General features: G+C 41.3%; 2 protein-coding genes across 2 annotated transcripts in view; one reads left to right on the forward strand and one right to left on the reverse strand.

Moving 5' to 3' along the window:
- Zic4 (Zic family zinc finger 4) overlaps nt 1-10080 on the reverse strand; it is a 19536-nt gene extending 9456 nt beyond the window's left edge. The window contains exons 1-3 of the mRNA XM_077795500.1: nt 10011-10080; nt 8742-8826; nt 1968-2585 (exon numbers count right to left, since the gene is read on the reverse strand). Coding sequence (XP_077651626.1) covers nt 1968-2585; nt 8742-8811 — 688 coding nt within the window. The 5' untranslated portion in view covers nt 8812-8826; nt 10011-10080. The remainder of the gene's footprint in view (nt 1-1967; nt 2586-8741; nt 8827-10010) is intronic.
- A 6155-nt stretch (nt 10081-16235) lies between these two features.
- Nucleotides 16236-19748, forward strand: Zic1 (Zic family zinc finger 1). The gene is made up of 3 exons (XM_026385053.2): nt 16236-17217; nt 18693-18856; nt 19551-19748. Exons 1-3 carry the CDS (start codon nt 16236-16238, stop codon nt 19746-19748), a joined length of 1344 nt encoding a protein of 447 aa, XP_026240838.1.
- Nucleotides 19749-72089: the final 52341 nt, after the last annotated feature.

Genomic DNA, 72089 nt, shown 5'->3' on the forward strand with positions numbered 1-72089 from the left:
CACAAAGTGAAACCTTTCGGCGCGGGCAGTCGCCTCCAAAGCCGGGCCTGGGATTCAGATCCGAGAGAATCTCAACTCCTGAGAAATCTGCTCCTGTTCGCCGCTTCCGCGACTCGAGGAAATGAAACGCCATTAATATTTGAAAAGGCAATTATTTTCCTGTTGCATCGAGAACTGTCTTCATGAATAATTTGTAGTGAGGTCTATTGCCATTTGAGAAACATTTTCTCTCTCCTCTCTCTGTCCCTCTTCTCTTTTCATTACTTAGGAGGGGGGTTTGAGGGAACGCTGGAGCAGGAGAAACTGTCAATTTTTTTTTTTTTTAACTCAAGCGGTAATGAATCGGGACTGCGAGCAAAAGAACGCACAGAATTCTGTCCTGAATAGATGCAAACCTGAGAGCCAGCCCTGGCGCACGGAACTTGCTTCTCTGCTGTAGGTCGATTGCGCTAAGAATTTAACCATTTTCTGCTTCACAGACTTCAAACAGTGGGCCGGCAAAGAGCAGTAAAAGTTTGTTTGTTTAAAAACCCCTGTCATTAAAGATGAGTTTCTTCTCCAGCTTAGAACTGCGCGTCTACCTTCCAGGTGCCAGCTGCCGGCTCCTGGAGTAGCAGGCCTGCAGGTCGGGGTCAGGATCTTACCCATCCCCCCCCTACCCTGGGGGATATAAGGAAAAAGGGGGCAGATACTTGCGAGAGGGTGGGGGACCCCAGAAAGAGCCCGAGAAAACAATAAGCCTCCAGATATGCTCCGAAAATAAAATACAATATTCAAAGTGGACTTTGGTCTTTCCTGCGAGCATGTCAGTGTCCTAGGTCTAGACCTTCCCCGAGAAGGCAAGAGTTTAGAACAAGATTCTTTCGGCACTTCCAACCTAAGGGGGTTCTTTGACTGTAACAATGGTTGGTTTTGAAGCAAGCAAAGGAGTAAGGGAAGGCGCAGGGTAGTAAAAGTGGAGCACCAAGCCGGAACTTATTTCATCTTCTAGTTCCCCCCCACACCCTCCCCCGAAATGGGGGAGGGGAGATGTCGACTTCTTAAACTTCGAGGGAGGGGGAGGAGTAAGAAGCGTGCAAACAATGGCTGCTAAACTAATTAATGTAACTTCACATGCTATTCTGGAAGTGTGAAAACTTTCTTCTTGCAATTGTATTAATTAGATGCTTCTGGCCAGAAGAGTTCAACTTTGCAAGCTCTTGCGGAGGCTCCTTTTCTTTCTGTTAACTAGAACTAACAGATGTGGTTGACACATGTCCCTATTTCGCTTAACAGCTCGGTAAATGACATTTAAGTCGGATGAGTCCCGTTGGGTCTCTGCTAAGATAAGAGGGTTAGCAAAATCTTTCTGCTGTGGGGCCAGCAAGACTCACCAAAAAGGAAGGGTAAAAGTTAGCCTATGAGACTCCCAAATCCTAAAGAAAGTGCTAAGGCTCTGATGACCCCTCAGTCCAAGTGGCAGGCAGGTTGTGAGGCTGACAGGAAGAAGAGTTCTGTCCCTCCATGCTAAAGAGATGAAGAAAAATTAGGCAATCGTTCCCCTGCTTTTAAGACTTTGAGGAGCTGAGCTGTTTTTGAAATGACTTAAAAATCAATCTCCATGGTCTGGGGGTGTAGCTCGGAGATAGAGTACTTGCTTAGCATGCGTGAGACTCTGGGTTAGATCCCCAGCCCAGCGAATAAATAAATAAATGGAACTCCATAAGCATACATTTGCCCATACAATGTTGGAGGCACGTTCACCCTTGTCCCCCAGAGCAGAAATCCTGCACTGTTCTCCCTACACACACCCTCCGGAAACTTCTGTGATTCTAAGAATAGAAGCGCATAATTAATATTTTATGGATTTGGCTCATGGAAACAATACCAAAATACCTCCCTCCTCCCCTCAGTTGGAACTTGAGGAAATCCATACCCGAGGGCCTGCTTCCCCAGAGGGTCCGCACGAGACAGCGCCGAATACTGACCTGTGTGAGTTCGTTTGTGTATTTTGAGATTTTCTGATCTAGCAAAGACCTTCCCACACCCCGGGAAAGGACAGGGGAAGGGCTTCTCGCCCGTGTGCACGCGGATGTGATTTACAAGTTTGTATTTGGCTTTGAAGGGCTTGCCCTGTCGCGGACACTCCTCCCAGAAGCAAATGTGGTTGGCCTGCTCCGGGCCGCCGACATGCTCCACGGTGACGTGCGTGACGAGCTCGTGCATAGTGCTGAAAGTTTTGGAGCAGAGGCGTGGGGGCACATGGCCATCGGCCGCCAGCCACTTGCAGATGAGCTCCTGTTTGATGGGTTGGCGCATGTAGCGGAAGAAGGCGCCAGGGCCGTGGGACGCGGCGAGGTTCACTGTCAGGTTCATGCCGCCGTAGCCCTGCAGGGCCGCAGCAGCTGCCAGGGCGTCGCTGCGGGCCGCCGACCCTGGCGCGAAGGGCTCAGGCCGTGCGTACATGTCTCCGGGGAGCCCCAGACGCAGGAGTCCGTTCAAAGGACGGCTGTGAGAGGCCTGGTGAGGCTGCTCGTGAAGGCCTGGGAATACCGAGGGGCTGGAAGCGGCGGCGAACTGGGGGCCATGGTGTCCGGAGCTGCTACCTGTTGTCGAGACAAATAGCGCGCGTGAGAACCAGTGGCGTGGGCAGCGGACTTCCCTGGGCCCCGGGGGGCAGGCCCAACCCAGTCGCACCGCGGCTTCTGCGGTCAGCTGGGATCAGGAGCCAGTCTGCTCTCCCTGTGAACCCGGTAGACAGAGCAAGGCCATACGCCTTCACCACGGTCAGGCCAGGCTGCTGTTCCGGAGAGTCCCCTGCCGCGCCTTGACCTGGTGAGGGATGGTAGCGGTAGGGTAGGTGGAAGGGGCAGCAAGGATGAGTCTGTGGGTTGCTGGGGGAACCTGGCCCCTTCCCGAAGGGGATCCGACCTAAGCCTCAAGCTCACTTTGGAGGCCAGAACCCTGGGGCGATCCAGGACTCCGCTCCCTGCCCCTGAGTGGAGGTGATAAGAAGTGGTGGTGTTGGAGGTGGTGATGTTGGAGGTGGTGGTGGTTCTGAAGTGCCCCAGTCATATATATTAATTTCAGTGCCCTGCTTGTTTGGGAGAGGGCGGCCTGCAGCATCCCGGCCCGTCCTCCCCAGAGCTTCCTGTGCCAGTCACTAATGCCACCGTCACCTGACAGAGAGGAGGGGTAAGGATACTCCCCCCCCCCACACACACACGCAAAGATTTAAAAAAAACTTGTACAAAGTGGGGTTTTCCCCCTTTAAGTTTTGGGTTTGGGGTTTTAGCTGCCCCCCCACCCCCGCCTTTAATGTCTACGTGAAATCCCGTACACTACAGAGGCAACAGCAGGGCGCTTGAGGAAATGAATAGAGATTCGGGGCCGTGGCCGGGGCCCACTGAGAGGAACAATCGCCTAGGTCGCCCATTGGCCCACCGCCCTGCCCGACGTCAGCGATGACAGGTCCAGCCGTTCAGGGTTTCTCTCTCTCTCTCTCTCTCTCTCTCTCTCTCTCTCTCTCTCTCTCTCTCACACACACACACACACACACACACACACCAATACACCCGCTTTCCCTCACCCCACCCCCACCCCAATAGCATTTCACGCTTCTACTGCTCATGCGCTCTGACCCAGGCATAGATTCTTTTCTCTCCCCCTTACCCCCCTCCTCTTCTCCCCTCCAGAAAGCTGTGGGCTGGGGGGAATCAGTTTGCCTCAGGGTTCCTGGAAGTGAGCGGGGCTGGGTTATGTCCCCTTTCTCCACCACTTTGGGGAGATTGCAATTGTGCTATGTGTAATATCTGGGCAGATCAGGATACCCAACCCAGTTGGAGTTGATGGGCAGCACCGGTGCTCGGGGATGTTGGTCAGCTTGGGCAGTTTGTCCTAGGAGCTGAATGGAGGAGGGGGTCAAGATCCTGGGAGGGGAGGAGGCTGCAGACTAGGCTGCCGGGAACAGAGAAACTCTCAGGCCGGTGGCCTTCCAGCTCAATTTACTTTCTTGCTTTTCCCGAAATTTCTCTCTGCTCTCACCTTTCTCTACTCTTCCCCATTTTCCCTTGAACCCCCTACTATCCTTTGTCTTCCTGATGGTATCTTTTCTCCCCTTCAAGTCTCTTTCGTCTCTTCTCTCTCCCCATTTAGCCTTGTTGGCACCTCCCCCCTGTGACTGCCCCCCTACCGGACTCTCAAACCTCAGAATCCGGTCCTAACTAGAGCCAGGATTGGGCCTGAGGCGGTAGTGGCTTGGGAGAGGCTGGCCTCCAACCCATCTCAGGGTCTCCTGAGAGGTCCCTTTCCGTAGGGAATCGCCTCGACCTGCTGGAGGACTGGCCAAAGAAACAAAGGCACAAAGGCGAGGGGCGAGCAACTAGGAGGAAGAGGTCCTCGCCCTCAGGGCTGCCCGGGCCAATCTGGGGTCCTGAGCTAGGTACCCAGACATCAAATGGAGATTCTGGGAAAGGGTTTTGGGGATCACTTCCACTTTCAGGTCTCGCCACTTGTTGCCCGAAGGCCTAGCCTGTCTCGCTTTTTGCTGGCCTTAGGGTTGTGTAAAAAGTGGACGCCAAGTTTTGCTCAGTCCAGGCTCCCAGGCCCTCTAGAGCCTGGACTCCGAAACACCACCATAGTGGAGTGGGGGACGGTCGGTCGGTTGAAGAAAACTTCAGTTCTGGGCCAGTCGAGTGTGTCATAAACAGGAGGGAGTGTCCTTTGTCTGCACCGGCCAGCTAGGGTCAGCTGCTTCGTCCGCAGATTTAAAGAACTGCTGGCCCCTAGCTCTGCCTGCTCGCTGTGGTCAAAAATACCAGTCGAAATGCCTGGACCTCCCTGACCGCTGTAAAAAGCACCCCCGCCCCCAAACACAGAAAGGCTTGGATTTTTAAAAAGAGAAGTCTTAAAGATTGGATAAAATATCTTGTGCCCCATTAGCAGAGGCAAGTGAAATCTGGGTAAATTACAAGAAACCTCCTAACTCAGAGTTGATCGAACTGCCTAATCCATCCCGAGAACGGAGGAGTATTCTTAAACATTTCCTGATCAGTAAATAAGGGTTTCTTTTACGTCATTTAGGAAAAAAATAATTAACATTTATAAAGGTTGACACATTCTTTCAGACTTTTCATTTAACACATCCTTCCCCTCTTGAACTTTATCGAGGGATTAACTTCCACAACAATTTCTCTGCTTTGACTAGTCTGGATCTTTCTGCTCCTCCAGCTGGAAGGGCTTGAGCAATTCTGCCAATAGATTCTTTTTCAAATTAAAAACTTTTTTTTTCTTAAGAGAGAGGAGAGCAGTTGACTGGCAGACCCCTCCTGCTCTCTAAATCAAGGTCTTCCTCACATATTTGACATCAGACTCTCAGGATTTGTCTTCTTTCCTGGCTTTCACTTTCCATGGTTTACTCTTCACCCAGAGGTGTTCTCTGTCCCTTGATTTGTGGTCCCTTACTCCATGATTGGTTAGGCCAAGAAAGTTGTTCCCAAGTGTCAGTGAGTAGTTTCAAATCTCACCACAGTGCAGAAGGAGGCAGTTCTCCATGTGACTCTGGGCTGAACCCAGGAAGGGCAAAAATGAACAAATAAAATATAAAATATTTTTAAAAAGGCAAAAGAAAAACAATGTGTTTCTCCTTGGGTCTTCTTCACCAGCGGTTTCCACTATCCATATCTCAAGATGAAGCTGTCAGCCTCTGTGGTTTTTCAAGCTTAAGTGCAGGGACATTTTGCAAAACTCCAGCAATTAAAATATTTTTACTTCCACTATAACCTTGATGACCTATAACTAACTGTTCCAGATGTTTGTCAAACTCATCATCCACTTTAGCTTTGATTAAGACCCTGATTTCAGGCTGGGGATAAGGCTCATTGGTGGAATGCTTGCTTAGAATGTGCAAGGCCATGGGTTGGATTGTGGAGAGGAAAAAGAAAAAGACAACACTCTGACTTGCTCCAAAATGATCCCTTATATACATACTGTGACCTTATCCCCATTAGAAGCTTTGATAACAGTACTGACAGAATAGCTATTGATAAGCAGCTGTTTTAGGCTGGGGACCACTTTAAAAGTCTGATGAGTCTTGTAAAGTCTTAACAGTCCTGTTTTTACTGTTCATACTTATCATAGAAGAAAATGCTCACTTTCCATTTGCAGGTTGCAAAAGATGCATATTTTTATCTATCCAAGTTCATGTACCTCCTGAATTCTATGCACTGACTCCGTGGACTCGAAGGGGGAGAAAGCAGAGGTTTTATATATAGAGAGACTGTCAGTATACTGCATACTTTCTCTTATTAACTTTGCCCTTGAAAAGCTTTGAACATGTGTATGACTTTTTGTGCCAGCAGCAAAAGGGCGGACACATCTGATTCAGCCAAAATCACTGACAGTAACCTGGCCCCATGGAGCTCCTTCCCAGATGCAACCTTCTCTTGAAGCACAGAAAACATCTGGCCACATCCTGGGTAGATGCTTCTTGAGTTGCCAGGGGTCAATGGACCTGCAGGTCACTGAGACTGCCTGATCTTTGCAAGTTTCTTGGAGCCATATGGTCCAAAGCTTGGTTGGCTAAACACAGCAATGGGACCAGACATTCTCTTATGAGGACATTTTCCCCAGAAACAGTGATAGGGAGAATAAAACTCTTTTGTAAACCCCAAAATATTTACAGGCAATGAACTTTGGGCAATTGCATAAGAGCCGTCAAGGTGCTTCTTTAAAATAAGTGCCCAAACAGTATCAAGCTAACCACAAATGCTAGGTGATAGAACACCAATGTCTTGGAGGCATGTTTTAGTCTTCAGAGGAATTACTCTGAACTTGGAGAAAGCAAGGACACAGGTTCCAGAGACTGCCAGTTAGTCAGGCTGAGGAGTGGTGTCCCTTCACTGGTTTTCAGACTTTCTTATTCAGAAGTTTATCTCAATTCACTTTACCCCAACACAAATGCTTGGCTGGAGAATTCTATTCCCAGCCTCTCCCAGTGTTACAGCATCATTAGGTCCATTTTTCTGCTTGACTTGGAGAGTAAACAAATATCCTGTAGCCTGAAGGTCTTTCAAAGATGTCAAAAAAGAAGTACTGAAAGGTTTCAGTTGGAGTAGATTCCACCACCAGACCTCAAACAACCCTCAGTCTGCAAAAGTTGCATATAAACTGGTGCTCAGAATCATGCCCTAAATGCTTTGCTCACCACAGCCAGGCCAATGTAGTGTCATAAACAAGTGATTTTCTAGTCCTACTTTCTAGAAATAGGCCATTTGGTGGCTCTACCATCTGGCAGAGCTCCTCATATTACTGGCTCAAAAATGTCTGACCTCTCTCCCTTGGAAAGGAAAAAGAGATGGAGGAGATTATAAATCGATAGCTGAGCTATTTTTCCATTTTGATTTTTTAAGCAATGCTAACTGATAATTACCTGTTGCAGACTTTGCCCAGAGCATAATCTCAGTAGTTGAGGGCCACACTGCACAGAACCTGGCCAAAGTACAGCTTCTGTCATCTGTATGTTCTGCTTCTGAAACTGCAGCCACTTGTTCAGCTCTTTTTCCCTGTTTCTGACCAGGTTACCACTCCAAATGTGGAATATATCTCTTTAGAAGCCATTCACACACAGACTTCAGGATTCCCAGAGTGGGAGGTGTCTCCAGTCTTGTGAAAAGAGATAACTTAAGAAGGCTGCCTGTATGTTCAAGCATGAATTGTGCAAAGGAGATGAGATCTATCAAGATTTTGGAAATAAATTCTTCTCTTCTACTGGGGAAATTTGAGCTTTAATCATCACTAATGACACTAAGATTGAAAGAAAACATACTTGGACAAAATTTAATTTTCAAGCAAGGCTTCTGTAAAATGTCTTTTGACAAAAGATTAGGAAACATTACCAAAGGATCTTCCAAAACAGTATTAAGGAATCAAAACAATGGAATTTACATAATAACCACATCTGTCTCCCAAGAATTCTGCCCATCAAATCTTCCCAAAATAATATAAGAGAGTCATTCTCTGAATCATTTACTTTACTTTTGTTAAGAAGGTTGCTTTGCCTACCAACAAGAGAATATCTTTGGAGGTAACTGTTAGCTAGTGGTATAGTGAAATAAAAGGAACTACATGCCTGGAAAGGAAAACATCCAACCCTAAATCATAGGCTCATTCTAAATGGAATATTAAATTAAATTCTTCACAATGAAGGTATTCCTGACAGAGTGGCTGTCAGTCACTCCCTGTTCAGACACCACATTGTGGGAACCGAGTCGTTACCACATTGCAGAAGGCTGGTGTCCCTGGTAAGGATGATGCATATCATGTAAACCCCATCACCAAGATCAAAGTCTGCTTCTTTCATGGAAGCCAATACATGTCAAACCTCATTCCAATCAAATCGTCCGGAAATGAATTCAAGATGAATATGTCATAGAATAATGTGACAGTGGAATTGCAGAAGGTCAGGGGTGGTTGTTTCAATGAGAGAGTCGTCAAATATTAATTCTAGAACATCCAGATGAGTAGGCATTGAGGAGGATTAGCTAGCTGCTGTTAGGATGTTGTGTCATTGATTTGTGTGCAAATGCATTGAACACCAAGGTGTTATTCTAAGTTTCATCTGAACTCAAGAGACTCACCTAAACTCACAACTGAGACTCGGCATAACTAAACAACAAAAAAATTTTTTTTGCACATAAAAAATCCCCCAAAAACAAACTTCCAAATTTCAGTGAATCAATATTTAAAAGGGGGTTTTAACTTACCTGACTCTTTCAGGTTATTTCGGTAAAGCCGCAATCGTTTCCTCATTACCAAGGAAGTCTTGTATCTCATTTTTTAACTTTGAGCCTGTTTGGGAAGAAAGGAGGGACTGACATTACTTAAACAATTTCATACTTCTATCTGTGGTAAGATTTTGTGGCCTGAATGTACAAATGAAAGAAAGTGTTGGTCTGAAAATAGTCTTTTGGTATTTGATCATTTGGAAATTTGGAAGCTAAAGAAAAAAGACTGCTGGTAACTGCCCATAGTTATCGCAAAAGTGTATGTCCTGGGTAATAAAAATATTGAAAAATTATAATTTGCCAAATAGATTTTTTTAAATCTAAAGTGCATTTGTTGTCCTGCTTTGCTGGTAGAAGTGGATACTCTTCCAACCAGTGTTCAAAAATCTGTAACTTCTAGAATTTGAAATGATTGTTAGAGAAGTCCCCATTATTTCTTCCAGCTAATTATTTATCAAAGTATGGTGAGGAGGATTCCCTATTCTCAGAGGGGCTAGCAGGTTAAAGTCTTAAACACTGTAAGTGTTGGAACTGAGAAGACAAACTTCTTTGTATATTTTTAGATCCTGTTCTCTGTGGGAGCGTAGAAACCTTTAGCCTCAAATGACCCAGAACCCCAGACCAATTTGGGGGCTATCGCTGTTCTATTTTTTTAAGTTAATTTAAAATTCACTGGATTAAACAGGTACTGTTTTTTTTTTTTTAATCATTTGGTCCAGGCTGTTCCTGTTTTATAGCTGAGAAGTTTGAGGAAGACTTCCTCTTCAAGATTGTACTTGATCATGTATTTGATTCCTTGTCAGTGGCGTGAACTGCCAAGCCTTTTGTCATCATAAATTCTTAAAAGCATTCAGAGGACTTTTGCATCCCTCAGATGGGGCTGAAGGCAGCAGAGCAGTTAAACAGAGGCAATCTACCCAGTCCCAACCCTCAATTTGGCCTAGAAAGACAAACAGTCATTGTAAAGGTCTCAGGCTGGACAAACACAGTAAGCCCTCTGTCAATGAGGACTGGTTGCCTGTCTTGACACTCCAGTCCACAGAATGAGCGTTGTTTAACTTGTTGACCCACAGGCCGAATCCAAGTGGGGATTGCTGTCTCTAAGGGCATCCAGTTCTCTATGTTCAATGATCTTTCTCTCCTCCCCTCCACCTCCAAACTAGATTCTATCTTGTCTAGTTGTTTTTACCCTTCCCTCTCCCTTTTTTTCTAGGTCCAAGCTTGGGATGGGGAAGGGGATTGACTCACCTTTTCCCAGAGGATTTTACTTATTTTCAATTCTTTCTAACCAAAAGGCATCCTTCCCCAAAGGTAAAAAGCTCCTTCCAGCACAGATCAGGAAAAAAAGGAGGCCCAACTTTGCATTCCTACAGAAGGGCGGCATGCTGGGTGTCCTCGCTCTGAAATTTCCTCATGGCAGGATATCTGGCAGGGACAAATCCTGGTTGGTTGGCAATAATAGAATTTACTTTTTTGCTTCTGAGAGAAATGGGTGAGAGGTTTCCTAGAGACCTCTGTCCACCCACAATGCTGCCCCAGCCCAACTTCCAGGAGGTCTGGGTTACTTCTGCTCCCAAGGTCCTGTCATCCCTTTGTTCATTACAAACCATTTCATAGACATGCAAACAAATGTTGCAGAGGTTGGACCAGGGCAGACAACAGGGACCTCAAGAAACTCTGTAGCAGCTCCCATCACCAGCCTGTGCAGGGAAACAGAGTAAACATCTCCTTTGATTCTAAATCTTACATCACTTTCCAAGCCAGCCATGTAGTGGCAGGAGGAGAAAGAATTTGTGAATTGTCCCTGGGTCCCTGGACCTGAGGTTCCTGGGATATGGAAACCTCAAAAATGGCTAGATCTGATTTCCCCCAAACACTTGCTCCTGACACAACTTCTTATACCAGCCATCCACCCATGCAACAAATCAGAATGGAGCACATTGAGGACACTTATTGGAATCTGCTTTTCACCCTGCACCTTGAAAAGAGGAAAGTTGCCAGGGAGCCCCAGTAATTGATAGTGCCCCATGAGATCCAAAAATGTGAGACAGTAGGTAGGTGCAAAAAGCAGTATTTTTATTTGGGGGATTCTCCTAAGCTGCATGTTAAGAAGCTGATTTAGTTGGTACAGGCCTATCCAAGGTCAGAGGTCAGCCACAGCTAGAGATTTCAGTTCCAGAGCTGCTCCCACAGGGATTAACTGGCAGGCACCCCCGGCAAAGGCATGCCTGCTTCTGGGTACAGATTGGTCCTGGCCGGTGTAAGAGCAAAAACCCTGAAGGTTGGCTGGGAGCTACCAAGTCAAGGAGAAAATCCAGCTCCTAGCTTCTGCCTGCTGCCTGCTGCGGCCAACTGCACCCCCCATCTCCTTGGCTACTCTCTCTTGGGTCCTCAATGCCAGGATGTATAGCTAAGAGCCTGGGGTTGTGCTAGGGCCTTTTCTCATTCTCCTGTTCTTTAAAGAGAAGAGCCTGGGTTCCCCCAGCACCGCTACATTCCTGAGTCACCTGTAGGTGACCAAGTCTGGGCAACTAATCATCCCTTTGAATCTCCTTTCCCAAACTACAGGTATCTAAAGAGAGAAGGGAAAATGAGGCAGTGGGGGGATCGCTGCCAGGCCAATACTGTTGGAAAGGTGGGAGAAACATGACTTCGGAATCAGAAAAAGGTATCCTGCAGACAGTGCCAGCGGAGATGCGGCCCTCCAATGCCCCCTCTCCATTTCTAAGACTTCCGTGACTCACTAATGTCCCTCTGGGCCATTACTCAACCCTAAACTTTCAGACCCAGCCTGTGAAATAGTTCTAACTCTTCTTCACAACCCAAATCTGTTACCTTTCCAATTGCCCCCCAATTTCCCATGTCCCTGGACTTAAAGGTAGTGGCCAGAATTCTACAGGCTGCGGCCTGCTACTCAGAGAGAAAGTCGCAGCCCTCGTTCCGGGAGAGAGAAAGCTAAGTCCGAACCCACGGCCCCGCGTGCGCAGAGAGCGGATCCCAGCGGTCAGCATCCTGAAGCAGAACCAGGATGAGCGAGGGCAAGGAGCCGGGCCCGGAGGCGCACCCAGCCGGCATCCTCAGTCCGAATGGGGCGAAGTTCCATCGTGTCCCTGCCAGCAGATCTAACTTGGCTCTTTGACCCTAGGGAGGGGAAGCCAAGATCCTCCCCGCCAACCCTCTGGGGCAGGGCAGATAAAGCTGCCTGCAAGGACCCCCCTCTCCGGGCACCCGCCCTGCTCACTCCGTGTTCAGAAAGCTTTGGGCTATTCCTGCCTTTCCTGTGACCACGGTCGGGCACCCAGGCAATTCACAAGTAGGGGAGGGGAGGCGGGCGGGCAACAAGCTGCTCTCGGTGCGGGTGCCAGTGGGAGCCCCATTTGTCCTACTTGCCCCCCCCCCTTCTGCGAGGAACGGGTGGACTCATCCTCAACACTGCCCCTCCGCGGAAGGGCCCCCTCCCGCCTTAGAGTCAGTGGGGTGGGGCCTGTATCCGAGGTTGGGGGGCCAATGAAGGAGGAGATTGGGAGAAAGTCTGGTTGGGCCTTTTCCCCCAGTGGGTTTTGGGTGCCAAAGGCCCCCCGTAAGGACATTAACTACGCGGCCGCTGGGGTACAGGTCTTGCCTGTCTGCCCCTGGTCTCCAGCACTTACCCTGCTCCACCTGTTGCCCGGATCACCTCATTTCTCCACATCACTTCGGGGTGGCTGAGGGGGGACCACAAACCCCTCTAAGCTTCTCTTTTGTGGTTCCATCGAGGCGGTCATCCTTCATTTCTCCTTTTCCAGCTTTCGGGAAGCAGTTAGGGAATGTATGATGAAGCAGAAATGAGCCGTCAGGATGATATTTTAATGGCTTATATGTCACGTTGGTGCATGTGGCTTTGAACTGGAGCCGCTCGCGTTTCCTGCAGAGAGCGCCGCAAATCCCACTTGATAACTTCTACAACCCACAACTTTTTTTTTTTCTTTCTCACATTCACTCTTACCCTGTATATTTGGACGGATTTCCTAAAAATACCCTCTTGTCAACGTCCCCGTTGGATTTTCCACGGACTGGAGAAGAGAAGACTGACTTTTCTGTTTTGAAGAATTATTTTCCCTCCCCCCTCCCAACAGCTACCCTTCCCCCTCAGGTCCCCTCCCTTGCTTTTTTTTTTTTTTTTGAAAGGCAGGCGAGGTGGGCTCAATATTTGTTCTCCCTAGTGAGAACAGTACAGCCTCTAGAGAGAACTTCTCCTTGCAGATAAGGTTTTTTTTTTCTTTTCCCCCTTTTCTTTCTTTTTAAAAAATTATAATTGCATTATCTAACTTTTCCCTTGTAGACAGTAGAAACAACCGAGCAGTTATTGTTTTAAAACACACACACACACACACACACACATACATACACACACACACACACACACACAAACACACCTTTTTCTTTTTAAACTCCCTCAAGCCCCAACCCTTTCCCTCCACTCCTCACACCTTTCCACTCAAAGTTAGTAGAAAATTCTGGTTGCTGGGCTCAGACTTGTTGCTGAGACCAGATACTAATTTTTTTTCTCTTCCTAGAAATTTTATTTTCCAGCACAAATGCTCAGTTAAATCCCTTCAGACACCAGGAAACCTTCTCCGATACACCACCCGACATTTGAGCGGAGAGAGCACAGTGAAAGGGCAGCAGCCCAGATCGCCAACCCCAAATCAGAATTTAGTCGGTGAGAAGACCAGAAAACCAGAAAGGCGAGGAGTGGCCAATGCTGTTCCTGCCTTCCTTCAGCCCGGGAAGCCAGCGCTGGCGACGGGGCAGGGAAAAGGAAAAAAAATTAAAAAATAAAAATAAATAAATAAAAAGAAAGAAAGAAAAGAAAGAAAAAAAATCATTTTCATTTTCCTCTAGCCAGTGCACTCTGGTGAGTTTCCTAACCCGGCCGCCTGTGAAAGGATGAGTTGAGGTTTCTTTGTCTGGAAAAAGAGTTTAGGGCTCTGATTCAGCTGCAAAGAAGCCAAATGAAGTTAGAAACAAAGGGCAAATTGAAGGATTCCGACTCTTGGCTTTTTGTGTTTTCCTTACTAGAAAATAATTAGACCTAATGAATATGCAGACGCTTCGGCTAAACCCTGGGCCGAGCTGCTGGTTTTTAAACAGAGCTGAGGAGAAATGCAACCTTCATCCCCCAACCCCCCGCATCCGCGTGCATTTTTTGAAATGCATAAATGTTGCTCGGTTTAATTGATTGAGTCACAGGGATTTTTTTTCCTGCTTTTAAGTGCCATACTCCTCTACCTTTCAACAATCATTTTAATATATAGTCAATGGCTCTTTGTGGATGGGACAAAAAGCAACTACGCGCAGTTGTTGAATAGACTTTGCGCTGGGCAAAGACAGGTTAATCGAGGGCCGCATCGCGAAAACAAGCGAGTGTTGTATGTTTGCACTGAATCCAAATGTCTGCATTTTCCTAACTAAATCAAAGGGAGTGTTATTTCTTTTTCTGCTCACTCATCTGAAGGTAAGTAAATTTTCTCTGGCGATCAAAAGCCTGGTCGGCAACAAAGACCGCGCCCGCTTTTTCCACCGTCCTGGTGTGGCGAGTTGCGGAATTTCAATAACTGTGACAAGGGTGACTGATTTGTGAACTAGAAAAGGTTTGAATGTCACAAAATTTACATTGGTCCTATCTATCGGGGATTTAAATACCAAAAAAACTATTCGGGGATCTCTAGGGAGCTTTGGGCAGCCCAGAGGAACAATGGCGTAGGGAAATTTACAGTTTTACCTGAATGAAAGGGGCCCGGGATGGGAACAGGAGTGCAGAGGGAGGGGGTTAGCGGGGGCGGCTAAGGGAGACAAGGGGAAGGGAGAAAAGAGAAAAAATCACATAGAGAGGGTGAAAAAAGAAAATTGTAGCAACCTTTGCAATTTCCCCTTTAAAAAACCAAACCCCCAAACCTCAATAATCTGCAAAGTTAAGGGACCCTATCCACCTGTGTTTGGGGGGGGGCATATACGGGAAATCTGATTGATTTGATTAAGTTAAAAAAAATCAAGGCTACTGGTTACACTGAGAAATCACACCTAGTAAAGAGAGGAGTGCAAGTGTGCTCCCAAGATCTTAAATTATAAACAGGAGGGGGACTAGGCAAGAAGGAAGCAAACTTCAAAAGAAGCAAATAACAAAAGCCTCCTTTGCTGCCCTTGAAGGGGGAAAAGGGGGAAAGAAAGAAAAGAAAGTTGCTGAATCGGGACATTCTGGAAGTGCCTTTGCTGTGTTTACCAGCCCCATCCCCGCCTCCTGCTCTCAGAGACGCTCGAAGTCTCTAGTTTGTAATCGCTCAGTGGAGATCAGGTTTAAAGTAGGACCGGGGTGGGGTGGGGTTAAGAGGGAGAGAGGGAGAGGAGAGGAGAGAGAAGAGAAAGAGATGACTATGAGAAAGAAAAGAATTCGTGGCAAAAAAAAAAAATTTTTCCGTGAGAAGAGGGAAAAAAAATTGGCTAAAAAAAAGTTGCTACTCCTGGCAGCTCTGTTTGTCAAAAGGGGATGTCAAGCGCTTTACAATACCTGGGATTGATGAGGCGGGCGGGCCAATGAGCAGCGCGCGGCGTCTCGGCGCGCCCTCCGTTGGCGCGGCGGCTGCGGGCGGGGGGAGTGAGGGCGCACCAATCCTCGCCCGCGTCGGCAGCACGTGACACCTCCCCCTGCTCCCATTCATCAAGGGGGGGACGGTGTCGTCCTTTCAATTCATTTATCTGCAGGAATGATTGCTGCTATCAGTCTCGCGCTCACCGCCCGGCTGAGGAGGTGAAAGTTTCTCCCCAGGAAGATAAACCGCAAAAGACAATATTGTGCATGATTTGCGCCTTTTCTTTGGCTTTTTCTCCCCCCCCCCTTTTTTTTTTTTGCAAAAAGCGGAGAGGGAAAAAAGGAGAGTGAAGGAGCGAGGAGGCGAGCCTGAGAGAAAGGAGAGAGAGAGTGAGAGAGAGAGAGAGAGAGAGAAGAAAGGGCGAGGGGCTAGTGGAGAAGTGAGGAGGGGCGCGCGGCGCGAGGCGAAGAGAGGGCGAGCAGTGGTAGCTCCGGCGCTCACATTCCTCTATGCCACAAATCCTGGAGGAAGTTTTTTTGGGGGGCTGAGATGTTCCATGTCTTTCCTCGGGCAGCCTTGATTCAAGGCCCTTTCGGCAGAGACTGAGCGGCGAGAAAGTGAGAGCCGGGCCGGCGGGGTTTGCGCGGCGGACACTGGAGCCCGCTTTACTCGCTGCCTGCGGCCGTCCGGCTTCCCCACGCTTGTCCGGGCGGGTGCCCGGACGCGCCGCGCCACTGCCTGCAGGCTAAGACTTCGCTAGGTGGGTCGACTCCCCCTCCCTCCTCCTCTTCTTCCTCCTCTTCCTCCGCCTCCCGTTCCTCCTCCTCCTCCTCCCGATTTTCCCTCCTCGGCGGGCGAGGGTGGGGGGGGCGGGGGAGGCCGGGGCTTGCCCCGAGCAGCCACGATGCTCCTGGACGCCGGCCCCCAGTATCCTGCGATCGGTGTGACCACCTTTGGCGCATCCCGCCACCATTCGGCGGGAGACGTGGCCGAGCGAGACGTGGGCCTGGGCATCAACCCGTTCGCCGACGGCATGGGCGCCTTCAAGCTCAACCCCAGTTCGCACGAGCTGGCTTCGGCCGGCCAGACGGCCTTCACGTCTCAGGCACCCGGCTATGCGGCTGCTGCGGCCCTGGGTCATCACCACCACCCGGGCCACGTCGGCTCCTATTCCAGTGCAGCTTTCAATTCTACGCGGGACTTTCTGTTTCGCAACCGGGGTTTTGGAGACGCGGCGGCGGCAGCCAGCGCGCAGCATAGCCTCTTCGCTGCTTCAGCCGGCGGCTTCGGGGGCCCACACGGCCATACGGACGCCGCGGGCCACCTCCTTTTTCCCGGGCTTCACGAGCAGGCGGCGGGCCACGCTTCGCCCAACGTGGTCAACGGGCAAATGAGGCTCGGCTTCTCTGGGGACATGTACCCGCGGCCTGAACAGTACGGCCAGGTGACCAGCCCGCGATCCGAGCACTATGCCGCCCCGCAGCTGCACGGGTACGGGCCCATGAACGTGAACATGGCCGCGCATCACGGCGCCGGCGCCTTCTTCCGCTATATGCGCCAACCCATCAAGCAAGAGCTCATCTGTAAGTGGATCGAGCCAGAGCAGCTGGCAAACCCCAAAAAGTCGTGCAACAAAACTTTCAGCACCATGCATGAGCTGGTCACGCACGTCACTGTGGAACACGTCGGCGGCCCAGAGCAGAGTAACCACATCTGCTTCTGGGAGGAGTGTCCACGCGAAGGCAAGCCCTTCAAAGCCAAATACAAACTGGTCAACCACATCCGAGTGCACACGGGCGAAAAACCCTTCCCCTGCCCTTTCCCTGGCTGCGGCAAGGTCTTCGCGCGCTCAGAAAACCTAAAGATCCACAAAAGGACGCACACAGGTACGGAAACTGATGTAAGACACCCTTTCCCCAGTCCCGGGCCTGGTACCCGAAATCCGAAAGCCAGCGTCTGGGAAGCACACAAATCCAGCCGCGGTGCAGTCCCGGCATCAGGTTCTGGCAGGCAGGCAGCCAAGGTGTGCTCTGATTTTTAGTTTGGGGCTGGAAATTATGGGGAGGGGGAGGAAACGGAGAGAAGGCGGATGAAAAGGATATGAGGATATAGATTTTTTAAAATGAGGAATAAAAAGGGCCGGGAGAACAGGAAGCCAAGCTTTGCTTGGCAGAGCCCTTGAAGCGCTGGAAGCCGGAAGAGGTGGCCGGCTCCGAGCTGCAGCAGAGGCGCCTGCCGATCCAGCTGTAGGCATATCTGCATGCTCGCTCGTGGCCAACATCCCTCTCCAAGACTTAATTAATGGAGGACTTTGCTAAAAGAAAGGGCTGAGAAAGTTGAAGAGATAGGGTTCAGGGATGTATAAAGAAACAAAACAGAAAGAGAAAGAAAGGGATGCGGGTGGGTGGGAGGAAGTAATTTGGGATTTAGGAGGCTTTTGTAGGTTCATGCATAAGGAGAGGACACCAAATTTAGTACTGATGGGTTTGAGGGAAGGCTTGAGGGGCGAGGAGAGTCGGTGGAAGACGAGGAAGACCTTTCTGTCGTTTAGATTCCTTGGGGACTGTGTTTTTGTGTTTTTTTTTTTTTTAATACCGGATCCCCGCGTTGGCCTTTAAAAATAAAGACAAGTCGAAAACAGTTTAAGAAAAGAACAAAACAAAACAGAACTTCATGGCAACTCAAAAACTACAGACTGGGACAGGCAGGACATTCTGGGCCTCTTCCACCCATGAGGTGGGGAATCCGCTCTCCTTTTCTATTTTGGTGTGCTCGGTGATGTCTGAGAACCGCGCTTGGAACTTTGGATTTAACACCCAAGTCAGGGAAGAACTTGGCGCGCCCAGCTCCCCACTTCCCAGATTATGTTATAAAATGTGAGTGTATGTAGGGGGTGGGGTGGGGGAGGCGAAGAGGGGGTGTAGGGAGTTGGGGAGGAGATAGGGGGAGGAGAGAAGAGCAAAATAGCGGGAGAATTAGCCCAGAAAGTAAAAACCAGAAACCAAGAGCTTAGGTAGAAGCAACTCATAGTGTGTATAGCCCCAGGCAAAAAAAAAAAAAAAAAAAAAAAAAAGCCAGCATCCAGACCTGCTTCCACACTGGGATGTAAAAAATAACGACTACTATTACTATAAATACAATCTAAAAATAAAACTAGGTCTAATGTCTAATTGTACTGGGAACTAATAAATAGTTAAGATATTTATAACTCCACTGCAGGTATATGAAGTCCCGGATTTTTAAGCTTTCAAAGTGCTAATCCTGGGCCTCTGACTTTTTAAATTATTTCTATCGAAATTTTAGAAAAGGATGGCGGGATATATTCTAATGAGACCCCTCTCTTTCTCGCCTTTCTCATCAGGGGAGAAGCCCTTCAAGTGCGAATTCGAGGGCTGTGACCGGCGCTTTGCTAACAGCAGCGACCGCAAGAAGCACATGCACGTGCATACGAGTGATAAACCCTATCTTTGCAAGATGTGCGACAAGTCCTACACGCACCCCAGCTCGCTGCGCAAACACATGAAGGTAATCGCAAAGCTCTCGCCTTAGGCCTTCAGAGCTGGAGCGCTCTGTGCTCTCGGGCTGGGGTCAGGCGGCGAGTGGCAGCTGGGCGGCTGCAGGAGCCAGAGCTAGCGGGAAGGCGACGGTTCCACTCTGTTGAGTGAGGCCGGGCAGATTGGATGGGTCTGGAAAAGAGGACAGGAGCACCCAAGGCCGTTTTAAACTCAGTGTTTCATAAAAAAAAAAAAAAAAAAAAAAAGTTAAAAGAAGTGAGCACTCGCACCGTCACCGCGTGAATTTGGCCCAGAGCTCGGGAGCTAAAGCTGAGCAGCGGGTTTACGCTGCAGAAGCTGCCGCCATTGCGGTTGGCAGCATTGAGCGGAAGAGTTGGGGCCTGGTGCCCTGGCCGGAGCTTTTGCTCAACTAACTAAACCTGGGAAGGCAAAGTCTTGGGGAGCAAACCGTCCTAGACTCTGGCCTCAAACGAAGTGTCCTCCTTCCCAGGCCTTTTTTTTTTTTTTTTTTTTTCTTTTGTGAGTACACGGGGAGCTCGGCCTCCCGGCCGTGGTGGGGGCACCCAAGCCCCAGTGCCACCATCCTGCTTCTCCGGAGTTTAGGGGGATCCAGGGTTCGGGGAGGAGAATGCTGCCTTCAACAGCCTTGGCTGGCCGCCGAGCTGGCTCCTAATCTCCATAAAAACGCAACTTTATTCCCGCAGGTCCACGAATCCTCCTCGCAGGGCTCCCAGCCTTCGCCTGCCGCCAGCTCGGGCTACGAGTCCTCCACGCCGCCCACCATCGTGTCTCCCTCCACAGAGAACCCGACCACCAGCTCCCTGTCACCCTCCTCCTCCGCGGTCCACCACACAGCCGGCCACAGCGCGCTTTCTTCCAATTTTAACGAATGGTACGTTTAAAATCAGAAACAAAACACCGAACAAAACCCTATTTAAGAGACTGAACACACACGTATACACAATATTATTGAACGAACCCTGCGAATCCGAAACAACCCCTCCCAGACCCCAGTGTCCTTTTTTTTTTTTTTTTTTTTTTTTTAAAATAAAATCTGCCAATAGGCCCAGGACTGAGTCAGAGTGAGGAAGTATCAAACCTTCTTAAAATTTCCTTCACTACATTTTCTTTCTTTTTTTTCTTTCTTTCTTTTAAAAAAAATTTTTTTTTTGGCAAAGGCTTGCTAGCCGAGGTGCGGGAGGGGGGTCGAGGAGAAGGCGACCGCCTGACCAAATGCCGCCAACCCCAAGGGCCAATTTCTTGTTGGATCGAAACAGGCTCTCTGGGGCTTCGGCTTTTTTTTTTTTTCTTTGCTTTCTTGTAAATACAGAATTATTAGCTGAAAACTGTTCTGTTGGATTCTGTAAATAGTTATATCTTGGTTGGAGCGGGTGGGTGGGATCGTGGCGTTGTGTTCTTTGCATTGGGGGAGGGGGGAGGGGCCGGGGAAGGGGAGGGGGAGGGGGTGGGCGGCCGAAAGCCAACTGTTTGTACTGAATGGCAAGAATGTTCTAGTAAATGTGTACCAAAATGTGAATTACTTTGTACGATTACAGTCTCCACGTCGACCTAACAGACTATTATTGGTATTAATGTGCTTTTTTTTGTATAAAGTGCAAACATTTCGTCCCAAAGTCTTAAGTACTTTAGTGCAGTAAAATGTTGTTTCACGTCCTGTCAAGAATTCGTATAGTACGAGCCTGGATCTGCGTGTCAAACTGTTCCATTTGTTTATGTAAAGTGATATTAAAAGAAGATATAAACTATAACTGTCCATTGCTTTTGGCAAAAGATACAACCACATAATGTATATAATTCCTAGTTTCCATATTTATCCGCATGTAAAGGGCCGGTTTATCCATGTTACAGCTATTCAATATTTATGGCTAGAGAAACTCGTATGTACACTTTAGTTTCCAGAACTGTTTGGTAACCTTTCGTACCTTATTAAAGATTCTTAAATCTCAGTGATGTGGTAGGAATTTATTCTTCATATTCCCCGCCCCACCCCCAACACCCCCAGCAACCTGCTGCCTCTTCTGCCAGTCTTGGTGGGTTTCTGGATAAGCTCTCTAGTCCCTTGCCTTCCCTTTCTGTCATTGCAGGTCGTATAAACGTGATAAATGAACGCTACCCTGCTGGCTCTCCGAGAGTGTGTAATTAGTATTTATATCAAAATTTATGAAACAAATTTTCGGCCGCAGTATAATTTAAATGACCTTTGCAGACGTAGAATAACAACCATAAAAATAACAGAAATAGATTGCACAGGCGACATCAATATTAATGTAGGCGAATGGTGAGAAGCTCAGGGGCTCGCTCTACAGCCTGGCAAATGAACTTGCAGCGGAGGGTTCCGCTGTCCTCCAAATTAAATCCCCCGTTCTGAAACCGAGTTGCAGATTTACAATATCATATTTTAAATTGCTGTCTTCAATTAAACCATTTATGGTCATAACTAATTTTCAGAATGTCGATGCATGCTTTTCCAGGCCTTCCTTCTTTGTACAAAAGTAAATGTCCATAAAACGTTTCACTTACATTTTTTCAAACGTGATGCTAATTTAAATTAATTACTTCCTATGATATGTTATTATTCCTATAATTTTGCCACTGTTATTAGTTCTCTCAAAAAATACATCTAAGGCAGAGAATTATTTTATGTAATTTGATTATCTTTCTATCTCTTTTATTTATTTCTCATTTACTTAAGAAATTCGTTCCATTGGCTGGCGTTGATACAGTAAATTTGTAAATGAGGAGACAATATAAAAAATCTAAATTACTTGTGCTTAATGACTGTAGCAGAACGCCTTTTCTCTAAATCAGATTGTCTTTCTTGCAGTTTAGTTTGATAGATTTGCAAGCTATGCTGCTTCCATGAAGTTAGCTTCACTGGTAAGAACGCAGGCTTCTTTGTCTCTGCTTGTAGCTTGCATGATCGCCCCATTAGGCAGACGACGTAGCCCGAGATCACATATCAGGCCCTTGGCTATAGCTGCGAGGGTGTGGATGTGTTAGATCGGGCGGGAGAAACTGACCTAGCTGTGGGCAAGAAGGAAGGTGGATCTGATTCTTTAATAAACTGTGTCCAGGAAGTCATAGGCCAAAGTATGAATGTCCAGAAAGATCCTTATATCTGTTTTCAATCAGTATTAAATTTTCAAACCATACCATTAACCAATTCCAAAATTAAAATGTAGTATTGTCTTTAAGAATGCTTTGACTTGTTCCTTCCATCTCTTGGTATTTGTATTTGTCATTTTTAGGCAACAAAGTCTTATTTGCTGATGAAGGGGTTTGCTGCCCTTCCAGTAGCACATAGAAAACTGGGGACTGTGTTGTTTTAAACTTTTTAAAAATAGTTATTCTGATTATTGCAGGAATATTGGCCTTTCATGAAAAGAGCGCCACCTTGCAAAATTTGGAGATATTTAAGAAAGTAGAACACCTAAGAAGGAATTGCTGCTAGCTCTAAAAATTTGTGAGACCAAAACCTGGCCCCGTACAGCTTTGGAGAGATGAAATTGATTAACAGTGGATTATTTGAAGTGACTCCAGACACTGAGCCCAATAGTTAAAAATAGAAAGGAATAAAGATAGCTCATCTCTCTAGGAAAGATAACAGCTCAATTAATAATCTTTCCCTTTTTCATTAAAGTTGTCTGGGAACCTAATATAAGTATGGTAGTGATAATCATAATAATATGAGTACTTTTGGAGTTTTGCTTCCGCATTCAATAAGATAGTAAATGATGAGTTTACCTTTGTTTTGACCATCCCTAAATGCTGTTTACTTCAAATTTAAGATTATGAATGTCTCATTATTTGTTATGTAACTCATGCCTCTTTGGAGTGTGATAATGAAATACAACATACGATGATTTATGTAGAATATTTTGAAGATACATTTTAGAGGTAAATGTTCATTTCAAAACAACTTCATATTTCAAATATTTATTTAGACTTTGAAGGTCAAATAATTTTTATGTTATCATCTGAGGAGTCTTCTGTGTATGTTTATGTGTATTTATGAATAGTCTCCCCGTAAAGGCACTTTTATAATAGAAGCCAACATATATAGCAATCCCCACTTCTGCAGTCTGTGCTCCAATGCCCACCACAAAGAAAGAGTCATTAATGATGTAAGTCGCCTAAAATAATGCTTCAAACTTAAATGTAGTCTATTATTTTTCTGGTACCTTTAATGTCTGCTTCTTGAGATGTATTCTTCATACTTTTCTTCATGGACTATTAGGTTTTGAAATACATGAATGTGAACAGCGAAATATATTGTTAGACTCTATTTAGCAGGAGCTGAAGATGCTGCAAATGGCTGGTTTCTGTGTGTAGCTGTGGATTTTGATTTAGGCAGAAGGCCGTACTTGTTCATATTGTGACTGCATTGTATTCTGGATACTATCAAATGATTAGAACAGCTAACAAGTTATTAAAATGTTATTTTGTGTCAACAGAAAATGCCTGAGTACAAGCAATCATATTTGAGAAATGAAGAGAAATGAGTTGTGGTATGTGTGTGTACATTTATAGAGCAAGCATATAAATATACAAGCACCATTTATATGGGGGCTAAGTAATTTTCAAACATTTCAGATCCTTTGTTTTCTTCTTCAAAAGCTACCCCCAACTGCTTTAAGCATTTGCAGCTGATGATTTTGATTTTTTAAAGTCAAGCATTCAGGTTAACCTTTAAGAAGCAAACCACCACCAAAAGAAAGATGTAACCTTTCAATTGCCCCATCTGCTTATCATTTTTTTTTTTTTTGGCTTTAGCTGACAATGAAAATAGCACTAACCTTCTTCACTGATGGGCTTGGCATTTAGATGTTTTTATTTGTTGATTGTGAAGTTTTCTCAGAACTTTTAAAGGGTTGGCTACAGAACTACACCCCAAATTATTCACCCAGTCCCAAACCTTCCAGAAGTTCCTCTTTTGAGTTTCAAGGTGTAATCAGTGTCCTGGATCCTGTGTGAGTCATTACTGGTAGAGTTGGAACCTGAACATAGAGTGACTTGGAGAAGGTCCTGAGTCTTAAAGAATGGATTCAGTTCAAGTGTTCTGAGGAATGACTGCATGGGGTCTGCACGCTCAGAATGAAGACACTGAGCTTGTGCCCTTAACCCACTGTTGACTAGATATAAAGACATCAGATTTTACACATTCCTTACTTGCAGTTGTTTCCTTTTTCCAACTTAAAATACTAATTACTCATTCTCTCTAGGTAAAGAATTCTCACCTCTTCTAGCAACAAATGTAGTTCTCTGAACTATGAGTTCATATTGGGGTGGGGGAATGTTGCTTTCTCAGAGAGGCACAGTTGATATCACTCACTTTGGTTTTAGAATTCTTGAAAACAGAGTGGTAGTGGAAAGATTGATCCCATCTATGCCAGTCAAGCCACAAAAGTCTCTTTATCTATAATACCTTCTCTTTTAGCTTTTTAATCACCTCATCTGCCTCTGTAATATATATGTCCATTTATTTAAAAATAGTTAGATACAGAAAGTAAAATTTTTATGGGGGAAACTACACAACAACCTATTTTTTTTAAATGATAACTGCTAGATTGGGGCAAGAAGTAAAAAAATGTTCATAACTTATAGCATGTTACTTTCAAGCCTTTTTTCTCAACATCTATTGCAAATATGATGATTTAATAGGCACAGAATATGAACAATGTTCTCCTTTAATCTATGCAAGGCTGGCTGGCTCCAGAGTCTCTTCCTTAGCAAGAGGAAACACATCAGGCCAAAGTAAGGGCTATTTTTACCCCACAAGCTGGAATCTGTTCATCAGTTCCTCAGGTTGACTTCCACTTGAGAAAGAAGAGCTAATAAAACTATATGAAGATTCCAAATGATGCTGCACACTAGAGGTGAGTTATTTTATTAAGATTAAGAAATCAGATTTAGCTATCTAATATGAAAACTACATTTGGCAGTGATGATGCCACAGACTTGTGACTGTCAACTGAACACAACATTTTGACTGCCTCTGATGCTTGTGGGGCATCTCTGTAGGCATGTGCGAAAGGTGCACAGTGATACCTCCACTTACAGCACAAGATAAGCTATTGAGTGTGGGTGTAAACACATTGTAATCATTAACACCAGTTCTAAGGCATTCCACCTTAGCAAATCTAAAAATTGTTATTTCATCTCCATTGTGTAACAATTTCCATTAAGGTACAGAAAATAGGGACGTAAACGGGGTGAGAGAAGCTCATACTGTGATTCTTTTAAATTCTTTTCTGTCCATGGGGGGGGGGGATTCCTACCTGTGGTGAAGAAAGCTAAAGTTGGGGAGGAAGATGGAACTGGAAGAAAGAATAGGGGATGGGGTGGGGTGTACTTAAAGAGAAATGTTTGCTCTGGAGAATTTCTTGAAAGTATGGAAACGCAGGCTTTGAGGGTGGGTGTACAGGGAAATACAGCCAGAGTTCCACAGAAGGCTCCGCCGCTAGCGGTTGAGGGGCCTCCGGCGCCACCCCGCAGCCCTGCGGGGCGCTTTCCAAATCGCCGCGGCGGGCTCCGGCCGTGCTGGACGGATAAGGCGCATGCGCAGCTCGTGGCCCGCGGTTCCACGTGCTGATGAATATGCATGAAGCGCCCCCGCCCTTAGCGGGCTGAGGAGGGAAACGCGCGGAGCTTGGGCCTGTGAAAGTCTCTGGCCAGGCTCCCAAAATAGTGCGGCAGGGAAGCTGCACGTGTTTGTTTTCAAACCGCGCTGGTTTAAGTGAGTTCACAATGCCAGCAAAGCCTCCAGCAACCTGCGGACGCCGCCATCGGAACTGCGAGCCGAGCGAACCCAGCGGGGTCTCCCCTTCCCCAAGGGTCCGGGGCTCCCCGGTGCTTGAGTCCCAGCGGGCCACACTTCTAGGCTTGGAAGGCCGGGTTTCTGGTTTACACCGGGTCCAGTCGGGAATCCACCTCCTTTTATCCCCCTAACCCCCAACAAACTGGAGCTGACACCTTAGCTTTTCTTAGATCCCTTTCCCCTCAGAGAAGATGGGCCCTGGACTCACCTGGCCCCTAGATAGAGCCCAGGCCGGAGGCGACAGGGGCGGGGCAGTGGGGAATTTTCCTGGAGCCTGCCCTCTTTCCTTTCTCAGATCCCAATTGGAGTTCAGGTACAGGTTTATTGACTTCCTCTCTTGGTGATACTAGAGTTCTGCACAGTGAATGGTACTTTGTGGTCAGTGTGTTTACTGATTTCAGAAAGAGCACATAACCTGCCCGATGGAGAGGCCCACCCTGGTAAAAAATAAAATAAAAAAAATAAAATTAAAAAAAAAAAGGAGAGAAGAAGTGGAACGTCTCTGGGTCACCGATGTCTGCGGAGTTAACGCCTCTGGGTGTTTTACAAAATATTTGGTCCATTGATAGCGGGAATGGCAAACAACAGGTCCCAATCCTCCTCTGTATTTCACTTGCAACAGAATAGATGGAACCCACTTCCCTCACTGACAACAGGAAAGGCCTCGGTCACTACGCAGTTCACTTTACAGTCTAACTCAGAGTGCCAGTTCTGGAATCCTGAGACCACACCACCCGTCCAATAGCACTTGCCAAGTCTTTGGCTTTGAACTTGAGGACGCAGGGAGAGGTTTTGGAAACATTCCTGCCAGGACATGGCCTTTCTTCCTAACCAGCATCTGAGCTCAAGTCTAGTCTCAGACTGTTATAACCCGGGGATGACCAGAGAAGAGCATTTGCCCTGGGCTCTCTGCCTGCCTCACCACCCACCACCGCCCAGCGTCGGGCTCGTGGAGGCCTGGCAGAAGCCACGCACTTCCGATTCCCGGTGACTGTGAGCAAACTGGTTGGTGCACGAGGGTTCCCCTATCAGAGGCTCTGGAAGGCCTGGGCGACCAGTGTCTGGTCAGGGTCGCAGAATCCTTGAATCTCCGCCACAGGGGTCACCCCAGAATACCCTCCTTTGCGATTTGGGTCTTTCTGTGTTTGGATATGGGGGTCGGGGGACCGATCTAGACCGTCTGGCCTCACAGCTAGTGATGAGGACCTGTATGGCGCTTTCTCGGAGCAGAAAGCTCAAACCCAGCGTGGGTTCCCGCGTCTTTCCCAAAAGGCCAAGGCCCAAAGAACCCTTTTCATTTGGCGAGGGGCTTGAGGGAAGGGAGGGGCGGAGGCGGGAGCGGGTTGGGGTCTGCACGCCACCGGCCCGGCGCTGCGGACTTGCCGGGCTGCTCAGCTTGGCCGCCAACCTCCAAGCCGGGAAAGCAGTTATCCTCTCCTGGGCTGGAGAGCAGGGACGCCCCTTCCCCGCCCCCCCGGGCGTCCCCGGGGTCGGCGCCAGAGCCCTGGAGACCCGGAGGCTCTGGCTGATGGCGGCAACGCGGGCTCAGGAGCCTCCCCTGGCCAGGCCGTGCTTAGTCCGTGGAGGCGGCGGCTGGGGACGTGGGGGCCAAGGCTAAAGGGGACCCCACACCGCCTAGGCGTTTTCCTTCCCCTCACTTGCGCCTTAGCCTCTGCCCAAATTGCCTGTATCCAGTAGGACTGACTCTCTGCCCGGCTTTTCTCGGCTGCCAACCTTGCCCGAAATCTAGACCCCAGACCTGGTAAGTGGAGTTCTTCCCCTACCCCGCCCTACCACCCTCCCAGCGGACGCGGCCCGCGACTGCGCGCGCGCGCGTGGCCTAGGGCGCGCGCCAAGAAGTTGGGCCGGTTCGGAGCAGCCACGTCAATTCGGCCTTTGCCTCTGGAGCGTGTGAACGCTGAGGACTACAAGGTAGTCAGCAGTGTAGCGGGGCTCCACGATGAAGCAGGAGCAAGAGGGGCCCGGCCGTGCTCTCCTGGATCCTCTCTGGCCTTGTGGACACCAAAGCTATCTTTAAAAAAAATCAGCTTTCTGAGGGTCTTTAAAGAGGGATGGGCAGCGGGGAGGGGAATTGGCTCTCCCCCCTAAGCAGTTTCTAATCACTAAGGTCGCCAACAAAATTTACCCCTGATTTCTAGTGAAATGCTGTGGAACTATCATTACTATTTTAAGATTTTAAGGCGTCACAGCTTCTCAAATCTACGTGCCTCTTGAGGACATTTTGACAATTACCTTGTCCACTAACACCACTCCCTTCCCACTGGGGAAAAAAATAAACTTAATTTTTTAGCAATTGCCTTAGGACACGTCGTTTACATGTCACTGATGTGAAGAAAGAAGGAAGGAAAGAAAAACAGCCATGGCATTTCTGGGAGCTCCAGTGTGCTCTGTTATTGAAATGTGAAAGATGGATTTTTTGGGGGGGGAGGGGGAGACAGGGCGCTGGAAGAGGGCTTTTGAACCACTCTGCCCTGTTGCACGGGGCTGACCTTTGGCTGACACGGCCACGGAGCAGGCCGTTAGTTAACGAGGATTTGATACATTAGACATTCGAGCTGGGCGTGGAGACCCACGCTCTGAATCCAGATTTCGCTCAAATTAGTGTTCTAGGAAATGATCTTTCTAAGTCCTGAGGCTTAACCAAGTGTCAGGCGGGCCCAACCGATCCCTGCCTGAAAAGGGCAGGGAAGGATGCTGGATAAAAGTCACACCCCTAGCTCCTTTAAATAAACAAACAAATAAACAGCAAGAAACAACAAAACAAAACAAAAACCTTCTCAGAGCCATTCCTGAAACGCTTCAGGCCTCCACTTGGAGGCAAGGCTTGAATGGAAGGCTGGTCATCTTCTAATTAGAGTTCTTGTCTGAAAAGTCCTAACACCAGACAATCCTGTGAAGGTAGTGTCTCATTTAAGGGAATACTTTTTTTTTTTTTGAGACTGATATATATCTATATCTATTTGTTTAACTTGCAGTTTTGAAATACTAGAGTGGGACTATTTATATCCACCAGTCAGCGTGGCACTCACAGGCAGGACAGTCACAGGTTTTAAAGGCTTTTTCAAAGTTGATGAGTCTCAGTTTAATTTGGTTCGACTTATTCCCTGACTTTGGAGCCCACAAAAGGAAGGCAGGCTGGCCAGAGTCCTGGTCTTGCGCCGCGGCTGAACCTGCAGCGCCCGGGGTCTCGCAGATGACACTGCAGTTGGAGATGTGGCTGCAGCGGCGGGACTAGGAGGCCACTTACTTGGAGGGTGCGCCGACTCCCTCTATATGTATTGACGGACTGGACTCGGGGAAAGGTGTCCTTTTATTAAGTCGTCATTAAAGCTTTAACTTAAAAAAAAAAAAATCCCCAGAAAATGCTTTTCTTCTCTTTCCTTCAATGACAGAGCCCGCTGACTGCTCTCAATTGGAGAGGCAGAGAAATTAGCTCCAGCCTGAGTTCTAACCACTCTCAGGGTGGAAGCGGGAGGAAGGGAAATCTTGCTCTGGTCCTGTGCCTGTGGCCCTCCAACCGCTGACTTCCTTTAGCTGCTGCTTTGGGGAGAGGTCTCCCCCCACAGCAGCCTCAGTTTTCTGCACCTGAGTTGTCTTTTGCCGCTGGTTTTTGCTGGGTCGGCCAGGGCTTCTACTTGGGACTGCAGACAACTACAATAAGCAATTTGGGGCCTCAAATCTTTGCTCAGGGAGTCTCTACCCCACCTTCCTCCTGTCCCCCCTCCCCCACTACCCCCCTCCGGGGGTGTAAATGAAAAGATGGAAATTTAACGAGAAAGGCAACTACTATCATTAAAAAAAAAAAAAAAAGCCCAACAACTTTCAAAGTAAGGAGTCTAGGGAGAGAGATTATTCTCGAAAACTTATTCTGCAGAAATCCAGATAGGACAGGGCCTATGGAGCTCCAGGGTCAGTTCCACGGTGATCTCGTGTAGACTCAGTCCCAAGCACTGGCCCAGGACGCCCCAAACTTGGGTCCCTCCGACCGTGGGACGTGGGCTACTCCTACTTTTTCTGTATGGCAGAGGCCAAGGTCCCCTGTAGAAAAACCAAACCTTTCCATATTCTTGAGAACTCTCCACTTTGGCAGGGTGATAAAATCTAGTCTAAAGGTGAGGTGACAAGTGGGACAAGAAGGAAGTTGGGGAGAGGAAAAAGAGTGGATGGTTAATTGCGCTGTCGGGTTCTTTCCCCCAGTGACGGGTCTCCGCAACCTCTTCTACCAGGTTGATCTCTAGCGAGAAACTCCATGCGAGCAACTCCACGTTGTGTCGAGTTAAGGTAGAAACGGAAACGGTGAGTCCATTTCATTTTAGGTCCACATCTTTTGGATTCAGGGTAAAACAACTTTGCATTGACGCTCAAAAAAGAGGAAGGAAGGAAGCACTCTGTGTTCACAGACTTAGCCAGCTCTTCTCTCTGGCTCCTTTCTCCAAAACCCTCACCCTGGTCTAACCCGGGGAGCCAACGCTGGGGGTTTGGGCCTACAGACCTGGTCGCAGTCTGGGGTGCCCGCTAATCCTCCGGAGGTGCAAGCTTTGCGGTTTTAACTGGGAGAGGAGTTTCTAGCGGGCGACGAGGGAAGCCCCTTTCGCCCCCTCTGGGGCTTCATCCTGCGCTGCCAGGGGTTCCCGCTCCGCATCCCCCCTTGCAGCTCTAGCCCAGGCCACCCCAGGGACTGCTAGGGACCTGACGCAGGCAGTACGGTCGCTGACGTCAGGGGCTGTTGGCTGCCTGAACCCGAGCCCTGGCCATAGGCTCCCGGCGCGGGCATCATTAATTATCAGGCACGAAATGTTGCAAAGAAAACGCAAGCTATTCGGATCCTGGTTGATACATATTTTTTTCCCTCTTGTAGGGGGGGATCGGAAAGGAAGAGTAGAATAGGAAGAGAAACCAGATTGTTTCTCAAAACACCGTTACTAACTTCGCACCCTCCTCCCTCCAGGTCAAGCCCCGTGTCCACTCTTTTGTAGGTAGCGAGCTACGCATTTTCTACCTAGTTACGGGGGATTCCTGAAGGAAGTGCCAGTATTTGTTCATGTGGGAACCGCATCTCTGCAACTTCCCTGTAGATCAAACATGAAGGTCTTAATCATATCTATCAACCAAGGGGGGCATTGTCCCTCAAGCTGGATCTAGCTGGTTCATATCACCTTTTCCCGTTTGGTTCAGATCCTTTGCCCGAGATCAGATGTTGTTGTTATTCAATAAAAAGACAACCCTCCCCACCCCCGTCTCCGCCCCGCACACCGATAGGGCCAAGATAAACGAACAGAGCAATCTGGCATCAGGAATGAAACCTTTTATTTGTAACATCAAAAGTAGTTTTCCTTTTTTCTTTTGTTTTAAAAGGAATTATAATAACCAGCTTAAAATAGAATTTTAAACAGCTAAGCATTAACTTCTTCAAAATCACACCAGTTCGTGGTTCTAATTCTAATGCGTTATGAAAATTCTTCCTCTAAGGATCACTGCGGAGTAAACCCGGCGGAGCAGGGTCATTGAGAGGCGAATTCTCTATTGGGCTCTTCCCTGCAAAGAAAAAAAAAAAGGGGGGGGGGAAGCAAAAAAAAAAAAAAAAAGCATGCCATTCATATCGGAGTTCCACAGGTGATATAGAAGTGATGGGGTGGGGGGAGGATAAAAACCAAACGAATAAAGGGGAATCATACTTAAACTTAAAAACCTACTCAAATTAAGAGATTTTTTAAACATAAAAAAACCCTGCAAATTGAAAGAACTTGAATATTATCTTTTTTATCAAAACTAATTTCCTTGAAAGTAGCTAATTGACTCTTTTGAAAGATCTTATATGTAAAAATACTACTCACATTTATCGTGCATGTTGTTAGTAAATAACAGATTTTGAAAATAAAACTTACTTTTATAATAATGAAAATACATGTAAAATGTACTTGTCAGCACCCACAGGAACAGAATAAAAAGCCTCTCTAGTTATAGAAACAGCCAGAAGAAAGTGTTGCAAGGAAATAGTGGAATGTTTAACAAAGTAAAATAACAGACTGAATTTTTGAGTTTCTGTTGTAATTTTTAGAGCACTTGAAATTGGTTTGAATTATAATGGTGATTATTTTGTCCTAAAATTAGCAATTTGTTTTTAATCAATAGTTATAAAGTAACCACATCATATATGTACTGGTGCTTCAGAGGTGGGCAGTAATTATTTTTATAAAATGTAAGTAAAACAGAAGTTCCTTCACTTTTATATAAAGCATAACTTTTTATGATATTTATATCTTTATGAGGGAACACTTTACAAAGTATAAGTGATCCCACTAATGTACAAAATTCCACAAACATGATCCGATAAAAATTTTCTAGAATTATCTTAAAATTATTTTAAAAAGAGATTGCTGTACAAAAAGGGAAAAAGAAAACCCATTTAGAGTAAGTAGATAAAAACAATCAAACAAAGGTTCAAGGTCCACAGTATTTTTCTTTAATGAATCTTACCTATTTTTATGTCCTGTAATTAGTAACTAGACTTTTAATTAAATTCCAAAAATTTGTGCTCACTGAATTAAAAAAAATATTTGGAGTTGAGGACAACAGTTAATCAGCATTCAATAACTCAGTACTGTGTTTCTATTTTATGTACTACTTCTTTTATGTCCTGTAAGTCTTTCCAGAGGGCTCTGCTATTTTTAGTACAGCAGGCTGAAATTTATGTGTCTAAGATATATTCCAGACTCTTTGTATAACACTCTGGCTGGGAAAAATCCCAGGATAGTTACTACATTTAAAAAGTCAACTGATATTATTGTGATTCCTGAATCAATAAATATTTACAGACTTAAGGAAATAATTGAATTAAAGTGCCAAAGTTTAAGGTCATTATATGTGTTTGTGTATTTCTTCGGATAAATAATTTGCACAATTTAGACAGTATTCTGTGGGGTTATGCTGTTTTGGGTGCTACCTCAGTCATGATTTCACCTCCAACCTGATAAAGTCAGTTGGTACTTTTGGCTCTTAGGTTTTTGCTTGTGAACTTCAGTGCCTTGGACAAGATGCTCCCCAAACTCTTAAGCAGTTTTCAAAGCAGTGGTTTAGCATACTCTTGATTATCAATTAGAGAAAAAAAAAACTTTTAAGATAGTTGGTGATGAAACTTAAATCAAGGTAATTACTTGACTGATTTGGATGTAAATGTAGTTGACAGCAATCCCTGTTAACACCTCATTGTTAAGATCTTTCTTTTCTGACAGTCCTGTTTCAGTTATATGCACTCTATTTAGCATGAAAAGATACAAAATAAACCTATCTTTCTCTCTTGGTTTGAAAATTATTTATCTTTAATTTTTAAAATATCTATGTTTTAGTTATAGATGGACACATATCTTTATTTTATTTTTATGTGGTGCTGAGGATCGAACCCAGTGCCTCACGCTTGGTAGGCAAGTGCTTTACCTTTGAACCACAACCCCAGCCCAATCTTTAAATTTTTTTTTACGTGAATTATAAAGCATGTTTTCCTAAACCACGGTTAGAGATGGGTGCAATATTGAATTAAATTGCTTAAGGACATACATTCCTTAGAGTGTCAACTTTAGGTTCTGGCCACATGTGAAAAGATGCAAAATATGTTTGCTATGTAAGGTAACAAATAAGATGGCAGCTAGCAACTCTCTTATACACTGTCATTGCATGATTAAGTGTGAAGAACTAAATATATTGGGTATATTATCTAATCTACAGGTTCTCAGCTGTTGCTTGTCACTTATCAGTTGACTGTACTTGTATGGATCAATTAATTGATTAATTAATAAGCACAACAAGCTCTGAAGACAAATAGAGTCATTGTTCTAGTGGCCATGGCTTTTTAAAATGCCCTTATTCCCTCCAGGATTATAATGACAGAGACAAGTATACTTAAACAAAATATAAGCTAACATATAGTATTTGTTGTAAGAAAAATATAAATAAAATTTGATTTGGGAATTCTTAACTTTTTGATCTCATTTGAAGATAGTGATGTCACTTATTCTTTGAGAGAAGAGGAAAGCATGTCACAAACTTTCTCTCCCTCTCTCCTTTGTCTGCCATTTCCCTCCTTCTCTTTCTTCTCGCCTCCTCTTCCTTTACTTATGCTCTGGAACCTAAGGCAATAAAAATTTTCAAAAGACCTTTTTTTCAGAATGGTGGCAGTGGTGTGGCAAGCTTGCTGCCTGAATCTTCGCCCGGGTTTTGTCTTTTGGGGACAGTTATGTCTGAGTGCCCATCTGCAGCCAGCTATCCTGGGCTTCCATGGATGGGCTCAGGCTCTGTGAATGCTGGGCTCTGAGTCTGGTCTGAACTTTTCTGCTCCCAGGATGCCCATGTTCATGGGTGAAGTGGTTCAGACTGAGCAGGGACCAAGTTCTGAAAACTTCTGGCAAATATTTGAAAAAGGACCCTCAGTGTTCACCAAGACATTAACATTTTACAGAGTTATGCAGAATTTCTCTCATTACTTATTTGATCTAAATAGAGATTCTCTTGTCACTAACGATCAGCCTTTTTTAAAACTTTTATTATTGTTCATATATTCATTTATATGCAGTTGTTTAATATTTATTATAAAAGTGTCAGCATACTGACAAATTTTATCATGAATTTTCGATCTGCTTTGAAATATTGAACCATGTTTTCCCTTTCCCTGAGGCTGACTTGATTCTCTGGCAATTTTTTCCAGGGAAATTTTATGACCTTCTTATAACATCTAATAGTTACCCCATGAACTAAGGAATAATTCATGTTTTCTGAAACTGGTTGCATTTAAGTTCGGTGAAAGTTCTAAGTAGGGCTAATCTATAACTAATACAAGAGGTAAAATAACCAGTCCATATGTGTTTTTTTGGGAGGCCTGTTCTTTCTCCTCTGTTTTTGTCCTTCGGATACAGTGAAGAGAAGAGCAACTCAGACCAGCCTGATTAGTACTTGCTAGCTCTTTGATGAGAGATTGTGGCATAGAAGCTTGCAAACTGTACTTAAGGACTTTGCATATGTGTTTGTGTGATTCTTACCCTCTTTATATAAAAAAATCTGAACAATTTAAACATACAGAAAAAGTACAGAGAATAGTATAATGAACCTTCATTACCCAGTTTAACATTTCTTCACTCATGATCCATGGTTTTAGTTATACTTGCATCCACTAATTGTAACCCAAAATTATTTTGAAGCACACCCTAGACATTGTATTATTTAATATGAAAATATTTATTATTTAACTAATATATTGTTAATGCTTGCAACGAAGCAGACTAGGTTTTTGAAGGCAGCTAGTGTGCCTTTTGGAAACTCGTCCACTCTGAGCTTTTGGATCATTATTCTCACTGCTTTTAACAGAGAGCTGCTTCCAATGCCAGAGCCTTTATTAGCCACTGGAATCAAGAAACTCTGTGGTTCTCGGGAGGAAAGGAATAATTCAGTTGATTATCATCCTAATCAATGAAAATGGAAGTTTCAAGTGGAGAATCTCATAATTCCCAGGGTCCAGTAGTTATGAAGGAAGCAGAGTAATTCACTCAAAAGTTTCTGAGTTTGAGATGTGATGACTAAGAAATTCTTTTTTGAAAAAAGAAATATGAATTTGTACTTGTATAGAAAGAACAATTGTACTTGAAAAAACTATTGCTAAAAACCCTTGTATTTCAGCATCAGACTACTTAGGGGAACCTCTCAATTATCAGTAAAATAATAGATATGAGTTCATGTGGTTTAAATAAAATGTTTTCTTATTAAATTACATAAAGACATATGTTGTGATTATTTATTTATTTTTTAGGAGGAGAGAATTTACCTTTTAGAAAACTAGGCTGAAATGATATGATATTTAAAATTTGCTTCAAATATCCTTGGGTGAGAGAGAATGAGCAAATATAGGTGAGCCAAAATTATCATTGCTTAGCTGACCGGTACTTGGGGATTCAGAATAATATTCTCTATGCCTCAGTGTATGTTTGCATTTTTAAGTGAAATATTTAAAAATGAAATAAAAAGGGAAAAGCATCATCAAAGTATCAGTCTATCTAATAATCAGAAGAGGTGTCAGATAACTAGGAGTTTATTTCCCTCATCCTGGATAACCTGTGTGTTTATCTGGATAAGCCAATGAGCCTTCCTTGACTTGGGTTTTTACATGTGTAAAAATACCTCCTCTCATGTAAATAAGGGATAGTATTTTTTTCCTGACAATTCTGTATATTAGCTGTCAACTCCTAAAACCTTGCAAGAAAAAAATATTGTGTAAGAATTTGAACTTGCAGTTACTTAAATGTTTGCCATCTAATTATTTTGACATTTGTGAAAAGATCTAGTTATTACATTCCACTTATTGTTTTGTGCAATGCTTATGATTCAACCTTAGTAGAGAGGAAAAAAATAATGATAGTTATAGATTTTTAAATGAGATTACTGCTACAGCATAATCCTGGTGGGAAATATGGACTTTGGAAGCTCAGAGTTAATGCCTGCCTTGCTATTGTAGGTCCCAAAACCATCTGCCTCTCAGACTTCATTTCTGGGCCCTTCCTGTTGGATTTTGAGAACATAACAATACCCTCAGCTATAATTTACTATGGAATTTAGAATTAAATTACAAATTTCAGACTGGGGTCTTTAAGATATACTTTTATTTTATATTACCTTCCCACACCTTACCAGGTCTGGACTATTAAGGACGAGAGTAAGTGACATTTTCAAAGTGGCAAACTTGTCTTCTCCTTAAGCTTCATCCTACCCACATATTGGAATTCTGTTGTAGCTTCCTGTGCTTGCTATCACTGGGTTTTCCTGCCTGGGGCCACGCTCTCTTCTGGAGTATGAAGTAGCCATGGATTCTCTTATGCATCTAGGACATTAGCAGCATCCTGGTTTTTTGATCCTCGGAACCAGATTCTAGCCTATATGAATAACCTTCATGGGCACTGGAAGAATAACCTTCAGCATGCTTATTCTTCCAGTGCTCAGAAACAATGGCTTTTCTTCTCACTGTGTTACGTCTGCTATAGTAGACCTTTGTCACCAAACTATACCTGAACATGCCTGGCTTGGAAGGCACAGGTCGAACTGACTGACCTTCTTAGCCCAACCTTTATGAGTCTGATGCGCTCTTACTGCACTAAGGAGGCATCTTCCAACCAACCTTTGTAGTCAGGTCCACTGTCCTTCGACCTGTGTTTCTCAGAGGACTTGCTTCAAAACCATCTAGAGGGTGTGTGTTGAAAGCTGATACTCCTGGGCTTTATTTTAACTGTAATGAATTAGAATGTCTCAGTTAGGGTTGGTGATCAGGGATGTACATCTTAATAAAGTGAGGGTTGAAAAATCTTTCACTAAAGCCCCAGACTGTGACCTTGGATTTGAGTTTTATCTGGACTGGAGTTTTGTCTTTCTCCTATTTTCATTGTTGTGCTTTGAAACTGCCTGTGTGTTGTTTCTTGAGCCTGGAATTGCTAGAGTTCAGAAAATAACAGCAACAAAAAAACAACAAGAAAACAATGAAACAAGCAAAAAACACTAGACTGGTTTTTAGCAAACAAAGCTGGTTATCTCAAACATACTACTCGTGTTATTATCATCCTCCTATTGCAAACTATACTCTTCTTGATCTAGCATTAGAATAGGAACTTGTACATGATATTAATAATGATAATGTACATGGAAGTGCCTTTTAAAAGTTAAAAAGCACCTTATAAAAGCAATGTATTATTTAACAAACAGTCAGTTAATGAACTCTTAGTCTATTTGGGGGCACTATACAATTTGCCCCCTGAATGTAGTACAAAGAAAATGAACAACATATTTTCTGCCTAAGGAAAGCCCATAATGAGCATAACATGAACACAAGATGTTACAGGAAAACAATTGTAAAGCAACTTACCTGATTCATATCCCTGATATGCAAACTACTTATATAATTCTGAGTGACCTGGGAGATTTAGAGTAATACATATTCATGTATTATCTCTTGTATCTGTTGATGGGTCTATGATTCTGGATATTCATTTCTATCAAATATCTTCTATTTACTATCTATTTGCTTATCTTTAACATAAATGTGATACAATTAGATTGTAAGTTCTGTGAGTGTGAGGGCTTGTCTGTTTCATTCACTCATCTATTTCAAGTGTTTCGTACTTCCTTGATACCTAAAAGATATGCCATAATACCTGTAGACTTATTGATGGAGTGGTTGATTAAATGGAATTAATTGGAAAAGATTTTCAAAAGGGAGAAGTCACAGGTGCCCACAAATGTTGGGGATAGTAACATGGGGTAGGACTGCAGCTCTGTAAGATAGAATTGATCTTAGAGGTGAACGATTCCATATTTGATAGTTTCAGTCAGTTTGATGTGGACTAACTCAACAACCAGTGATTTGGGTTGTGGAAATCATAATTCTCTGGCTGAGAGAGGATTTTTTTTTCCTTTTAGATCTGAAACTTTGTTAAGTGTGACTTAATTCTGTGTGGGGATGTACCTATGTGAGGGATTGATTTGAATTGGAATTTTTTTTCTTAAAAAATACATATGTAAATGTGGGACACATTTGCTAATTCGTAACAGATGAGATTCATTCGTAGCAAATTCTCCTTTGTAATTTAATTTTCCAACCTACCTGAGCAAAGTTACAAATATTTTCTCTTAGAAACTAAAAAGTGAAGGTTCTTAAATTTGGCCTAGGTATTAACCAAAAGCCACTTAGACACAAATATAATCATAAATATATCTAGAAATACAATTTCACAATCACTTGATCTATATTGTGTGAAATTTTAGTTGTTATCTACTTGCACACAAAGCAGTTCAGTTGGTTGTATTTCAATACTGAAGAACACTGATACCACACTTGGGTTTAAATTTTGAAATCAAAATTTTTAACTTTTATCAGTTGGTAGAGTGCTTGCCTCGAATACACAAGGCCCTGGGTTCAATCCCCAGTACCACACACAAACAAAAAAGGAAATTTAAAAAATTTTATTGGTGCACAATAATTATATACAACAGTGGGAATCACCGTGGCATATTTGTAAGGGCACATAGTGTACTTTGATGAATTTCTTGTCCAAATATTTCCACTTGCCCTCCCCTCTACCTTCCCTTAGTGCCTCCTTTCCTACTGTTCTCCCTTCTGTTTTCATGAGATCCCTGTATTCCCCTTTTTTCTCACTAGCTTCCTATAGAGAGAAAACACGGAACCCTTGCCTTTTGAGTCTGGCTTATGTTGATTGATATGATGGTTTCCAGTTCCATCTATCTTTCTGAATATGACAATGTTTTGTTTTCTTTATGGTTGAATAAAACTCCCTTGTGTATATGTGCCACATTTTCTTTAGCCATTCATTATTATTATTATTATTATTATTTTTGTTGATTTTTATTGTTGTTTGTTGTGGTCCTAGGGATTGAACTCAGGGCCTTGTATATGCTAGGCAAGCACTTTTGCATTCCCAGCCCTCCATTCATCTGTCAATGGGCACCTATGCTGGTTTTCTAATTTGGTTACTATGAATTGCACTTCTATAAATATGGCTATGCATGTGTTGCTATGGTATGCTGATGTTAATTCTTTAGGATAAATACTATGAAGTGATATAGCTGGATCATATGGTGGCTCCATTCCTAGTCTTTAAAGGAAATTCCATACTGATTTATATACTGGTTGTAATGATTTACAGTCCCACCAACAATGGTGTATAGATATCCTTTCTCCTCTGCATCCTTACCAACATTTTTATTATTTGTATTCTTGATGATTATTCTTCCGACTGGAGTGAGATGAATCCCAGTGCAGATTTGCATCCCTCTGATTGCTAAAGATGTTGAATGTTCATTTTTTAAAAATATCCTATTTGTATTTCCTTTTTTGAGAAATGTGTTTGGTTTATTTGCTCATTTATTGATTGGATTATTATTAGTTTTTGGTGTTATTTTTTTTGGAGGGGGTTCTTTTAATATTCTGAATATTTATCCTCTTTCAGAAGAGTAGTGGACAAAGATTTTCTCCCAGTCTGAAGTTTCTCCCTTCATGTTCTTAATTGTGCAGGAGCTTTTTAAATTTGCTTCCATCCCATTCATTAATTCTTCCTACTATATACTAGAGTTTGGGAGTCCTATTGAGGGAGTTGTTGCTTGTACCTATATGTTGGAGTGTTACCTTTTTTTTTTCTTCTAGCAGTTGTAAAATTTCTGGTATAATTCCTAAGTCTTTGTTCCATTTCAAGTTGACTTTTGTGTAGGATGAGAGATATGGATCTAGTTTCATTGTTTTACCTGTGGATATCCAGTTTTTCTAGTACCATTTGTTTAAAAAGTTGTCTTTTCTCCAATGCATGTCTTTGATGCCCTTGTCAAGGATCAGATAACTGTGTGAGTTTTCTCTGTGTCTTCTATTCATTTATTAATGCTTATATGTGCCAGCACATCTTCTAGGTTCTGTGGATACCTAGTTCAAAAGTCCTTTGTGGAACGTAAGTTCTAGCCAGGGTGGGAGGGTGACAACACTGGACATGGGAGGGCTATGCAAGAAGGGTTACTTCAGATAAACCTCAGTTCTGTGTCTGAATTAAAAGGATGCAGTGTAACAGAAAGGGACTCTAGAGTGGAGAGGCTAATGGAATCAGTGGCAGCCTTTCTGAGGAATGACAGTTGAGCTGAGACAGAAGGGATGTGAAGGAACAAGTCAGGAAAAGAATGTGGACTAGAGGACTCAAGGAAAGAGAGGTGTAGGGCTGGGGATGTGGCTCAAGCGGTGGCGCGCTCGCCTGGCATGCATGCGGCCCGGGTTCAATCCTCAGCACCACATACAAACAAAGATGTTGTGTCCGCCGAGAACTAAAAAATAAATATTAAAAAAATTCTCTCTCTCTCTCTCTCTCTCTCTCTCTCTCTCTCTCTCTCTCCTCTCACTCTCTCTTAAAAAAAAAAAAAAGAGAGGTGTAAAGGTCCCTGTGTGAGAAACAGCTGGACATGTTAACGAAATCATTCGGTTCCCCTTTGCATCAATTATTTGCTGAGAGTGAGTTTTGTGCCAGGAGTAGTGTATTCTAAGATGCTAGGGAATGGCAATGACAACAGACACTTTAGGTTCAAGGTCTCATGGAACTTACAGTTAGGTGAGGAAGGAAGGAGAGGAGGAGAGAAGGAAGAGAGGAGGGAAGGAAGAGAGGAGGGAAGGAAGAGAGGAAGGAAGGAAGAGAGGAAGGAAGGATTGAATATTGAATAATAATAAGTGAATTAATTATAAGTGCTATAGAATAATGTGATAGACATTTTGGGGTTGGTTTCCTTAACTTGAGGGGTCAGTGGGTGCCCTTTTGAATAAACGGTCTGTGTAATCAGAAGGTGGCAATATGAGGCTACTGCTTGGGTGACGCACTCCCTTTGCATAATCCAGATTGTGTGTTGGGACATAACACAACCATGCTGAGAATGGTGTGTGAATCTATGGAGCTACCTGTAACCTTTCCACTTTCTCTTCAGTTCATGAGTGCATGTGGGAAGGATGGAGCCGTAGTCATTTGAATGTATTAAAAAGGGAAGCAAAAATAAATTTAAGTACTTCTTTATTGGTAGCAAATTACATGTGATTCTCCTCACCGAAGGTTTGAGATATTAAAGCTGAAAATAGCTATTTTAGTGGATGGGAATGTATGATAGAATTAAGGAGCTTTTGCTGAAAAAATACTGGTTTTAATAGCAACGAAAATTAAATGATAGTATGAAAATTAGTATGAATTTGCTCCATCTTTAAAGGCAAGAATCCGTCTCAGCCTTCTCATGCCTTTTTATTAAAAGCTTGATAAATATACTCAGCACAGAGCATATTTCTTGGTACTTTGCAAATTGACTTTTACATGTTGGGGTGTTGCCTTAGTTCATGCTATAGGAAAAATATTGAGTATTAAATATTAAAAAAATTAATATTCACTCAATATTTGAATATTAAAAGGAGCAGAAATCTATTTAAATTAGCCTAAGTTCAAGGACTACTTTTGAAAGGAAAGAATAATCAGGAAGCAGAGCCTAGTTTCTATAGTGAATGGTACTGAGAAGTACCATTGCCAAGTAGGAGACCACATGTATTTCTCTCTATATATATATTTGCTCCATCTCTGTTTTTCCTTTTATGGAAGGCCTTATTCATGGTCCCTTTATCTCATCTTTCCATAAGTTTGCTTTGTATGTAGTTTGGAACTGGACTCAAATTTCATGTGGACTACAGTTTCCAGATTCAATCAGTATAATTTCACAGATTCAATCTCTCAGTGACCCAGTTCTAAATCCAATTCCTATGAAAAATATTCTGATTATCCCAACTCAAATTAGATATATATGTCCTGGTCCATAGTATGCACATGTGATATATTATTATCACCAAATAATTTGTCCCCCATTCTATGAAATGTTGATGACTATCTTACATTTAAAAACTTAGAAAGATAAGAAATCATTTTGATGGCCTCCTTTATCTACTGCCAGTCATGGCCCTTTCACTTTTTTCCTACTTGCTGTTCCCTCTAAAGCTGAACTTGATTTGGAGATACGTGTATAGGTGCACACATTCCACAGAAAATATACATAATAAAATATAAATTATTTCTCCACTTAGCAAATATCAATTCTATGCACACAGGATTCAACATCGTACAACATGAGTAAAAGTCCTTGCCTTAGGAAGTTTACTTTTTAGGGGAGGCAGACATAAAACTAACCAACTTAGAATATTATATGGAACTTGGGGAACATCATGGTTCGATGGAGAAAAATGAAATGTGAAAGTAAATAAGACATATATAGGGAAGTCAAAGGACAGTCATTGTGAAGCTTTAAAAAGGTCATCTAGAGACAGCACATCATACAGCAGAGGAAATAGCATCTTCACATAACATGGAGGACCCCTGTGTAATCTGAGGAAGAATGAGCCAGGGAATGGACAAGTCAGGGTAACTGAGGGATCTGGGAGGTTGGGAGAGGGAGTTGGACAACTGATGGTTTGGGTTCTTGTTCATAAGCCTAAAGCTTTGAATTTTATTCATTCAGGTAGAAGACACTGCATTGCTAGTGGGACTGCAAATTGGAGCAACCACTTTTTAAAATTTTTATCTCAAGGCAAGGTCTGCTAAATTGTCCAGGTTGACCTTGAACCTGTGATCCTCCTGTCTCAGCCTCCCAATTAGCTGGGACTACAGGCATGAGCCACTATACTCAAGGAGAAGTCAAGTTTGACAAGTTGTTGGCCTCAAATAACTGGAAGAATGGAGTTTTCATTAACAAAGTATTTTTTTTAAATATGTCCTCAGTTGTTGATGAACCTTATTTGATTCATTTATTTATATGTCATTCTCAGAATCCAACCCAGTGCCTCACACATGATAGGCAAGGGCTCTATCACTGAGCCACAACCCCAGCCCCTAACCAAGTGTTTTAATCAGCTTTTTTTGCTGCTGTGGCCAAAAGACCTGAAAAGAACCATTTTAGAGAAAGGGAAATTTATTTGGCAATCACAATTTCAGAAATCTTAGTCCATAGATAGCTGGCTTTATTGCTCTAGGCTCAAGGTGATTGCATAATATCATTGTGAAAGAGGGTGGTGGAAGAAAGCATCTCAGAACATTGCCACCAAGAAACAGAGAGAATATTCTGCTCAACAAGAACAAAATATAAACCCAAAGGCATCCCCACAGTGACCCACCTCCTTTAGTGACATCTTACCTGCCTACAATGATCACCCAGTTAATTAAACTGTATCAGTGGATTATTGACTAATTAGGTTAAGACTCCCTAAAGCTAATCATTTCACCTCTTAACATTTTTGCCTGTCTCACACATGAACTTTGGGGTGACAACTTATGTCTAAACCATAACACCAAGATGTAGAAGATTGTGGAAGAGGAAGATTTTAAAAAATTTATGTATGTATGTATGTATCTATGTATGTATTCTAACTAGGTATAAATGATAGCAGAATGCATTTTGATTCATCGTACACAGTTGCAGCACAACTTTTCATTTGTCTGGTTGTACGTTATGTAGTGTTTCACTGTATGTGCAATCACACCTGTGTATCTAGGGTAATGATGTCCATCTCTTTCCACCATCTTTCCTACCCCCATGCCCTCTCTGTTCCCCTCCCTCCCCTTTGCCTGATCACAGTTCCCCCGCCACCTCCTTCTCTCTGTCTCTCTGTCTCTGTCTCTGTCTGTCTGTCTCTCTCTCTCCTCTCTCTCTCTCTCTCTCTCTCTCTCTCTCTCTCTCATTTTGCGTGTGTGTGTGTGTGTGTGTGTGTGTGTGTGTGTGTGTTGGGGAGGTGAAACAGGAACTCAGTTTTGAGAATGTTAGAAAGAATTTTAGAAATGACTTTGAATATTTATGGGGAGTGATTGAACAGGCAGTTAAATTTTTGAGCCATCAGCATAGTGGTAATATTTGAAGCCTCCATGCTGAATTAGACTACAAAAATGTACACAGATAGAGACATCTAAGGTGTAAGTCCTGGGCTCTCCAACATTCATAGGATGTAACATTCATAGGAAGAACTAGTGGAGGAGACAGAGAAATGGTGAGTGAAGAGGGAGGAGATCTAGAAGCAGGTTGTGTCCAAGAAACCTCCTGAGGACACTGTTTCAGGGGGAGGGAGTAATCAGCTGTGGTAAATATTGATAGTAGTCCACATCAGATGAGAATGGAAAGTTGAACATTGGATTCAAGGTTATGGAGGTTGTTAGTGACCTAACATGAACAGTGAAGGAGATGTGACGGTGAAGATAAGATACCTTTGGAGGGGATTGAAGGAATCAATGGGAAGGGAGAATTCAGAAACCATGAATATATAGGATTAAAAAAAAAACAGTAACATGTTGTATAACTTTATCATTGAGCAATATTCTGAGAATCATACAGTTATTTATAGCTCTAGATATTTTTTCTGAATAATTGCACAGTTCAAGCTTTTTTCTCTATATCATTGCATAATTTCCCATGACATGAACTATTAGATAATGTTTAAGATGGTTATCTAAATAGATGTCTTAACTTTTCTATATTAGTACCAAGAATTTCAATCATTCCTGCCTTAAAACTCTAGAATGTAATATCCAATATTAATCCAGAGATTGAGGAAGAAGAGGCAGAAGAATTTTGAATGATCATATGGGGACACATATGGGCAGGAACCTGGTGGCAATGGGAATTTTATCATGGAATCCAGTAGAAAATGAAGTTCCCTGAAGTGTTCTCTCTGATTCTCTTCTTCCTTGGGTCAGGACTAATACTAAAGAGTTAAACACTCACAAAGGTACAAGTTTGGGTTACAGATACTTTTGCCAGAAATACAATTTTGTTTTCAAAATGCACAAGTCACTATTATGAAAGCACCAGTGCTTCTCCATTTCCTTTTGTGCTAGAGTGTGAAGGTTTTTGTTGCTGCTGTAGTTGTTTGAGTACCAGTGTCCAGGATCCTTGCCTTCTGAAGCTATTTTCTCTACTCTCAAAACAACTCATCCTATTTTTGAATGCTTTTAGCAGGAAACCTCTTTTATTTCCAAACTTTCTCTTTCGAAGAAAGGAGCTGTCTCTCTCTAACCTCCCACATTGCACAGCTGCTTAGGAGGCTTGTAATTAATGGAGATGTGCTAACAATTGCACACCCATTGATGTTCTGGCTTATTGATAGAAGCAGGGTGGGCAGCACTCGTTGGGCTGGGGCCTCTAACTATACGCTTTGCCAATGAGCTGTAGATTAGCTATTGTTCTTTTTAAGTCAGAGGATCTTTGGGAGCCTGTCTTATATAAGTTCAGGAGAATTTTCCTTGGGGATTATGAAATGATTCCCAACATAGAAGAATTGAAGAGGAATTTTCTGAATAGAATTAGCTTCTTCTGTTGGATCTCTTAATAAGCAGTAGTGCTCTATCCCCTACAGATCTTCCAAAAATTCTGGATTAATTGTCTGGGCTTGTTGATTTGTATTTTGAAGTGCTTCTAAATGCCAGCTCTGCATCCAACCTTTCTTTCTTTCATATATATATACATATATATATGTGTGTGTGTATCTATCTATCTATCTATCTATATCTTTATTTTATGTATTTATTTTTATGTGGTGCTGAGGATCGAACCCAGGGTCTCACTCGTGCTAGGTGAGTCCTCTACCATTGAGCCACAACCCCAGTCCCCAACCTCACTTTCAATGTTTCGGTACTGAGAGATTGATCTAGAAGGAAAAATGAAAATTCAGATGTCTGTGTAGGAGCCAAAGAAAGAAACTAGCAAAGCAGGCAGGCATTAGGGAATCACTGTGTTGAGTGAGAACCGGAGTGCCCTGGAGAGAAGATGCTGTGTTCCAATCAACTGCTACCTTGTGAGAATGTCCACTTTGTGGTAACTACTCCAGTATTTCAAGAGAAGCTAGAAATCTGGATTTTAATGTTTCTCTCAGCTTGGCAATGTCAACTTACTCAAAGTTAAAAAAAAAAAAATTCCTCTGTAGCCCAACAGTTTGAAAGCCAAAACACACATCTGCAGTCTGGACCCAATCCTGGCCAGCAGTCTGGGACCTTGGCTTCAGAGTGGTAATGGCAATGATTTGGGCCTTATTCTTCACAGAGACTTAAAAACAACTGGGTGCTAATGATCTCAATTACAAGTTGTTCTCTCTATTTCCTGTTTTGCAACAAATCTTAAATCAAGTTAGCCTAATGTTTGAAAGACAGGACTTTCAAGGAGAGTGACTTTATATCCTGGAAGAGTGACTGTACATCCTGGACTTCTAAGGGCAGCCCCACTTGGGCTGTCAGGAATTATAACCATCAGTACTGACTCTGCTCATACCCAGAATCTCTCAGTTTGGACAATAGGTTTTATGGACACCTTAAACATTCCGTTGGTCTGCTCTTTCCATTTTTCACTTTTAATTTTTTTTAAAGTTATCATGGAACATTTACAATCTATTATAAAAAATCTGAACAAACAGTATAATAACCCCCCCCCCATGGAACTGTCACTCAGTTTCAACAATCATCAATTAAGGATAACTCTTTTTTCTTTCTTTTCTCTCTCTCTTTTTAAAAAATTTCTCTTTCTAGCTTTCTTTCTCTCATTCCCTCCCTTCATTCCTCCTTCCTATATCCCTGCTTCCTTCCTTCCTTCCTTCCTTCCTTCCTTCCTTCCTTCCTTCCTTCCTTCCTTCCTTCCTTCTTTCCTGCCTTCTTTCCTTCCTTCCCTCTCTCCCTTCTTTCTTCCTTTCTTTCGTACTGGACATTGAACCAAGGGCCTTGCACATCCTAGGCAAGTGCTCTACCACAGAGCGACATCTGCAGCTATTTTTGTTTTTTTGAGACAGGGTCTTGCCCAGCTGTCCAGACTGGCCTTGAACTTGTGATCCTCCTACTCAGCCTCCTGAGTTGCTCTGATTACAGGCATGTGCCACCGTGCCTGGTACCACTGACTTTTTCTGCATATATTTACCTGCTTTCTATTCCTGTGTTACTTTGAGAAATTTCCCAGATTCAATACAGTTTCATCCATAATTTCTTATGTCCATTATATCAATATTAGTTAAGCTCTAGTCTATCATTGAACATTTACATCTTAACCCACCTTGTTTCAAAGAGCCCTAACTTTCCTCCAGTACTTCCTCTGCTATTTCATCTTTCCTTCCCCTTGTTTGCCATGAGTCTGTGCCTTTTTTCCTGACTACTATTATACTGGCCCTACTTTAGCATTTCTTGAGAACTTCATAGGGTTCATTAAATATTTGTTACTTAGAGGATATCAGATATTTGTATACAAATAGAACAAAAGCAATCTTGACCTTTATTTTTTTTCTAGTCCATCAACCATATTCATCTTTTCACATCTTGATTTGCCCTTTTGATGATTTTTGGTAAATTTACATCATTGCCATGCTGTGAATTTGAAAGATTCCTTCTAGATTCCAAATGTGTGAAGATCTCTGTTGTCTAATGTTACTTTGTCATTTTTGGTGGAGTGCATGATTTCTGGTCCTTTGAAAAACCTTTTAAGTTGCAAATGTCAGAGAGAGAGAGAGAGAGAGAGAGAGAGAGAGAGAGAGAGAGAGATAATGATCACTAAGCTTGATAGCTTTATTGAAGACTTGAAATATATTTGGTATGCATTTTTGGATTTTTTAATTAATTTTAAATTAATGTACAGATTAATATTTGTGTTAATATCTAGAAATGTACATCCTGTAATATAGGCATTTATAATTTGATAATACAAATAATTGGTTCCTCAAGCTTGTTTTTTTAATATTGATTTTTTTAGTTTTAGGTGGACATAATATCTTTATTTTATTTTTATGTGGTGCTGAGAATCGAACCCAGTGCCTCACACATGCTAGGCGAGCATGCTACCACTTGAGCCACAACCCCAGCCCCACAAGCTTATTTTTTTTCCACGTTTTATTTTTATTGGCAGATAATAATTATATGTATTTGTGAGGTACAATGTGACATGCTGATATACACATACCGTATAGAATGATCAGATAAGGCTAATGACCTCAAATGCAATGTAAAAGCACTTAAAATTCTCTCTTTTAGCTATTTTAAAGTATATGATACATTCTTAATATAGTCAATGTGCTATGCAACAGACAACAGAACTTATTTCTCTCTTTTGTTTTTTCTTTTGGTGCTAGGGATTTAACCCAGGGGCTCCTGCCTGCTGAGCTACATTCCCAGCCATCTTCCTCCTGTCTAAGACTTTGTACCTGTTGAACAATACTTTCCATTCCCCATCTCAGCACCATCTCCTTTGACTCTAGTAGTAACCATTCTATCTCTTCTGTGAGGTCAACTGTTTTAGATTGCACAAATAAGGAGACCCTATGGTACCTGTTTCTTCTATCTGGCTTATTTCACATAATATAATGTTCTCTAGGTTCATTCATGTTATTGCAATGGCAGAATTTCCATTTTTTTAAACACTGAGAAGTTGTCCATTTATTTATATACCACTTAAAAAATCCATTCATCCACTGGTGGATCCTTAGTGTGTTTCCATACTTTGGTTATTGAGTCCTGCTGCCATGAACTTATGCATGCAAATATCTCTTGAGCACACCCATTTCCATTCTTCTGGGATTGCTGAATCAAGCTTGTTTTATTAGTTTATATTTTATCTATTTGGAAACCTTAAATAGAAAGTCTTACATTTATACTCCTTTTGGATTTCCTTTTGTATTTTACTTATATTTTCCTTCTCTAGCCATGATTTCATTCAATATAGTACATTAAGATTTTCTATTAACTTGAGTCTTCCTTTTATTTATTTTCTTCATATGTTGGTAATCTCCTGCATTTTTCTTCCCCAATATTCTCGCTGATCCATCTTCAACATTTTCTAAGTGGATTCATAATGAGGACTAGACATTACCTATTTTATTTTAAATTAATTAGTTTATTTTTTGTTTAATAAATATTTTTATTTTTTTACTTTTTGGTTATTTTTTCATTATACAATACAGTATAATTCATTTTGATGTAATTGTACAAGCATGGAATATATCTTATTGTAGTTAGGACCCCATCCTTATGGACATACATGCTGGTGGGATTCACTATGGTGTATTCATATAAATATAAAGGAAAATTTCAGATTAATTTCACTGTCTTGCTCTCTCTCATTTCCACTTCCTTCCCCTCATTCCTTTCTGTATAGCCTGCTGAATATTTATTCTTCCCCTTTCCTAGTTATTGTGGGTTACCTTTCATATGTCAGCAGAAACATTTTACTTTTGTTTTTTGGGAAAAGCTTATGTCACTTATGTCAAACTACACTATGATTCCATCTCACTCTATTCAGAATGGCAATTATCAAGAATACAAGTAAGAATAAGTGTTGGCAAGGATGTGGGTGAAAAGATACACTCATACATTGCTGGTGGGAAAGTAAATTGGTACAACTGCTTTGGAAAGCAGTATGGAGATTCCTCAAAAACTAGAAATGGAAGCACAATTTGATATAACTATCTCACTCCTCAGTTTATATCAAAAGACTTAAAATCAGCATACTGCAGTGATGCAGCCACATCAGCTTTTATAGTAGCTCAATTCATAATAGTTAAACTAGGAAGCTAACCTAGGTGCCCTTAAAGAGATGAATGGATAAAAAATTTATGCTATATATACACAAAATAGTATTAACCATAAAGAAGAACACCTATATGATATTTGCAAGCAAACGAAAAGAGCTGGATACTTTACCCATTTTAAATCCAACTAAAGTATTAAATGTATTCTTTTTTTTTTTTGGTGGGGGGTACTGGGGATGGAACTCAGGGGCACTCAGTCACTGAGCCACATCCCCAGCACTATTTTATATTTTTAGAGACAAGGTCCCACTGAGTTACTTACTGTCTTGCTAAGTTGCTGAAGCTGGCTTTGAACTCAAGATCCTCCTGCCTCATTCTCCTGAGCTGCTGGAATTACAGGGGGGTGCCACCACATCTGGCACTAAATATATTCTTGACAAGCATCTATCTGTCATACTGCACTGAAAACACCTAGAGAGGAGAATCTGTCCTTCATATTTCTGTATCAAAGTATCAACATAGAATTTGAATATGGTAGATTCTAAATATTCGTTGACTTCAGCTCTAAATAGGAAATATTTTGTTTCATTTCTATTTACTTTCCAGTCATATATGAATAAATAAATACAGATATACATGACATGAATTTATGCATTATAAATATTTAAAATATTATCAACATTGTGTTCAAAATGAAGGATAGAAAACTTTTAGCCACAATTCCACCACTCAGTAAATTAACCCCATTTTTATTAACCCCATTTCTTCCTGAATTGCTACTTACCTAGAAGGACAGAAAAACTCTACAGAGTTTTCACTATTAATATTACCATATTTTATTTTAAAAATTGACTTCATCTAGGTATAATTGAGATATAATTAAATGTGCTCAATTTAAATCTACATTTTTGGGAAAGTTTAACAAATTTATATCACTATGCACCAACCACCACAACCAATATATAAATGAGCATTTTCTCACTTCTTCCTGATCAACTTTGCACAGCCATGGTTTCAGGAAAACCCTGATATACTTTGTGTCAGTACAGATTGATTTTTACCTTTTCTCATGTTTTGTATCAATTTAAATATAGTGTGTATTTACTTTTTGCATATGACTTAATTTTCTCAGAATGGTGCTGATGCTTGTATCAGTAGTTTATTCATTTTTATTGCTGTGTTATATTCAAGTGTATTAATGTACAATTTGTTTCTCCATATTCTTATAGATGGGCATTTTCATTTTTCCCAGTTTGCAGAAATTAGGAATAAATGTGTTACAGACCTTTTGGTGCAATTCTTTTTTGGTTATATGTTTTCATTTCCTTTGTTTGAATACTCAAGTGGAATCATTGGTTGATAGGAAAAGTACAGGTTTAATTTTGTGGAGACCATAAAAAAAGAGCCATTTTAATTTCCCACCAGAAATGTAAGTACCAGTACCTCATATGATGCATAATTATTTTTACTTTGTTTAATATTATTTTGTTATGTCTTTTAATGTTTAAAGTTAATCTTTCAATATGTTCTGAAAAATATGTAATGCATGTATATATTTAATGGGAAAAAGGATGTTACAATGTAAAAATTTTATTCTTTTTCTAATTATTGATACAAATATCTGTAACTGTACCTACATTTTTTTTTCTCTTTTTTTGGCTAGGACAATCCTTGGTCAAAATTTGGAAACAAGTAACTATTCTGTTTCAGATCTATTCTCCTCTTGTAGGGCATCCCTACTTCTGCACACAGTCATTTCAGTGAGGTCTGTTATTATTAGTTACACCTTGGCCTTAGTTTTTCATCACTTTAGGATGAAAGATTTTTGTCCTTTTTCCTCTTGATTTTGTACTTAATGTGCTAATGCTTTTATCCTGCTCATTGGTATTTGAAGGTATGTTCCTTCTCTTGCCAAGGTTAGCCCTGACGCTGTTCTTGGTCAATTATGGCTTTGCTCTGAAGTTTCCAAATGTCCAACTCTTTTTCTTTTGGGTATTGAACCCAGGGAAACTTTTCCATTGTGCTACATCCCTTCTTTCCCTTAATTTTTTATTTTGAGACAGGGTCCTGCTAAGGGCCTGGCTAAGTTGCTGAGATTGACCTTGAACTTATGATTCACTTGTCTCCCCAACTGAGTCATTAGGATTATAGGAGTGTGCCACCTAGTCCAGCAAAGGTGTCTATCTCTTCTCCTGCAAGGAGTCCATGGAAAGACAAAGCATTGTGTGACACAAGTCTGTGTGTTTGTCCTGAAAAGAGGAGGAATCCGTCTCCAACATCTTCATAGTATTCTGGCATCCAATCAATTGAGGATGAGTTTCTTACTTCTGGAACTTTCCTGAATTTTGTGTCACAATAGACTTCCTGTCTGACTGAGGAGAGGGAGTGCCTGCCTGATGTGCTTTCCCACCAGACTGACCTAGTCACAGTCTAGGTCACAGCTAAGTAGTCAGCCTCAAGGCATGGCCAAGTCCAAGTTCAACTCTTCAGCATTGACTTAGGTCATGGCTTTCACTACTATTCCCATAGTTATGTTAGGAAATTTCGGGACTCAATTAACCCTCCAAATATTTGACTGTGAAACAGTTAGCAAAGTTTGGGCCTATCTGTGTGCATTTATGTGCAGAGTATGTAGAGATGAATGTATTCTTTTTATTTTCATTTATTTAGTATTGAAAGGAGATAAAGACATGATAAAATTTCAAACAATAAAATAGATGACAAAAGGAAAATTGAGTTTTCCCTTGAATACAGAGCTATAGGCTCTTCTCCCAAAGGCCACTCAGGTGGCATTTCTCCAAGTATCATTCTGCAAATTTTCTATACACAAACATATTTGTGTTTATATTTATATAATTAAAAAAGGCTCACATATATCTGTCTTATTTTCTTTTAAAATGTGTCTTTAGTATTATTCCAAAATCACATATATAGGTCTTAAAGACTATGTATTTTTTTTTGGTTTATTTTTTATGTTTTTATTTTTATTTTTTAGTACTGGGGATTGAACTCAGGGGCTCTTGACCACTGAGCCACATCCCAGCCCTATTTTGTATTTTATTTAGAGACAGGGTCTCACTGAGTTGCTTAGCACCTCAATTTTTTTGCTCTGGCAGGCTTTGAACTCACGATCCTCCTGCCTCAGCCTCCTGAGCTGCTGGGATTACAGACATGTGTCACCGTGCCCAAGCATGTGTCACCATTAAAAACTATCTAATGCTCTGTGCTTCTGCAGAACAAAGAAAATGATTTAGGAATGTGAAGAGAGACTTATAAGTGGGTGAAAATCTTTGCTAGCTACTCTTCTCACTGAAGATTACTATTTAGACTATGTAAAGAAATAAAAAAAATTAACACCCCAAATCCCAAATAACCCAATTCATAAATGGGCAAATAAATTAAACAGACATTTCTCCAATGAAGAAATACAAATGCCTAGTAAATATGTGAAAAAAATGTTCCACATCATTAGCAATTAGGGAAATGCAAATCAAAACAACACTGAGATTTCATTTCACACTAGTCAGAAAGGCAGACATCAAGAATACAAATAGTAATAAATGCTGGAGAGGGTATGGAGAAAAAGGAACACTTTTACACTGTTGCTGGGATTGTAAGTTAGTACAACCACAATGGAAAACAGTGTGGAAATTCCTCAAAAGACTAGTCATGGAACCACCATATGACCTACCTATACCACTCCTTGGTATTTAACTGAAGGAATTAAAATTATCATTATCCTACAGTGACACATGCATACCCATGTTTATAGCAGCACAATTCACAATAGCCAAACTCTGGAACAAACCTAGGTGTCCATTAACAGATGCCTGGATAAAAAAAATGTGGTATGTGTACACAATGGAGTTTTATTCAGCCGTAAAGAAAAATGAAATTATAATTTGTAGGAAAATGAATGGAACTTCAGACCACGATATCAAGCAAAATAAGCCAAACTCAGATGGTCAAGGGTCATATATTTTTTCTCATGTAAAAACTAGACAGGAAAAAGGAAAAGAAAGGTGTGTGTGTGTGTGTGTGTGTGTGTGTAGTGGGGGATCTTATGAAAATCAAAGGGAGATCAGTAGTGACAAGGGACCAAGGGATGAGAGAAAGGGGGGGAGGGGCAAGTGTAGCTTGGGGAGGGGCAGAATATTGCCAAATTATATATTTATATTGTGTGCACATATGAATATGTAGCAACAGATCATTAAGTACAACATCATGCACCATTAAAAATTGTGGAAAGTAAAAGAAAAGACTACTTTATGCTTTTGTAGGGAGATACACATATTATTTATTTACAAAGTAACATTTATTTTAGGCCTCTAATTATATTTTTAAAAAATCAGTTTTAGTTGACAAATAAAATAAAATGATATGTATTAATGGAGTACAAAGTGATATTTATACACACACATTGTGAAATGATTAAATGAAGCTGTATGTCCATCATATCACTTATGATTTGTGTGTGTGTGTGTGTGTGTGTGTGTGTTTGTGTGATAGAACAGTTAAAATATACTCTCAGCAATTTTCAAGTGAACGTACATACTTTATTGCACCAATTTATATAGAGGAATCCTCAATTATTTCCAGTTTAAAGATCTGCTTTCCTGTTAAATGCAATAACTGCCGTGAGCATTCAAAGAGGTGGATGAGGATAATTGATAATTATTGGAGACATTCCTAGAGTGGCTTGCTGCTTCCATGTGTCTAAATTTCGAGAGCTGTTGTCAAATTGTTCCTCCATGAAGTTACTTCAATTTACCTCCCCTCCCCAGAAACATTAGAATGTGTCTGCTTACATACTATATACTATCAAACTTTTTGATCTCAGAAGGCAAGATCAGTTTTCTTCAATAAACAGGAAAAAAAAAAAAACGCTTTCTCTTCCTTTTCCATTCCTCTGCCATCTTTAAATTTTCTTTGTTTTAACATAGAAAATGATATGAAAGGTTATCACTTATTAAAGTTAGCCATAAATTCCCAACGTTGACGAGGTAGTCACTCCTCATAAGGGAGAAAGAGGTGTTTCTCTGAGCCTGCTTTCAATTTCCATGCTTCAATCCCTCTTTGCTTTAACTCTGCCCACATGCTGGTATGTGGCAGTGTTAATTGGGCATTCTGCTTTTTGCATCTCATGTAGAATGTTCATCCAACTCATTTACCACAAAATTAAAAAAAAAATGAAGGGAGTGAACACAGCCATTAGAGTTGTTGTGAATAATTTGAGTTAAATGTAAATGTAGAAAGAAAATAGGAAAACTACTATTAAGTACACCTTGCCCTCCACAATGGAATACAATACAGATTTACAATGTTAATTATTTCCACCATCTATCTATTTAAAAGCTGTGAGATTGAAATATGAATATGTCAGGTCTTTAAATACTAATTTACTTAAAAAATGTACTTTATTAAAATATCATTATGCATATTTTAAAGTTAAAACTGTGCTCTGTAGATGTAGAGGTAAAATTCCCATTTATTGTCCACTGAATATGAAGGAAATTGGATTTGTCAGGAAGCTGATTGATATCTCGAAGTGTTTTGTTTTCAGTGACTGGCACTGCCGAGTTACAACCATCTATCATCTAACAGGTAATTAGTCAGATTTCTCATCATGAGCCTTCAATCCTGCTGTTTTATTATTGAAATACCACAAACCAGTAGGCAATTTGAATACAGATAAAGTTCTCTGTCATGGTCTTAAGGACAAAGACAACATTTTGCAATTTAGCAGTAGTGAGTTTGAATAAAAGTCACCGAAATGTAAGTTTGGGTTTTATAAGAAAACAAATATGAAAAATTTAATTTGATACCTCATTTGTCCTCTATGGTGACAACCGAGAAACTTGCTGTTTACATAAGCAACCTAGTGTTTTAATATAAACTTGTTTTATTTTAACACTTTACAAGTAGAATGTTAAGTAGAAAAACACAGATTGCATGAAGAATAAAGTTAGATAAAACAAATGAACTCAGTTTCAAATAGTTTTCATGCATTATCCCAGATATATTGAGATGGTGGATGGAAGTAATTTGTAATTGATAATAGGTAATAATATTAATAGTTTACACTTCATAGAATTATTTTCTAATAAGAAGTTTCAATATTAAAATAATTAGACACTGTAAAGATGAGTTGTTTATTCATTCTGACATGTGCTTTGTGTTAAACGAGCTTGATTCAAGGTTGAGGATAGGATACCTTTGGCTTCCTCTCCTAGGGGTTACTGAGATCAAGTAGCTGATTTATGTTATTGGCATCTCAACACGAATGTTAACTTCATAGCACCATATATTACTTTTTCAACTCAGAATAATTTATTGTCTTTCAGAAAAATGGATCTTAACATTCTAGTTTTCTAAACCATCACCCAGAATGATTGTGTGTTAATTGGGTATAAGTAAAATGTTCCTTTCTTCAAATTTTTGTTGAATATATTTGAGCTTTCTCAGGTCTGAGTTACCTAATAATTTTATTTAATCCACAAGATATTGTACAAAATTAATTGGATCAAGCAATGTTCTAATTTAGTTGCTTAGTTATGTTTTCTGGTAACTAAAAAATCTTACCAGAAGGAAAATTTTTATATAATTCATTTTGATTTTTGTTATTTTATTTTACCTTTTGTGATGCTGGGGATTGAACCCAGGGCCTTCTGCATGCTAGAAAAGAGTTCTAATACTGAGCTATATCCCTAGCCCTGCTTTTTATATACAAATCAAATTCTAGGGCAGAGATTGTGACTCACAGTGGTAGAGTGCTCGCCTAGCATGCTTGAGGCACTGGGTTTGATCCTCAGCACCACATTAAAAAAAAAATGAAATAAAGATACTGTGTGTCCATCTACAATTAAAAAATAAATATTTTAAAAAAATTCTAGTTTTGTATGAATATTAAATACTTATTTTACAAATATAGTATATAATGTGAACATTCAACCATCTTTATGTAATATGTAGAATAAAATGTCAACCATTATCAAATTTTTTTAGATTGATTTAAAACAATGGCATTATAAATTTTTCTTATAGTATCTTAACATATATCAACCTACACATGTACTTTTATATTTCTTTAAATAGCATAAACTTTGTTTCTATCATTAACATTTCATTATACCTTTTCATGTGAAAACAAATACTAATTTATTATCAGCATGATTGATTCCAGTGGTTTTTTTTTCTTTTGTTTTCTTTAGAGAGAGAGAGAGAGAAGAGGGGGAGAGAATTTTTTTTAATATTTATTTTTCAGTTTTCAGTGGACACAACATCTTTATTTCACTTTATGTGGTATTGAGGATCGAACCCAGCACCCTGCGTATGCCAGGCGAGTGCATTACCGCTTGAGCCACATCCCCAGCCCCAATTCCAGTGTTTTAATGTATTAATGTAAGCAAAAATTTTTATAGGTATTGCCAGATGGGAAATAAAAAGTTAAGAGAGTGATTATAATATTAAATGAGCAATCTTGTTAAATAGATAAATAGGTTCTTTTTATAGTACTGGGTATAGAATCCAGGGATGCTCTACCATTGAGCTACATGCCTAGTCATTTAAAAAAGTTTTTTTTTAAAGATGTTGATGACCCTTTATTTTATTCATTTATTTATATGCGGTGGTGCTGAGAATTGAACCCAGTGTGTCATACATGCTAGGCAAGCATTCTACCACTGAGTCAAAATCCAGGCCCTCCCTAGTCATTTTTATATTTTAAGTTGTCCAGGATGGTCTCAAACTTGTATTCCTCCCATCTCCGTCTCCTGAGCAGCTGGGATTAAATGCATGTGCCACTGGGCCTGGTGACAAATGGAATATAAATTATATGCATTGTTGTTCAATAGATAGAATATGGGATGAGTTTTCAGACTTGGATAAAACAATTACAAATCTCTATTTATACAAAAAATACGAAGTTAGTAGTTCCCTGGGGATTTTATTTAGATCGTAGTTATCCAACAGCAAATGAACAGAGACTGAAAGCTTGAGTCAAATTTCCAAGCTGTAATGAGCATTGAGATAGAGCTTATACACCCTGCTGGCTTGAGCCATGATATCTAAACATACTGAGTATAGTTTCTGATTGTAAGATAATGAAAATGATTTGAGATATCTATATTGACCACTTGAGAATACTGTGCTACAGCAACAATAGTTAATAATAACCAAGATTTACTGGGTAGTAGGCGATACATTGAGAACTTTATGTGCTCATTGAATTGCACCATGAATGAGATCCTGTTATCATTTTTATTTTGTGGATGAGATACAGAAGCTGAAAAGCCTATGGGTTTTCTCTGGTTTCAAATACCTTGTAAGATGGTGGAGGAGCTGGGACTTGAACTTGCTACCACCATGGCAGAATGTGGCTTTCATTCGAAACACTTCTTTAGCCACACATTTTGGAAAGACCACGCCCATGACAATTTTGGTCTAAGACCCTAATGAGAAGCACATGGAACTCTTATGTGGTCTCCTTACAGGTACTGGTGCTTGTCTTGCTACTGCAGGTCTCTTGGTCAGCACTGACCTTTCTCTTCATACATTACTCTCATCTGAACCCAAAGTCCAAAGAGATGGAAGGGCCTGAAGAAGATCACACTAGTAAGTGGCAGTGTTGGGTCACTCTTCATCTCAAGAAACATAAATCTGCATTTTACATATTCCATTATGCTTTTGAAGTATTGGAAGGCAATTGATATATGGGAAAACAGCATGAATTTTAGAGCTGGAAAAACTTGGGTTAAAATCTGAATTTCACCAGTTCCTGGGAGGGTGTGAACCTAAGCAAGTTTCCTGGGCACTCTGAACTTCAGCTTTCCCCTCTGTGAAGAGGGGACTGATGTGAACATGGGGGCCAGTGACTCTGTATGTCTGACTGCTCAGGTACTGGACAATGTGCTCCTTTGATCCCGTCTCCTCCTGTTTGAAAGCTGTGTGAATTCTTCTGGCTCTTATTCCCATAAATTGAGACATACCACTGAAGCAACAGGAAACTTAATTTCGAGTTCTTCGACTTAATTTAACTTTGGTAAATTGTAACCAGTGAATTCTTTATTGTCAGGAAGTTTACCGAGTCAATTGGGTGATATTCATAAGCTTTTGAGAAAATTGCCTGATAATACCAAAAATTTAAAGAAACTTACCCATGATCATGGTGGGAGGTATGTAAAGATGCAATTTTCTAATGTGTGGTCTTTCTATACTTTCTGTAGGTGTTCTTCAAGTATTCCTTAAAGTATGTTCTGTGAGTCCATACCATTAGATGTCCAAGGTAGTGAATACAAATTCATTTCCTGAGCTTTGCTTGAGAAGTGTTGAGTAATAATCCCTGTGAGAGGGCCAGGGAACAAATTTATTCAAGGAAATGCTATTTTATTGATTGATTTTTTCTTGGTTCACATCCTACACAGATTCAAAGATACACTGAGATTTTAGATTCTTGGAATTCACAGTATAATGAAAATATCAGACATACAAATAAGTAAATTACAAATCAACATGATAAGGACTAAAGCATAGCTCTATAAAATAAAATATGTGTTAGAAAACCTCAGCAGGGAAAATGACTAATTGAGCCACCTAGAGGAATCAGAGTAGATTGATTACCTCTGGGCAATTGAGTTTCTTCTTCTCCTTAACTTATTATTTTAGTTTTTATTTTTAATTGGCATATTAACTGTACATATTTATGGAACATAGTGTGATGATTCAATAAGCATATACACGGTAGAATGGTCCAATCAATATAGTAAGCACTTTCCGCTCCTTTTCCTTTCTTGTGTTCAGAGTGTTTATGCTTCTCTCTTGCAGCTCTTCATAAATAGATAGTAATTCGTGGTGACTGTAGTCCACCCAGTGTGCTGAACTCATTCCTCCTGTGTGTATTTAGATTATTGAGGTTTTCATTATTCAGACTTCCTCCATCTCCTCTTTCCCCTACCCTTCCCAACCCTTCCTTGGATAGCATCATTATATTGAGTTGGGTTTTGAAAGATGGGTAGGAACTCACCAGGGAGAGAAAGAGAGTGGAGGATAGAGAAGATCATCTGAGCCAAAGGAAATCTAGATTAACAGGCACAAATCTGAGAGCCTGATTTTATAAAGAAGTGCTTTTATATATTGTTCTTGAAAATGTAGGTTGTTATAGACTTTTGGGAAGCTAAGGGGGCAGTAACTGTTAAATGAATTTGTACAAATATTTCATCTGCATTTCTACTTTTTGATACATGTTCTAGGAAAACCCATTCAGATGTGTATATTGAGGAGGCAATAATTGTTTAAATGTCAAAGGAATAGGTAAATAAGTCAGTGCCTTGACTTATTTGTTTACTAAATATTTACTAATATTCATCCCACTGATATTTACGGGTAGTGTATGCCAGGCACTATCCGAGGTGCTGCAGATAAAGCATCAAACAAAAGAGTCAAAACTACCAGTCTTTACAGAGCTTTTATTATAATGGGAGATAAAGACATAAAAATACCATACTGCTGTGTGATTACAGAGGCCTCAAGGAGAAGGCTGGGGGAAGCGTGTTCTCAAAGTGTGAAGCCTTTGGTCAGAACATGCCTGGTGCTAGGTAGAGTAACAGGAAGGCCAGATTCTGGAGCAGAATGAGCAAGAAAGATAACTCAGAGAGGGGGTTTCAAGTGTGATGGTGGGATTTAGGTAGGGCTTGAAGCTGTTGAGGACTTTGGTTTTGATTCAAAGAGGGAGGGACTGCAGTTTTGATCAGAGGTCTGCTTTATGTTTTCATAGAAGGATGGGATTGACATTATGTGAAGAACTGACTGAAGGATTCTAGGGAAGTAGTATGCAAGCTACTGTAAGAATCCAGACGACTGAACCAGCTGTAGAATGACTAGCTATGACAAGAGTTGTGGTCTTCAATGGGGGGAGAGGTCAGATGCTGCATGTGTGTGTGTGGGAGACAGGGCCACCAGCAGTTCCTGCAGATAGGATGTATGTGCAAGAGACAAAGATGAGAAGGCAGGATCCCAAGGGCTTTGTGCTGATCAGCAAGAAGAGAGGGGAGGGGAGGTGGGGAAGGGCAGGAGCACAGGTGTTGATGCCAGGGGTCTGAGATCTTTGTTGGACCTGCTGGAGATGCAGAGAAGGCTGTGCTATGGCTGAAGTTGCAGTGCAGGGAAAATGTCCCACCCAGAGACACAGATGTGAGCACTGTCAGTGTGTGAGAGATGTTTAGAACCAAGAGATGCAGGAGGTCCCCAGGAATTCCAGATGAAGGTGATCAAGAATTTAGAAAAAATATTCTGTAATTAAGAAAAAGGGAGCTTGGCAGAGTGCATACCTGTAATTCCAGCAACTTGGGAGTCTGAGGCAAGAGGATTGCAAGTTCAAAGCCAGCCTCGGCAACGGCGAGGTGCTAAGCAACTCAGTGAGACCTGGTCTCTACATAAAATACAAAAAAAAAAAAAAAAAAAAAAAAAAAAGGCCTGGAAATGTAGCTCAGTGGTTAAGCATCCCTGGGTTCAATTCCTGGTACCAAAATAATAATAATAATAATAATAATAATAATAATAATAATAATAATAATAATAGAGATGATTGTATCTACTAATACTAATAAGCCAATACATATGGAATTTATGTCATGTATCACACACTGTTTTAAAAAAATTTCATTTAAACCTTCAGAAACCCTATAAGGGAGGTAATATTATGATTTTCACCTTCCAGTTGGAAAAAACTGGGACAGGGAGGAGGTTTAGAAACTTGCCTGGGGTCACAGAGTGATAAAGGGTGGAGCTGAAGATTCCCTGTTGGTTATCTGGTTTTGTTTTTCATTTTTGTTGATGCATTCTAGGCAAGAGCCTACCACTGAGCTACATCCTCAACCGTTTCTAAAATTTTATTTTAAGACAGAGTTTTGCTAAGTTGCCCAGGCTGTCCTTGAATTTGTGATCCTCCTGCTTTACTCCCCTGGGTAGCTAGGATTACAGGTGTGCATCACCCCATCCAGCTTGGTCATCTGTTCTTCACTGCAAATAAGATTATGTGAAAATAAGTTTCAGAATAATGTTTGCAGCATGATATAAATATATACATCCCCAAATCTATCACTTCTCTCTACATGAATGCATATGAAAACATGGCAGAAGAAAGATCTGGATACATATATACCAAACAGGAATTAAAAGTTCAAAGTGGCTCAAGGAGGCTTCAGATTCATCCAGTATTAATTACAATTTTTGGGAAATCAAGAACCACTTTGTATGCTTCAGTCTCCTGATATAAATAGTATTCATTTCTACGTACTTTATCACTCTTGAACTTATGTAGATTCTTACTTGAGAAGGCTTCTTAGACATGAATTAGAAAAATAATGCTGAAGGGTATTGCTTTAGGTTAAAAGCTAAAAGACCAATCAAGTCACATATTTTTATTTAATTTTACCGTAAGAAAATGCTATCAAAACAAACATTGTCACAGATGGACTTTAGCTTGTACAAAGTATGGTGGTATCCCTTGCTGACTACTAATTTGGATTGGTAATATCTGCCTAAGGTATGAAAAATTTTCACAAATGGGTGTTTGGATTTTACTTCAATGTGCTTTAGTATGCTAATATTTTAAATATAATTTAAAGGGAAATACTAACTCAATCAAAGGATACTCCACTGCTTAAAAAACTTGCCCATGCAAATATCCTTGATTATTAATTCATTGAATCATAAATAAAATATAAGTTAAATGAATTTTGACTTGGCATTCAGTTTCATCTTAAGGCCACATTCTGCCCTTTTGCATACCATCTGATGTCCCTGGGAAAGGTCTGCAGCTGTTTTCATAGCCAGTGCCGAAATGGCTCACCTGCCAGACCTGTGCTGCACTCCTTACGGGAGCCTAATGAGAGAATATTGATTTTTAAAAGGCTATTAACATTCTAAGTCATGACTGTGTGGAGGAAAAAGCAAAGGCAGATGGGAAGGAAAAATCTCAGAAGCATTCAGACCATTCTTCAATATGGAGATGCACAGAGGATTTCACCAGCTCATCATCTGATCTCTGCACCTGGCCAGAATCACTTGGTCTGAAAAATCTCTTTGCAGCAAAGTTTTCTATGAGATTTGGCACCTTCTGCTAGAGGCTGGAGATACTGGATACTGTTTCTCACAACCATTTTCCTTCTAGTGAGACATTTGTAGTAGGGTGTCTTTATAAATGAAAACTCCAGTATGCTTAGCACTTGCTTTGTCACACAGACCTGATACTATAAGATTATCACCTAGACATTTCAAAATCAATGAATCAAGTAAACATTTATTTGATATGGACGCTACACACTATGCTGAGTATGTGGGGGAATAAGGCCAGATCTGTACCACAAAGGCAGGCACAACCTGGGATGGGAGGGGAAACATACAGGATGTCCCTCATGAACATAGTGAACACTTTTAGCATAATATTGGAACAGGGAACTTCTGAAGGTAGTGATGATTTTATTCCTCAGGGAGGACTTGAAAAAATTAAAAAAGGAACTTACATTTGAGACTTTAAAGTCTATGTGTGTTTGTGTGGTATCAGGGATGGAACCAGGGGTGCTTAACCACTGAGCCACATCCCCAGCCCTTTTTACTTTTCATTTAGAGAGACATTCTTTTTAAAGTTGCTTAGGCCTTCACTAAGTGACTGAGGCTGGCCTTGAACATGGATCCTCCTGCCTCAGCCTCTCATGTCACTGAAGTGACAGTCATGTTCCCCCATGCTCAGAGAGACTTTACGGTTTTAAAGCATGGGGCTGACAAGGTCAGTGCTGTGTAGGAAAGGGGACTGTGACTGACATGTTGGGGAGGAACTGGAGAAGTTGTAAGATTAAAATCTGTGGCTATTATTGTGTTAGAGTTAAGACACTATGGGACTCGCATTTAGGCAGTGAAGAGGGAGGGAGGCATGGCTAGGTGAGAGATTTTTGGAGGTATATCTTTGGAGAAGAACTAGGATTAGAGTTTGAAAAAGGAAGGAAGAAAGAAAGGAAGGATGAAAGATAGGTAGAGAAGAATTAAGGTTTACTCTCAAGTATGCAGTGTAGATTAAAAGGAGGGTTTTGGGAACAACTATTGGAGGGAGTAATTATAGGTTCAGTTTTGCTCATGTAGCTTCTGGGTTTCCAGCAGACTATTCAAGTGGAACACCCTGTAGGAAGTTTAAAGATTGGCTTAGAGTTTAAAAGAGAACCATCAGTTCTGGAATTATTTATATCAGGAGTCATCAATATACAGCCATCCTTGTGACAGCTGAGGTCCCTCTGCTAATGTTTCTCAGAGAGTGCCTTTTTTGATTACCTGTCTAAGCTTTGTTGTTTGAGACGCAGATACTCAAGTTCTCTTCCTCATCAGTGAAACAAGAATAATAACAGTACCGATATGATGGGCTGAGGCAATATTGATAAGCCAGGGTGTGTAAAGCGTGGTGTCTGTGCATGGCTCACACAGTGCTAATTATTATTGAGATTTTTGATATCGTTGTTGTTCTCATTGTTTTTTTTTTTTTTTTTAAATTTGGTACCAAGGATTGAACCTAGGGATGCTTAACCACTGAGCCACATCCCCAGCCTTTTAAAAATATTTTATTAGAGACAGGGTCTCGCTGAGTTGCTCACAACTTTGCTAAATTGCTGAGGCTAGGATTGAAGTCAGGATCCTCCTGCCTCGGCCTTTCTAGTCTCTGGGATTACAGGTGTGCTCCACCATGCGCGGCTTCTCATTTGTTTAATAATAGAGACAATAGAGGACATGGGGTGTGAATGCAATCCATTTCTCCAAGACAGATAGAGACACAAGGTGTGAGAAAAGGGGACAGAACCTTAGGGGAAAACTTTTTAAAGTTAAAGAAATGAGTTGTCATGGTTTAGATATTAGGTTTCCCCCCAAAGCTCCTATGTGAGACAGCAGAAGAAGGTTTAGAGATGAAATGATTGGGTTATGAGAGTCTTAACCTTATCAGTACATTAATTCCCTGATAGGGATTAACTGGGTGGTAATCATAGGCAGGTAAGGTGTGTATGGAGGACGGGCATGCCCTTAGGGTTTATATTTTGTTCTTGTTGAGCAGAGTAGTCTTTGATTCTTGGTGCCATGTCCCCAGCTGCTTTTCTCCACCACACTCTTCCATCATGATATTCTGCCTCACCTCAGTCCCCGAGGAATGGTCGGCCATCTGTGGACTGAGACCTCTGAAACTCTGAGCACCAAATGATTTTTTCCTCCTCTAAAATTGTTCTTATCAGATCTCTTGGTCACTGGAGCAAAAAAGCTGACTAAAACATGAGTATAACTGATAAATTTATACAGATGAAGGGAAGAAATGAAGATAGAAGAGAGAGATAGGACACATTTTGAAGTTAGGTCTTGGTGGGCTTGATTCTGAGTCCCTCACCTGGGGTCTGTCATGCATGGTTGGAAACTTAAAGGACATAGTAAAGTTTTCAAAAATAGTTTCATTGGAGAATGGGAAAAGATATCTGAGTGTCTTCCTTGGTTATCATTCTTTACTATTTTGTTGATTTTAGCAGAACTGAATTGTTTATTCCATCGTACTTCAGATCAGTCCTATAACATCAGACTCTCAATTCATGTCCTCCCTCCAGTCCACTCTCTAAAGAGCTGACAATTTTACCTTTAAATTCACATATCCTTTTTTTTTTTTTTAGTTGTAGATGGACACAGTACCTTTATTTACTTTTATGTGGTGCTGAGGATCCAATCCAGTTCCTCACACGTATAAGGCAAATGCTCTACCACTGAGCTACAGCCTCAACCCTAAATTCACATATTTTGATACAACCTTAATGAAGTATTTCTGATGTCTTCTGCTTCAGGAAGAAAAAAAATATATCTTGATTTTTGTGGCATGCGTTTTTTTATTCTCATTCATTTTCTTCAGTAATTCTGTTCAGTAATTCTGAATGACCACTAAGTAGATCATATACTATGTTGTCCAAAAGAGCAGTTCTGACAGTGAACAAGGATGATCTTAAATACTTACATCAGAATAACCGGCAGAACTGAAGGAACCCCTCATTTCTCACATTTGTATCATAATGAGCTATTTATTTTTCTTGGAAGATCTTTGCTGTCATCAGCCTCCATGTTGTCAACCATTCTCTCCATGGAAAAGTCCTTCTTGTCCTTTAAAATCCCACTCGGCTGTCCAGGGCCAGAGTCATTTGGATCCTTTGACTTCTCTGAAAAGCTCAACCAGACATTTTCTGTCACTTTAGAGCATGCATTTTATATACCTTGGCTTTCGTCCTTAACTTATTGTTTTGTAACTTTTTTGCTTGTGTATCTGATGTTCCCAGTCTACCACCAGCTCCTAGAATCTGGAATATTGGTGTATCACAGGCATCTGGCTTAGAAGTGATTCATTCATTCATTCATTCATTCATTTTTTTCCCCCTCGGGACTGGGGATAAAACCCAGGGCCTTGTGTATGTAAGGAAAGTGCTCTACCACTGAGCTACATCCCAGCCCTAGAAGTGATTCATAATAAGATCATAACATTCCCTTGAATTATTACCATTGGTATCAATTTCTGTAAGATTGTGAACTCATGAAGACTTTGCTTCCAATTCATTTTTTATCCTCTTTAGTAATTTCCCATTGTTTGATAGGTAGTAGATTCTGAGTCATAGGTGTTGAATGGAAAAATGAAAAAAAACCCACTGAAAAATAAAGTTGTTTCTGGCCATTACTATATTTAATTCTGAAACTTTGTCCTTGAAGGAATGTAGTATTTTACAGAGTCCCTCGGGGTAGATGATTTCCCACCTAAATTTTCAGCCTTGGGTTAATTTTCCAAAGAGATTATTTTTGGGGGTAATGGTGATTTAAGTCTAATGATATTTTTAGTATTTGGACAAGCAAATCTTTTCACCACCACTGCAATTTCTTCCTGTTTTACTTCCACAATACAAAGTATAGTAACCTGTGTTCTAGGACAGACCCGGTCTCCTGAGCAGGCTTTGCTGTTTGTTTTGGGAGAGGTTATGGAGAGTTTTCCGTGAAACAACAGAAGAATTATAATTTTCATGTAGGAAGAACAGATGCTGTTTTGTAAACAACAGGCATATTGTTGCTCTCCACAAATTGTCTTCCAGGAAGAAGCCAGAAACAAGCCCATTCCTTCTGACAGGAGAGACAAATGGCCTGGTATCTGCCTGAACATTTGGAGCTTCCAAATGTTCTCTGATGGTGTTTGTAGAGGTGCACTCTCAGCTCCTCTGCCCTTTACTAGTTGTGGTATTCAGATAAGATAAAATACAGGCAGGGTTTTTATTTTGAAGTAGTGACTGCAGAATCTTCAAGCTATTTAAACTAGTTAAGTGACGTTCTATTATTTGAAGTAGTCGAAGCTGTCAAAGGCTGAAGCAGTCCGATCCATACACAGTTCCCATGGTGTCAGGGACCAAGGGAATCGGGATTCTTATCACTGGTTTTATTTTTAGCTTGTGTCAGTTAGTCCTGCTGACTGAGGGCTGACACTAAAGTCAGCATATAATGAGATGTCATGATTTGTTACTTTTATGAATTCACCTTGGGACAGTCATTATACCCAGTGAACAGCTCACAGCTTCTCTCCTGTGGCTCCCAGTCATCTTTGTCCCTCTCCTGCTAGCACCATCTCTAGCCAGGGCTTTGCACCTCTACTGCTGACAGTTCCTGGGTCCTGGGGCTTCACTCACGTCTGAAGTTAGCGGCTACTGTCTCACTGTAGTGGTGTTTCCCAGAGCATAGCTGAGAGCTGAGCACAAAGTTAATGGGAAAAGTCACACCCAGTGTCATGTCCTGGCACGGTCATGCCTCCACTTGAAGGCAACAGGTGCAGGCCTTTACAGCTGGCCAAATGGCACTCGGAGATTTGTAGTGTCCAACTGCACAGCGATCTTCAGAGACTGGCTTTAAGGACGTGAAGTGCACACCCACCTAAGGTTAGAAAGGATCATGATCCTTTAACTTTTAAAATTGCTGTCTACTATCATTCCATTTGAGTTCCCATTGAATTAATTTCTAACCCTTATTTTGGGTTTAAAATGCAAACAATAATTATTTCTTATAAAAGTTATTAAAATAATAAAATAAGTATAATGGTGCCTAGGGCTATTTCTCTCGAGAGTTCAATAGCAGAACAAATAAAATCTAGGAAAATTCCTGTTCCTGACTTTTGGTAAATATAAATGTACATACATTTTTTGGTAAATACATACAAACCCAATTTGGTTTGCTATATATTTCAAAGTGAAGCTGCTGGGTCCCAGGATATATATGCATGTTCAGTTTTAGTGTATACTTTTTCATTTAACTTTCTACTGTAGATATTTTTATCTATTGCTATATAGTTTAAAAAAACTAATCTAAATAGTTATATAACATTTCATCAACAAGTTTACTCAGTTCTTGCTAGTTCAATATTTTTCTGGCTCACAATTTCAGACCTTCTTAAAAAGTTTATAAAATCTTTATTAATTTTGGATGTAACCAAAGATAGCCAAATGACATTCCAGAAAAGACATCCACAGCTGATGTTTGCCCTGATTTACCTCCTGATTTGAATCAGGCTTTGAGACATTTGCTCTGTGAACATGGTGTCAGGCTCTGGAAGGAAATTATTACTATGTGGCTGTGTCAGAACCTCTGTGTTTTAGCACACCTCCTAGAAGATACTGTATTCTCTCCCTGGAAATTTTCATTTAACAGTAAATTATGAAATATTTTTGCTATTAACACATCCAAATTTAATTTGTTCTTAATATCTCTTACCATCTTAGTTTGTTGAATTACTAATTAGCAGATTACTCCATCATGTAATTATAATAATAGACTCAAAGTAAATAACCAAGACTTAACCCATAGGTTTAGGTGGACTTTTCAACTGTCACATACAAACTTCATTTTCACCAAACATGACTTAACATATAAAGGTCATCACCATAAAAATGCGAAAAAAAAATCCCTACCCTAATTTATTCCATTTTTCAGTGGTGGCTCCCCTCACTGTTTATTTCTTTCCAATAAATGAGGGGACTAAAATTCTGGTGCATTATTCAATTAAACCAAAGAAACACAGCAAGTGGCATTGAAGCTGGGATTACCATTCAGGGGCTCTCCTGGTTTCATGGACTGCTTATTAAGTCATGTTTCAATTAGGGCAGCAGTTCATATTCCCTGGTGCCTCATGCAAATGCAAAATGTTTAAGTTAAGGAGATTATGTTTTTAAGAACTCCAAATTGCATTTGAGCATAAATTTCAGGAAACAGACTCACCTTCAGAATTTAAAAGAGAGAGAGCCATGCAGGCAGGTGTTTTATAAGAAGAGAACCCTGTGCTTAGGTGTTTAGGCTCAGACTGACTGCTTCTTGTCCCTCATTCCTGAGCACATTAAAAAGTGGCTCTAAGGCCCAGATGCACGGCTCATTGTGTGAAAGTCAACCATGACATGACTTTGGATTTAGCCATCTTATGATTTTTCTGTGTCTTTTGTGTATGGTGGTTGTGTTTTCAGGTGAACCTGTCATTGCCATAGAACCAAAGTCAATGCTGTGTCCATGGTCAGTTCCTCAAAATACTATCTCAAATTGACTTCACGTTCAATTTACTTCTGATTACAAATTTCTAAGGTTTCATCATTCCAATATCCATTGCGGTATTTTCTAAAAATGTTGTCCAAAAGCACAATATTTCAAGATTAGTGATTTAATATTTAAACCAATAAAAATATGTATTAGATACCTGACAATCAACATGACAGTGCAAGGAGAAATATGATTGTATTAGAATTTGCATAATTATTGCATTAAACAAGTACAGAACATGGTCATATGGTAATAAAGATTGTTTCTTTTCCTTTATTTTTTGCTTTTATTAGTGCATTATAGTTGTGCATAGTAGTCTCTGCTTCTATCCACTTACCTGCAAATGCTGTAATTTCATTCTTCTTTATGGCTGAGTAAAACTGAATTGTGTTTTACCACATTTCCTTAATCCATTCATCTATTGACAGATACCTGGGCTGGTTTTCTGTCTTGGCTTTTGTGAGTTGTGCATCTATAAACATTGATGTGTCTGTATCACTGAAGTATGCTGATTTTAATTCTTTTGGATAAATACCGAGGAGTGGGATGACTGGGTCATATGGTGGTTCCATTCCTTGTTTTTTTTTTTTTTTTTTTTTTTTTTTTTTTAGAAATCTCCATACTACTGTCTAGAGTGGTTGTATTAATTTGCAGTCCCACCACCAACATATCAAAGTATTTTTATCCACATATTTTTTTGGGGGGAGTGTGGATACTGGGAATTGAACTCAAGGGCACTCAACCACTGAGTCACATCCCCAGCTCTATTTTGTATTTTACTTAGAGACAGGGTCTCACTGAGTTGCTTAGTGCCTCCCCTTTACTGAGGTTGGCTTTGAACTCTTGATCCTCCTGTCTCAAGCTCCCGATTACAGGCATGCACTACCACACCCAGCTCTCTCCCCACATTCTTGCCAATATTGATTATTATTTGTATTACTGATAATTGCCATTTTGGATAGAAAAGATTTTCTAATACATTCATAATGTATGTACACATGCCATCTGATATAATCCTACAATTCGAAACAGATACAGTACACAAATGCTTGATTTCATTATTTGTTTCAATGGGTGTGATGGTCAGCTACTTGGGAGGCAGAAGTGGAATGATCACAGTCTGAGCAACATAGTGAGACCTAGTCTCAAACAAAACAAAACAATTATATTCTGCTGATGGGAGCAAAAATAAACTAAAACAGCATTTTCCCAATAGTTGGCTATAAGCTAGCCTACCCACACACCCAACACTCACTGTATATTTAAGGGTAAACTGACAGATTTTAGATATTGGCTTTATTATTTCACTTGGCAACCACAAAAATGTTTCCTTTATTTCAAAATTTACGTTTTTATAAGCTGAGTGGTATACTTTTGCTGCTCTTAGCCTTCTATGGGTCTGATTTCCTTTTTGTATGAGATAAAGAACTTTAAATCCCTGAGTGAACTCTGCAAATAGCCTGTATTATAAAAATTCTCATCTATTAACTGCATCACAAAATTTTCTTGGTGAATTATACCATTAATACAACAATGAATTTTAGTGGATGTATTAAAATCATCTTGAATACCATTGAGATGCAATTACCAAATATGTATATCCTGAGCATAATTAATTACTTTATACTTTTCTAATTAATCAGTAACAAAATTTTAAATATTCTAGAAACAATAAATTGACATATGCATCATACTTTGTTTTTTAACAGTGATCTTCTCAAGTGATTGAGTGCCCCACACCCCCATACTGGAGGTAAAACCCAGGAGTGCTTTATATCTGAGATACGTTCCCAGCCCCTTTTTAAAAAATATTTATTTTTTAGTTTTGGGTGGACACAATATCTTTATTTTATTTTTATGTGGTGCTGAGGATTGAACTCAGTGCCTCATGCGTGCTAGATGAACACTCTACCACTGAGCCACAACCCCAGCCCTCCAACCATTTTAAAAATAATTTTGTGACAGTGTCTCACTAAGTTCCTGAGGCTGGCCTCAAACTTGTGATCCTCTCGCCTCAGCAACCTGAGTTCTTGGGATTACACATCATATCAGACAAGATTTTTTTATAAATAGGACATTTTTTTACATTAAAAAACAGAAAGACATTGGGTTTGATAATAAGGCTGTGAATTTTAATATTTCACAATTCAGGAAGCAAAGGAGATGTCACTGTGTTTCTGTACCTACATATGGTATTCATAAACAAGCCATTCATGATATAACAACTTTTTTTTTCCAAACCAGTATAGATTGAATAAATATTTGTCAAGGTTAGTTAAAGAGAATAGAACTCAAAGTAGCCAATTTAAGCAGAACCAGATTTATTACAGAAGGATAAATGGCTGGTTGCATCTTTGAGAGGCTCAGGAAGTAGACAGTAGGCTGAGGTTCCAGGACCATACTCCTGAACTGTGCTTCTCAGGGAGCTCTGCTGTTATTGCCATGACAGGAAGCCAAAGGAAGCCATCATGTAACTGGGAAATTTCCAGAAAAGCCCCTCACCCCAGCTTCAGGCTCCATGCTTCAATTCCACTAGCAAACTGTGTCTGGTGTCACTTCTCTCCCATTTACTTTGGACTCAATTCCAGTCTTGTGTGAGTTCATCTGGTGGCAGGGCTGATATCTAGAATGCTAGTTGCAAGGGAATGTGAGCTCAGTGTTTAACTCTCTAGACCTTGTATTTCATGAAGACTCATTAGAAGGAGA

This window comes from Urocitellus parryii, chromosome 2 (genome assembly GCF_045843805.1).
Source record: "Urocitellus parryii isolate mUroPar1 chromosome 2, mUroPar1.hap1, whole genome shotgun sequence".
Taxonomy (NCBI): Eukaryota; Metazoa; Chordata; class Mammalia; order Rodentia; family Sciuridae; genus Urocitellus; species Urocitellus parryii.

Excerpts from the sequence above, each read along its gene's own strand:
- Zic1 (XM_026385053.2), top strand. The coding sequence starts at position 16,236 with ATGCTCCTGGACGCCGGCCCCCAGTATCCTGCGATCGGTGTGACCACC. Across the intron at positions 17,218-18,692 it reads CCACAAAAGGACGCACACAG|GGGAGAAGCCCTTCAAGTGC; the intron begins GTACGGAAACTG and ends CTTTCTCATCAG. Across the intron at positions 18,857-19,550 it reads CGCTGCGCAAACACATGAAG|GTCCACGAATCCTCCTCGCA; the intron begins GTAATCGCAAAG and ends TTATTCCCGCAG.